The 66,383-nt window shown below is 35.4% G+C and overlaps 2 protein-coding genes, 1 non-coding gene and 1 pseudogene across 3 annotated transcripts; 2 read left to right on the forward strand and 2 right to left on the reverse strand.

The window, feature by feature from the left end:
- The first annotated feature begins 22,483 nt into the window (after positions 1–22,483).
- On the forward strand, positions 22,484–24,473 carry LOC107845572 (eukaryotic translation initiation factor 3 subunit D-like). The gene is given in 2 exon segments (XM_047398527.1): positions 22,484–22,982; positions 22,985–24,473. Coding segments are annotated over 2 exon segments (1,737 nt in total). The 5' UTR covers positions 22,484–22,498; the 3' UTR covers positions 24,238–24,473.
- Positions 24,474–28,887: 4,414 nt separating this feature from the next.
- On the forward strand, positions 28,888–36,135 carry LOC107845556 (annotated as a pseudogene).
- On the reverse strand, positions 29,182–29,254 carry TRNAF-GAA. Its single transcript has one exon. It is a non-coding gene; the product is annotated as a tRNA-Phe (tRNA).
- Positions 36,136–51,326: 15,191 nt separating the features above from the next.
- Positions 51,327–58,398, reverse strand: LOC107845582 (pentatricopeptide repeat-containing protein At2g20710, mitochondrial). Its single transcript, XM_016689995.2, has 2 exons — positions 57,996–58,398; positions 51,327–52,951 (listed from the first exon to the last, which is right to left on the reverse strand). Exons 1-2 carry the CDS (start codon positions 58,275–58,277, stop codon positions 51,755–51,757), a joined length of 1,479 nt encoding a protein of 492 aa, XP_016545481.2. The 5' UTR covers positions 58,278–58,398; the 3' UTR covers positions 51,327–51,754.
- Positions 58,399–66,383: the final 7,985 nt, after the last annotated feature.

The raw sequence follows: 66,383 nt of genomic DNA on the forward strand, positions 1-66,383 counted from the left end.
TGGTCTTTTGGGGATCAACTCTAATGCCATCACCAGAAATAATATGGTCGAGAAAAGCTACTGACCTTAGCCAAAATTCACACTTACTGAATTTGGCGAATAGTTGATGATTTGTGAGAGTCTGTAATACTATTCTGAGATGGTCTACATGATCATGCACACGGCGGGACTAGAAAAGAATGTCATCTATAAAGACTATGATGAAAATGTCCAAGTATTTCTTGAACACACGGTTCATCAAGTTTATGAAAGCTGTTGAGGTATTAGTAAGACCAAATGACATGACTAAGAATTCGAAGTAACCATACTAAGTTTTAAAGGTTGTTTTTGGGATGTCATATTCTCTGAATCTGAGCTGATGATAGCCCGATCTAAGGTCTTTCTTGGAAAAGTAACTGGCACCTTAAAGTTGGTCAAATAAGTCATCAATTCTGGGAAGTGAATACTTATTCTTGACCATGACTTTATTTAGCGGATGGTAATCAATACACATTCTAAGAAAACCATCTTTATTACATACGAATAAAACTGGTGCGCCCCACGAGGACACACTGGGTCTAATGAATCTCTTATCTAGGAGATTCTTTAATTGTTCTTTTAATTCTCTACGTTCTTCTAGAGCCATTCTGTATGGCGGAATAGATATGGGTTGAGTATCTAGAAGAAGGTCTATTCCGAAGTCGATTTCCCTTTCGGGAGAAACTCCAAGAAGATCTTCGAAAAACACATCTGGGAATTCATATGCTATTGACACTGATTCAAGAGTAGGGGTTTTTGAACTAGAGTCCTGGACTCGAATGAAAGGGTAGACACATTCCTTAGATATTATTTTCCTTGCCTAAAGGTAAGAAACAAGCTGACCCCTAAGTGCTGAAGTACTACCTCTCCACTCAAGGACGGGTTCATTTGGGAACTAAAACTGGACAATTCTATTTTTGCAGTCGACTAAGGCATAGTAAGAATGAAGTCAATCCATGCCGAGAATGACATCAAAATTAGTTATCTCTAATTCGACTAAGTCTACTGAAGTGACTTTGTAAGATATCATAACTGGACAGTTCTTGTATACCCGCTGAGCTATGGTAGATTTACCCACTAGGGTAGAGACTGAGAAAGGCTCTACTAGAATTTCAGGACTGATTCCAAAATCAACTACTATATATGGAGTAACAAAGTACAAAGAAGCTCCTGGATCTAGCAAGGTATAGACATGCAAATGGAAAAGTTGTAATGTACCAGTGACCACATCAGGAGAACTTTCCTGATCCTGTTGGGACTGAAGAGCATCAATTCTGTTTGGGTGCTGCCCACTGGTGTTACTGGATGCAACACCCGACTGATTTAGGCGATTGGACTGAGCTGGGGGATGATTATGCTGACTCTGAAACCCCACCTGAGGACACTGTCAGACCCTATGGCCTGGCTTACCATATTTGAAACACACATCACTGCCCGCTCTGCAGATACCTTGGTGGTTTCTGCCACATTTTTAACAAAAGAGATTAGTTCGGGCGCTGCTGACACTACCCTTAGGTTTAGGGCCTAATGCCCTATCTTTGTTGCCATCTCTAAATTTTAGAACAGAAGCACTGGCTGAGGACAGAGCTGGAACTGAGGATTTTGGGCAGAATTGAGAACGATTCCCACCCTCTGACTTAGTCTGAGCAAAGTTGAAACACCTATTCTCGCTCTTTTGTTCTCCCTCTCCTTCTCCTTATTCTTGTCTTTCTCTATCTGCTGAGCATGGACTATGAGCTTGGATATGTCCATCTCTTTAATCAATATTGCGGTCCTACACTCTTTAACCATACTGTTAGATACCCCAGACACAAACTTACTTATCTTTGCTCTGCTATCTACTTCTACATGTGGGACATATTTGGCTAACTGAATAAACTCGAGAGAATACTCTTGTATTGTCATATTGCTCTACTTCAGGTTTATAAACTTGAAAACCTTCACTTTCCTCAACTCTAGCGGAAAGAACCTATCCAAAAATGTAACTGGAAACTCCTCCCATTCTATGGGCCCTACATCTGTGGCCCTCTATACTTTTCACTGTTTAAACCATGAGTGAGCCACATCCTACAACTGATATGCAGCCAACTCAGCCCTCTTAATAGCAGTTACTCCCATAATATCTGTAACTTTCTGCACCTGATCAAGAAATTCCTGAGGGTCTTCATCAGACTTAGACCCAGTAAAAAATAAAGGGTTTATTTGGGTGAAGTCTCGAACCCTGGCAGCAGCAGTATTGGCCACTAGGTTGGCCGGAATAGCAGCTGGTGTTTATTTAAGGCTACCATAGAATAAGCTAGGGTGGTGAAAGCTGCTCTGAACTCAGCGTTGGAGACATGTTCATCCAGAGGATCTGGCTGGACGGGCTGGGGTTCTAGATGGTCTTCCGTTCCTCTTTCCATTATTTTCTTTGGAGGCATACTCTATAAATAGAAGAGAAATTTGGATTAGACAGGGAGTTTAACTGGATCTAATGCTCACTTGCACGATATGAGTACTGAAAGAAGGGAAACTTGTCCTAAAACACCTCGTACCCTTCTATCCATAAGTGTGGTGTGCCACACACCCATACACAAGACTCTACTAGATACAACTTTCATACTTCCTAGGACTCTATTAAACCTGGCTCTGATACCAAGTTTATAACACTCCGAGTCTGTACCCTGGACGATACACGGTGCTCATAATTTTGAAGGACCACAAGCTAACCCATGACTGGTACCTGCTGCAAAAGCTGAATAATAATACTGTAAAATGCATAAATTAGGCAAAAAATATGTAATAAGGTTCAATACTGTAATAAACTGAATACGGTATAACAATACCAAAATTGATACATCTGTCTAAAAATACTCTAGTCTGAAAAGCCTCTAAACTGTCTGAAATATGGAGTTGATGGGACAAGTCCCCAACTAACTCCAGCTACTGAAATAAAAATGAAATACTAAAATAATAATCATGTCCTCGAACTATGAGGACTCAGCACTAACTCTGACTGCTGAAAATCTAAACTGCTAAGGGTGCTCGGGAGCTCGTGCGTCTGAACCTATGATATAATACATCAAAGTGCAAGAGAAAAGTATGCATCAATAATTTAAATGTACTGGTATACTAAGTAAGGTAGGCTAAATTTTAGGGGTTCATATTCATGAACAATACTGACTGAATGACATACGTATAACTGAATAAGAGTACATGTATAAATACGTAAACTATAACTAAGATCATGATAACATTGAATACTGAGTCTGAATAATGATTAATCGATATCAGAGTATATTGGTATCTTAAATTATTGATAAATAAATGACTGTATCTGACAGTCTTGATTCTGTAGAACTATACTAGACTAAGTGACTGTATCTGACAGTCTTGAATCTGTAGAACTGAACTGAGTTCTATACTAAAATTGGAACTGAAACTAAGACTGTGAAGGTAATCATCTAACCGACATGCCCCTTTCTAAATAGATTGGGGTCCAACTTGTAATCCCAGTTAGAAGGTTGTCAATATCGTGCCATGGGTAAATATAAGTTATGAGTTAACCCTCTCTAACAGCAAGCTCTTTAGTCAACCTTCGTTGGTAGAAAAAATCAAATGAGATGTATAAACCCTCATAATATCTGGCAGAAAGATATCTCAACCTATGCTGGCTACATAGTTCTATTATGTAGGGATTTCTACTAAGGTTCAAGCCCTCTGCTAGTAGGAATGCCCCTATCCCTTGGTTAACTGGGTGCTGAATCCTACTCCCATCTAAATAGACACTGAACTGATTCCTAGTTTATACTAAGCTTGACTGAACTATTAATGATTATACTGTCTAACTGAACTGAACTGAGTTCGCTGAGTTCCGTTGACTGATGGAATACTACTAAGTTATGTTGACTGGATTTACTGAGGTCTGAACTAAATATGAACTGGACTGGACTGATACTGAGTCTACTGAGTTTTTTTCCTAAGTTCTGTAACTGACTGAGAGTACTACTAATCTTGACATGACTTACATTATTCTGTAACTGACACTGGCTCTAGGTAAGGTATTAAATACCCCCAGGACTCGATAGCATGAAAAGTAAAGCATCACACGATCTTGCATAGCATAAAAATGCACACTTGTTCATAATGTATCTATAGGGACATTTTATCAAACACTTGCATGGTATAACTTGCACATAAGCTAGCTGACATGATTATTTTTCTTTATTAGTTCACATGAACAATTCATCAAGCACTTGGTGAGCATAATATATGCACATAATAAGTGAGCATCATGATTCAATTCCAATTTCACAATCTCAAGGGGTTTAAAATAGATTTATAATCTACACACATAAAAATAAATTCCATATGAAACGTATAATAAATCATAAAATAGAAATCTAATTCAAATAATAATCATGAATACACTTTAATTCCAATCATGGAAATCATAAATTCCAACTACTTGAAGGTTAAAAAGTTTCTTGGACTCCAAGGGTGAAAGAGACCCTTGGATGAACACTTGACATACCTTAGTTCGCAAATTCTTGAAGAATAATGGTGGAAACCTTGAGTCTTGGATCTTGAATGTGATGAACTTGGGTTTGTTCTTGATAAATTCTAAAAAGAATGAGTATATTTTGCCTCTTGAACGGCTTAATGATATATCTTGGGGGCTGATATAAGGTGGGAAAAGACCCATTACCTCTCTAGATGTAGGTTTAAGTTGAACCATCAACGTGCAGGCCGACGCACTGCATTATTGGCATCAATGCGATGACCAACGCATTGCGTCGAGTCTTTGTTGGTTCATTAGAAATTGCCACTGAGAGCCAAGAAAAATATTGATCAATGCGATGGCCGATGCGCCACGCCGAGATCACGTTGATACACTATTTTGGATTCCCAAATGTGGTTCAAACAAGGTTCAAAAAATACGAAACTAGCTCGAGAACAGCTACTGACATTTTTGACCATGAATCAACCTAAAGATTAACATTTTACGGTCATAGAGGTCATGAAATAATTTTTCAACTTACAAAGGCCAAAATGATACTAAGTCTTAATACTTAGCCAGAATTTTCTAAGTCTAGGACTACTTAGCAAGCTTAAAAGACTGAGTTGAGCTTAGGATTTTGCAGGGTCTTATAGATTTGTGCCTTTCAGTTTTAGAGTCTATATGAGAGATGCTTTTGATCATTTGGAGCAGGGCTCCATGACAGTTGCTGAGTATGAGGCATGCTTCCATGCCTTGTCCAGATATTTCTATGATAGTATTTCTACCGAGTTTGAGAAGATTCAAAAGTTTGTGAAGGGTTTGGATGTCTCCCTTTAGTTGGCTACGTCTTAGATAGTTGTGTTTGGGGATTCTTTTCAGAGTATTATGGATCATGCTAAGAAGACAAAGGGTATTCTTAGTCCATCTTAGGGAGGCGTCAAGATGGCGCGATATCTTGGTAAGTTCAGGAGTCATACCTCTCAAGGTAGAGATTGTAGAGGTTCTCGTGGATACCATGGTATGCCAGGGCGTGTGTATTTACAAATTTTAGGTGGTAGACCTTCTAGTTTAGCAATTCAGGGTGGTCGTTCAGGCCCAGTTGTACCTTCTCCTATTAAGACTAGTCATAGAGGTTATTTTGTGTGTGATAAAATTGGCCATGTTGTAAGGGATTGTCCTTGTTGGGTGATTGGAGCTACTCTTATTTCATCTTTGAGGGGTAAGGTGCTACTAAAGGTATAAGAAGCAGGGGTAAAGGAGCCCGCGTGGGTGGCTGTGGGGGCACTTAGGCAGTTGGTAGTCATGGGGCTACCCAAGCAACTAGTGGTTGTGGTCAGTGTTATGTTATACCAGCCAAACATGAGGCAAAGGCTTCTGATATTGTGATTACAGGTATCATCCCTATTTGTTTTAGACCTACATCTGTATTATTTGATTTCGAATTGACTTTTTCCTATATGTCTGTGTATTTTGCTATGGGTTTTGATTCTATTAGTGAGCCTCTTGCCATGCCTATTCGTGTATCTACCTTGATAGGTGATTTTTTAGTGGTGGATTAGGTGCACCGATCTTGTATTGTGACTTTTTTCGGGCGTGACTTTGGTAAATTATCTTGTGTTAGATATGGTCGATTTTGATGTTATTTTGTGTATGAACTGGTTGGCTCCTTATAATGTTATCTTCGATTATTTTGCTAAGACTATGACTTTAGCTTAACCGGGTATGCCAATGATAGCTTGAAAAGGTGCACTTTATTCGGGTCCTAAAAGGATTATATCTTATGTTCAGGCTCATAAATTGGTTGAGAAGGGATTTTTATCTTACTTGGCTCATATTTATAACACCAGTGTTGTTTTGCCTCCTTTCTTAGATTTTGTCTATGTTGTCCATGAGTTTATGGATGTGTTCCTGATAGACTTGCCTGGTATGCCTCTGGATTGAGATATTGATTGTCCTATTAATGTTGAGCTTAGCACCAAGCCCATTTCTATTCCTCCTCATAGAATAGGCCCAATAGAGTTAAAGAAATTGAAGGATTAGATGTAAGAGTTGTTGGATAAGGGATTTATCTGACCTAGTGTTTTACCTTGGGGTGCGCCTATCTTGATTGTGAAGAAAAAAAATGGGTCTATGAGGATGTGTATTGATTATCGATAATTGAATAAGGTGACGGTTAAGAATAAGTATCCTCTTTCTTACATTGATGATTTATTTGATCAGCTTCAGAGTGCTGTGGTGTTTTTAAAGATTGATTTAAGGTTCGGTTATCACCAGTTAAGGATTAGAGCTTTGAATATTCTGAAGATAACTTTTCAGACTTGATATGGTCATTACAGGTTATTGGTCATGTCTTTTGGGTTGACCAGTGCCCCTGCCGCATTCATGGAGTTGATGAACTAGATTTTTTTACTGTATCTTGGCTCTTTTATTATTGTATTTAGATATGATATCTTTGTTTATTCCAAGAATAAGGTTGAGTATGAGGAGTATTTGCGGATTGTGCTTTAGAGAATAAGAGATAAGAAGTTGTATGCCAAGTTTTCTAAGTTTGAGTTTTGGTTGGAGTTTGTTTCTTTCATGGGTCATATGGTGACTAAGGAGGGTGTTATGGTTGATCCATCCAAGATTGTCGCAGTTCATGATTGGGTTGGACCTACTTCGCCTACTGAGATTTGGAGTTTTGTTGGCTTAGTAAGATATTATCGGTGTTTTGTTGAGGGTTTCTCTTCTATTGCATCTCTATTAACCAAGTTGACTCAGAAGAAGATTTCCTTTAAGTGGTCTGATGCTTGTGAGGCGAGCTTCTAAAATCTGAAGGATTTATTGACTTCAGCCCCTATCTTGACTTTGCCTAGGAAGGGCATGGGTTTAAACATTTTTTGTAATGCTTCAGGTGTTAGGTTAGATGTTGTGTTGATGCAGGAAGTCAAGGTAATTGCTTATATGCCTCGTCAGTTGAAGCCTCATGTGAGGAAGTATCCTACCCATGATTTAGAGTTGTACGCAGTCGTGTTTATATTGAAGTTGTGAAGGCTCTACTTGTATGGAGTCCATTGTGAGATCTTCTCAAATCATCGTAGTCTTCAGTACTTTTTCACCCAGTGAGATCTTAATATGAGGTAGCACCGTTAAATTGAGTTTCTTAAGGATTATGACTTGACTATTCTCTACCATCCGGGCAAGGCTAATATGGTTGCGAATGCCTTAAGCCGAAAGTAGACTAGCATTGGTAGCTTGATATTTCAATACTTAGGTCTATTTTTTCATTTGTGGAGGCTAGATCTTCTTTGATGGAGTAGATTTGAGCTCATCAGCTTTGACGATATTGGATTGACGTTGATTCAAGATAAGGTGTTAAGTGGGGAGGCTAAGTAAGCCTCACTTGATTCAGATAGAGTTTTAAAGATTGGGGGTTGAGTTTGTATGCCGAGAGTGGGTGATTGGATTAAGTTGATCTTGGAGGAGGCCCATTGTTCCAAATATTTTATCCAACCAGGTGTGACTAAGATGTATCATAATTTGAGGAAGCACTACTGGTAAGGTGGTATGAGTCAAGATATAGCATATTTTATGGCTCATTGCCTATGTTGTCAACAAGTGAAGGCCGAGCATATGAGACCTGGTGAATTGCTTCAGAGGTTACTCATTCCCGAATAGAAGTGGGAACGGATCACTGTGGACTTTATGACTAGTTTGCCTCGTACATCTCATGACTTTGACAAAGTTTGGGTCATCGTGGATCGATTGACCAAGTCAACTTATTTTATTCTGGTTCAGGTCTCATTCAGTGTTTAGAGGTTGGCCCGTATCTACATTTATGAAATTTTGCATCTTCATGTTATGCCGGAGTCCATTATTTCAGATCGAGATCCTGTGTTCACATCACACTTTTGGAATACTTTTTAGGGTGAGTTGGGTACTTGGTCTAATCTTAGCATAGCATTTTACCCCCAGACTGATGGCCAATCAGAGCGAACTATCCAGGTTTTGGAGGATATGCTCCGTGCATGCGTGATGGATTTTGGTAGCCTATGGAGCAACATTTGGCTTTAGCAGAGTTTGCATATAATAATACCTACCATTCAAGTATTGATATGGCTCCTTTTGAGGCATTTTATGGTAGGCGTTGTCGCTCCCTAGTTGGTTAGTTTGATATTTCGGGGGTAAGACTTTGAGGTACGAACTTACCTCGTGAGTCTTTGGATAGAGTTCGTGTCATTGAAGATAGACTTAGAATGACTCAAAGTAGGCAGAAGTGTTGTGCTGATTGTAGACTCCGTACCTTGAGATTTAGTGTTGATGATCCTGTCTTCCTTCAAGTTTCACCCATGAAGGGTGTGATGAGGTTTGGAAAGAGGGGCAAGCTTAGCCCCAGGTACATTGGTTCATTTGAGATTTTTCGGACTGTTGGTGATGTGGCTTATGAGTTGGCTTTGCCCCTTGATCTATCAGATGTTCATCCAGTTTTTCATATTTCTATGCTTCGCCACTATATTTTTGATGAATCTTATGTCATTCGTTGGTAGTCGGTTCAATTAGATGAGCGATTGTCCTTTGTTAAGGAGTCAGTCTCCATTTTGGCTAGGGATGTTAGGCGGTTGCGCTCTAGAGTTATCCCTGTGGTTAAGGTTCATTGGTGACTCGACCTGTAGACGAGGTTACTTGGGAGGTCGAGTCTGATATGCATAGTTCTTATTCTCAGCTCTTTATTGATTCAGGCATTTCTTTGTCTTAGTTTGAGGACGAACTAGATTTTTAGTGGTGGCTGATGTAACGGCCTAAAAATTTGATGAAATACGTGAAATTTGTGATTTTGTGTGATTTGAATATTTTACCCCTCCCCGTAGTTGCATTATAGTATTTTTGGGGTGTGGGGGTGATGGGCATGATTTTCGATGCATTTTGGTACCATTTATGCGATATTGTGGTTTTTGATGGTTTCGGGAGCATTATTTTGGACTTATGTGAATATCTTTTGATATGGTTGAACGAACTGTGCCAACAACTCCGAAATATCAATTTTAGGCTAGGTAGACCTTTGGTTCTGGTCCCGATGCATCCTAACTCATTTTGACCTATTGGTTGGAAAGTTAAAAAATTGAAAATATGGGTGTTAGATCCACATTTGCTCGAAGCGACCTCGGATGAAAAATTCAACTTCACCAGCAAATCTGAAATATCGATTTTAGGATGGTAACATATTTGGTGTGATTTTATGACTTTTAAGTCTCATTTCAATCCTCGATTTGAAAAATTATGATTTCGGAGTTCGGAGGTCAACTTTGTGAAAATGATATTTTTTCGAAAATCTGACTTTACCAACATGTCCGGAACGTTGAATTTAATATGGTTCCATAGTTCGTTTGTATATATCGTACTTTGAACAAATCCTAGGCACCTCATCGAAGTCCGAATTAACTTTTAAAAAAAAACGACTTTTAGCAAAAGTTGTGCAGAAAAATCTGCAATAATAAATAGCAATTTTTGGCCTATTTTGCTCATTTTTCATCTAGCCTCTTGAGAGTTAAAACCCTAAAATAGTGTGGGAGCTTAAAAGTGAAGCTTGTGGGAGCTTGAATAGCTAGATTAACATCTATTTCTTGATTCTATTACGGATTTAAGGTAACAATTCACCCTTTTCTTAGTAATTTCTTGATTAATTTCTCAAAACCTCAAAAATTTTAGTGCTTGATTTTAAACCCAAGTTTCACTCCTTTTCATTTGAATAAAATTTTTATCTTATAATTATTAACTTTTCATCAATTTAACCTTCAAAACAACTCCGATTCTTGATTTTAACCCGGATTTCAAAGATTTTACTCGATAAGGCTTAAAAATGGTTTTCTGCAATTTGAACCTCATTTTTTACTCGATTTGACTTGTATTTTCAGCTATAGATTCCTAAAAAGATGAGAAATATATTTTTGAAGTAAAGTTATGATTTTGCTCTTCTTTTTCGAAAATCCATTTTGGGGGCCCGTTTTCACCCCGAATCAAAAGTAGTCAATATGGGAGTTATTGGTTTTGTTTTAATGCGTAGATTCCATATTAATGTTTTTAGTAGAGTTTGAGATTGTTCGTGAAAAGTAAGGTCGCGGGTTCAAAGTGTAGCGGATTGATTTTGGCTTTCGAGGTAGGTTATGGCTAACTCTTTCAGACTGGGTTAGGTAGTAAATGATGGTATAAAATCATGTTAAGGGTGAGAACTAATCTTGAAAATGTATATCTATGTGTTGTGCCCGTGTGGGGGCCTATATGTAATGTAATTGTCTAAATTGAGATCTTATGTGATATGTGTGACCGTGTGGGGTCTTATGTGTTATTAATAGCCTTGAATACATGTGAATAATTGTATTGTGTTGTTAAAATTCTTAATATGATACTATTGGTGTATTGTGATTATATTCATACTTTATTGGCATATGAGACATGTGAAAATTCATGGATTAAACAAAAATAACGAGTGAATATTGGCTCATTTGATTGTGAAAATGTATCATTGTGGTTGGTTATGGAAATATATCATATGTGAAAATATATCATGTGGTTGATTGTGGAAAAATACTCATTGTGAACATTACATCTTCATATCATACTCTTTCATGAAACATTAGTACCACCGTAGCAACATCTGAGAAACACTGGCAACACCTGATAACACCTTTCTGAGAGATGTACCGGAAAGAAGATATGATATATGTGGATTGTATACGGGTTGACGAACCCCTCTCGGGTCCTGCATTGGAAGGCTTGACTTTGTAGGTGTATACGAGGATTGTGCGACGATCCAGAGGTTGTGCGATGACCTCGTGCATTATCATCATCATCATAAGCATTGTACTTACTTTATTGTGTTTATACTGTCATACCCTATTTTTACCTAAGGTCAAAATGAGCACCACATTATGACTTAAAAAGAATTGATTTTGTACAGATCGCCACCTAATTTTTAAGAAAAAATAAGAAACATATTTATTTATTAACAACTATAACTTTATTCTAATCTACGAAACCAATTTAGATTCTAGGTAAGGATTCCAATTATTCCGAAGGGAAGGGGTTAGGCACCCTTCAGAATCTACAAATGTGGTTCCCAGCCAGACTTAGACTTATTAAAAGATAAAAAAAATAATATTTGTAAATATAAATATATGCATTAAATAATATAATATGTATGCTATCATAAAATATATAAACACAAAAGTATATTAGTATATGTATGTAAAGCATAGACTAAATTGAATAAAGAAAACTTGTTTTAAAGAAAAGACTATGTAATATTTTTAGTGTAAAAAAGTGTGAATTATTTGATTAAATATCTAAATCAATTTTAATATAAATATTAACGGCCTAAAATTACCTAACGCGTGGTGAGATTGCATAAATAAAGAATATCATGCCCGAAACACCAAAAATAAAGTTTTCACTATAATAATATTTATACAATTGCAAGAATGTAAAAAATACAAACATAAAAACACGAACTCTTCTTTTGAGTACCCTTTTGGACAAGTATTTCCGAGAACCTGTAATAACACTTATAATAAAAATATTAGTAACAAATAATTATCAAAATAAATTTGAAAGATATGTGTGCATATATGTATAAAAAAATATAATTTTTTTTGCTAAAAGATGTGAGCTCGAATTAAATTTTAAATACGCCATGGCTACAAAGTGGTTGCTCAATTTGTTAGCCGTTCTAAATCACCTTGCCAAAATACGAATCGTAAAATCTTTAGCGTCGTTATAAAAATTTTGTCATCGCTCAAAAATTATTTATTTTATTACTTATTTATATGTAATATCCGTCTTTTTATTTGTAAAAGCCTCAAAAATCAACGAGAAATTTCTTCATCGACCAGGTGTCTGCCCTTAATATAAATGATAACTTTGATAAAATAAAATCCATCTTTTGTAACAGGATAGCCTCAAATATCCAGACGAAGATATAATTTCATTGGTCAAGCGTCGGCCCTTAATATAAAATAATAACTTTGATAAAATAAAGTCCGTCTTTTGTAATGGGATGGCCAGACGGAGAGATAATTTCATTGGCCAACAAATTATTATCTTATTTCTTACGAGTATGAAACATCTGACAAACACAAGAAGGATAAAAATCCTCTCTAAAATTGTCTAAAACTCATAGCAACAGTAACAACAATACTGAAGTCAATTTCTTGACCAAAATCAGCCACATAATTAGTGAAAGTAGAGTAAATATTGTGTGAATAAAAGCTGAAATGGAGCAAATGCCAACAAAATTCTAATTTGTCGAGAGTAGCAGCTAGCAGAGACAATTATAGACTTTCCAACCCAACATTAAACAAACAAAAGTCAAAATTAAAGTTACTGGAATGAATGCTTTTGTCCAACCTTATAGAAAAACTACCAAGACATGTATTAAAAATGAACAAAGAGAGTTGTCGAAGAGCATCCAAAGCGGTGAGATGGCGGTGGTGGTCATTAGAGGTGTGGGGCTTCGTCGGTCATCACGTCGGTGAAGCAGCGGCACGAAGAGGGGGAAAAGACAATGGTAGTGGCTGTTTCGGGTAGAGGTGATGGTGCGATCAGTTTTGTTAGTTGTTGGGAAGTGGGGGTTTGAGGGTGGTGATGAGTGGTCGCCGGAGAGGTGGCTTGCCGGCCAGATCTTTGGCAGCAACCATGGTGAGAGAGAGAAAATGGAGGAGAATTATAACGCCCTGAGATCCCATCCCGAGACGTCACATGGTGCTTATGACCCCGAAAGATCACAAGCTAACCCTTTTCTGATATTTGTACCTATACACTGCTTAATATCTGAAATAAATGCGGAAACTGGCCATAAGGTTCAACACATCGATACATACTCAAAACTGAAAACTGAATACTAATACATCTGTCTGAAAAGCCTCTAAACTGTCTAAACTTTGGAGTTGATGGGACAGGTCCCCAACTAATTCCGTCTACTGAAAATATAAACAAAGTCTGATGCAATAATAGTAAACTGAGATTCGTCCTCAGAAGAAGAGGACTCACTGCTACAACTACTGCTGCTGATTGGGACTGAACTGCTGAGGAAACTCTGGGTCCTGTGCCTCTGAACCTATGGTGCCAAATAAAACACCATAGCGCAAATACATCAGTACAGGAATGTACTGAGTATGTAGATGGGGTAAGGCTAAATACAAGGGCTCATACATGCATAATATCTAAATCGAATAATCATGATAATGCCGCACGAGAACACATACATACATGAATGCATAGACCATATTCACAATCATCATAACTCTAAAGACTAAAACTCGGATACTGCCTTACTGCAACTGAACTCACTACTGACACTGAGATACTGACTCATCTGATACTGATGACTGAGAAACTGGATGTACTTATATCAATGACTGAATTCTGAGCTTACTGCTCTCGACTGACAAAATTAAAGATCAACCTCTCTAACGGATGATTAAGGAAGATATTATCAATGGTAAGGAAATGATCATATCTGAATCTGACAACAAGAATACTCAATAAAATCTGAGACTATGATCAAGTCTGTCTGGCGGCATATCTCTGAATATGATATCAAATAATTGTATATGAGACCAAGCCTATCTGACGGGATGGTCCATGAATCAATGAAACTATCTGAGTTCCTCATAATAATAGAAGACTGTATCTGACAGTCCTGATTTCTGAAGATTGATACTGAAACTAAAATTGTCACTGAAACTGTGGGAATTAGTTACTTAACCGACATGCCCTAACCTACCACTAGTGGGGTCTAACCTATAACCCTAGCTAGAAGGGTGTCAATACCGTGCCACGGGTAAAGACCACTCTCTGGTCAATCCTCTCTAACGGATGACCCTTACCAGGCAGTCGACCTAAGGCAATATAATAGTCAAACACTCTCTCTCTGGAGGTGACATCCTTTTTCCTGACGGTGACTCCTATATCCTGTGCTGGCTATGCAGTTCTGTAGATCAGGGATTGCTACTAACAACTCCGTCCTCTCTCGCTGACGGGAGGAGCCGTCATCCCTTCCCTCGCTCGGTGTTAGTTTCTACTCCCAACTGAAAGATTCTGAACTAAATTCTTAACTGAACATAACTGAACTAATCTGATACTGATCATGTTTCTCAAAAGATCTGACTGAGTTACGCTGAGATCACTTGGTTCTATATCTGATAGAATATTATTAGATCACGGTATCTGACTGACGATATAGAGCTTGAATATATTATTCGAATCACTTCTGAGATTAGAATTGAACACTTGTATACTATTAGATCTGAGTTGATTACAGGACTGAGGCTAGATCACTAGCGATACGGAGAATACAAAGATAACTGAGATTACTGAGCTTTCTTAAGTTCTGCAATTGTCTGAGGATACAGAGTTCTATAGTTCACTGAGTTCTGAGAATCATGGCTCGACTAGAATTATCGTGAAACTGACATGGGCTCTAGACAGCAGCTAAATTGTCGGGTATAAATACCTCTAAGACTCTATAACATAAAATAAAGCATAATCATTTCTCCATCATCACAACCATTCATTCATCATCACATTCATTCATTCATCATTACAGTCATTCATTCATCATCATTATCATTAAATCATCTCTTCAAGTATTTAGGAAACATAACATACCTTCACCTTTACAATCATTAAGGCATCGCGTCAAGCATTTCGGAAACATCAACATACACTAACGTTGGGAAACATGCTACTAGATTATACTTCCTTCAACAAGGTCTTACCTCAAGTTCTTCACACCTAAATCAGTCTTGACATGTATTTGGACATCACGTGATTTGGGGAAAACTTCATACTACCATGTCTCAACTTACTTGCTAACCACTTGGCATGTATTAAAAGCTTAGCATATATCAAGGAGCACATAATTGGGGAATTTACTATTATCACATCTCCACTTGTTCACTAAAGTCCTTCAACAAACACTAGACATGCACGGGTGCACACTTATTTGGGGATTTCCTACCATCATGGAATAATTCATTCACTAAGGCATTTTATCAAACACTAGGCATGCATGGACTAGCTCCCAATTTGGGGGTTTCCTGTTCAAGATACTATAATGGCCCTTATGCTTCACCTAAGCTATTTATCAAACTTATGGGGGATATGCTTTACTTATTCCACTATTTCTACACCCAAATAAGATGAACACATCACATAGAAAATAACTTCATGAGGGTTTATCACAAACATCACATGAATTCCACATACTAGGGTCAAAGCTCATAAATCTTATAAACAAACATGAATCAAAGCTCAACATCAGCTGGAACATCGATTTCAACTCACATGAATCATTAACAACTCATAAACATAAAATCTTTGAGTTTTAGAAAAGGGTATTTGAGCTTCTTGGATGAAAGGGACCCAAGAATCAAAATCTACATACCTTGAGAAAACTCTTTTCTTGAAAGCCTTCGAAAGATTTCTTGATTTCTCTAGATCTTTCTTGGTCTTTGTTGAAGAAGAAGGTCGGATTTTGTTTTTGCTTTTTTTTTGAAAACCCTAGTTCTTGGTGGAAAAAAAAAAAGAAAATGAGGCTAAAATCCCTTAGCCGGGTATTTATAGAGGTTGGGGATAAGGGAAAAATACCAAAAAGCCCTTGGAATTATAAACTGTAAAATCCCAATTTTACATGCTGGCGCGACGCGCCATAATTGCGCCAGTTCACTGGAAATAGGATAATTGGGAAACTGCATGACGGCGTGACGTGGTGGAAATTGCGTTGACATCTTTAGTTGCGAACTGGAACTATACAACGATGTGGTGGAATCGCGAAGTTTCACTGGAATTTGACAATTGTCATTTTGGCTGGTTCCGCGACGCGCTAAGGTGCCAGGTAGCATATTGTCTCACTAAAATGGCTCTAACTCTTCACCCGAGTGTCCGATTTGGGCAAATTTTGTATCGATGGAAAGCTTATTCAATGCTCTACATGACAAAAAGTAGAAATTAGGGAAATTCCACATGATTCAAAGTATTTCATACTTAGGAATATATTTCTGAAACTTTTAGACTCGGATTTCCGCTTAACTGAATACGCTCTAAGGCTCAAACTGGAAAAGGACTTTGCGGGGTATTACAAGAAGAGAAGGAGTATGCGTGTGTTTTATGTGTGTATCGGGTGTAGTGTGTGTTAATATGTGTGGTGTATGGAAGTGTGATATTTAAAAAGGTAAAAATAATTAAAAATAATATTTATTTCTATTTTTTCTTTCAACATATCCCATTAATTAGGTAAAGTAGACAAAGTAAACAGGTAATTGTAATTGATTATTTCTATAAAAATGTTCTCTACAAAGAAGCAGCAGTTTCGCTTCCGTTTTAAAGTTAAAAAAAAAAGTGAGTAGACCTTGGTTTGATTATTTTATTACTTTGTGTATTAAAGTAATTAAATCAACTTACTTTTGTAGGTCGTATTAAATAACATACAAAATAATAAATGCCGATATATAATTACAGGAAAATATAAATAATAAATAAAAAATATAATTATCTTTAAAAAAGATACATTATGCTATAAATAATTAAAATTATATTATGCAGTAAAAAATCACTGTGCTATGTTGTGTACGTATGTAAATGATTGTGCAAAAAATATTAAAATAATAATAAATTGATAAAAATTTTAAAATTTATGAAATTAAAGATAATTATCAATAAATCATGTAAAATTAAAATATGACAATAAATGAGTAAAAATTGTAAAATAATGATGATTATTAACAATTTATTAACAATTGCAAAAGATATTTGAAAAATTACAGATTGTGTCATTTAACGATCAGTGAGCCTAAATGCGTTAATTCTAAGTATGGAGGGGTGTCAACAAATTCATTACATTTTAAAGTTATGAATTTATATATATAATTTTAATGATTTTTTACCTATAAATTTATACTCCTCATAAAATACAAATGTATCACCTCTATAATTGGTTACTCATTAAAATTTTGAACTTCATAGTTTGGTCATAAATCTACCATTTTATGCCATCACAATTCTAGAATTCCTTTTAGTCCTATACATGATTGATCTGAAAAGAACAATCTAAAAAAAAAAAAGACAAATGCAATAGATTATACTTTTGAATGTCATCACTATCATCAATAATAAAATACTCAATGTAATCTCCTAAGTGTGGTTTGGGGAGGGGTAAAGTGTATGAATGTCTTATCCTCTATATCAGTATAGATAGAAAGACTATTTTCAATAAATTCCTTGCTTAAAATAAAGCATATCCAAATAATTTAAAAAGGAGAATACATTTAACATGTTGATGCACATACTCATATTCAGAGTTCTCTATACTAAAACCTTCATTTGTCAACCAAAAAAAAAAACAAAGAAAGAAAGAACAAATGGAGTAATTTGTGACAACAAGTAACATTGCTATGTAACTTCATAAAAGAATTAAAGAAAGTAATATTTATACTCGGATGTTTCGCGGGCTGATTATATTTTTTATGCCCTAAAACTGCAAAGAAAAATAAATATATTTCAAGCCAAAAGGCATCTAGCATTCCTTGTTTACTTGGGTTTTAAAACTTTCCATGCGTAAATATAAATTTTTACTTCAAATAGTAATTTAGGACTTCAAATAAGGAAAGAATCAAAAATTAAAAGTTTAGTTGATTTCAAATTTTAAATCCTCTATAATTTAATAACTAAAATTTAGTTGAATTTCAAGTCCTAAGTATTAAGAGAATAATGAAATATTAATTTATAAATAATTATTAAAAAAAAGTGAAAAGACTGGAGGCGAAAAGTTCAAATCTTCTTTATTTGTAGTTTAAGTATGTTTCTTTTACTAAATGTCAAAATACATAATACTAAAAGTTGAGCAAGAAGAAATAAGAATTTGTTGAATCCAAACAATTAATACACCAGAAATTCATTCAGGAAAAAAAAAAAGAAATTGAGCTTAAGTACCTTCAAATTACATGCAGAAGAAAATATACCAAAATCAAATTGTGGCCATGACGAGCCAAAAATCATAGAATTCTAGCTACTGAATGAATTAAAGATACAACAACTGAAATTTGAACAAATAACACATAAGTTAAGGTTCCAATATTAAAAATTCTAAAAAAATAACGAAGTGACACATACAAGAAAAAAAATAGTTTGGTACTTGTGTGTATTGTTATTGTCTTCTACTTCCCCATCTGAGTTTGAATTGGAGTTGATTTTCATAAAAGATTAGTAGTCACAGTTTATAATTTCAAACTGTTGTTTTCTCAACTTAAATTCCTTTATCAGGGTAAGATGTACCCTAATAAAATAAGAATCAGAATGCACCCTCTCTCTCTTTCCAGTTTCCAACAATCATAACTTTAACTTCTAGAATATATCATCATAGGGTAAGTTTTCTATTCATTCTGAAAAACTTGTTATCGTGCAATGTTGGATCCTATCAATTTAAAGAAAAAAAAGGCAAGTTCGCCATGTGTGAAGCATCTAGAATTCACGCGGGGTCTGTGGTAGGATCACATCTCGAGAGGAGTGATGCAGGATGTCGATCATGAATCAAGCATCAGTAATCTGATTCGACGACTCAAACCATCAATAGATCATACGCGGATAACTTTACAGTAGCTGCAAGGTTCCCCTTCTTGATCTTGTCCAACTCTATACTACAAAAAATCATATGACTTGACTTCCCACGCACCCTACAACAATTACTTCATAGATGCAATTGAAAAACCATAGTTTTCAAGATGTATTCATGTCTTAAAGTCCAGTCAAGGAAGAGGAAATAAACATAAAGAACATACTTTTTATGACTTATCATCTGCACTAAGAATACAAGACACCTAATGGTCCATAATTATCCAAGAATCGATTTATTACAACTGAATTGATCAGGAGCACAATGTCCTTCATCTCGGTTCTGGCATTGAACTCAAACTTCGCCGCTATAGGGCAAAACATGTTAGAAGAATTTCTTCTCCCTCTATATATAAAGAGTTTTAAGACTAAAAGATCTAAATTTTAGCTAAAATAAAGAGTCCTAAACCTAAAAGATACGTCAGGAAAAATGTATTTTTGGTCTTTTTTTTAACCAAATCTATTTTAGATGGGAAAGTTTTTTTTGCCAATTCTTTTAATCTTTAATATGTTTATTAATATTTAATATCATAAAAATAATTTTTAAGAAAGGGTGAAAAGATGATTTTGTCTAAAGTGGAGACTTTTAATAAAGGGCAAAAAGTTCAAATCACTTTTCAAGGGGTCTTTACACTTTTAATATATTATAGATTATAGATATAGATATATATATATTGATTAGTTTGATCGATGTGTCATTTCTATCCATTTCTCCAAAAAAAACGGTACTTTATTTCACCTCCTAATTTTTTTTTTTCACGAATACCCATAACCAAAAATTCACACTTTTTTGCTTCTTCGGTTTATGCTTCTAGCCTTCAACTTTCAAATGCACACATTTGAAATTATAATTAATTTTAGGGTAAAGGGTCAAATATACCCCTTAGCTTTGCGAAAAGGTCTAAATATACCCTCTGTTATAAGTTTGGTCCAAATATGCCCTCGTTGTTAAAGTTTAGGAGCAAATATACCCCTAAACTTTGTGAAAAGGTCCAAATATACCCTCCATTACAAGTTTGGCCCAAATATACCCTCGCTGTTAAAGTTTAGGAGAAAATATACCCCTTAACCTTGCGAAAAGGTCCAAATATACCCTCCGTTACAACCCATAACCCGACCCACCAATTTGAACCAACCCATAACCCGACCCAAATTTTGTTTTCCATCATTGAGGGTCCTTTTTCCAGCAATAAGACAATATCTCTAGTAGTCATCTAAACGAGTATCATTCTTTCCGTCTATCTAGCCTTCGGAGGAGAAATTACGAATCTGTTCCGCGAACCTAACTGTGTAACTTAAGGCATCAAATATGTATATTAAAGTGATTCTACTCTGCCCCTCGAGAAGTTTGTTGTAAAAATTATTGATATTACTTCCAAAGATTGAAACAAGACCTATTTCGGATATGACAATCCATTTTTTTGGGGTCTGTTTCTCTCTTAGGAGCTGAAACAGCTGAAGAAGCCATTACCCTGATTCTTCCACATTTTACAACTATTTTGAAATAGAGTAAATACATAATTACACCACTGATCTTGTCTGAAATTTTCAAAAAGATACCTAAACTTTAACTTCGACCCATTACCCCACGAATCTTCTTTATTTCGTTGCAAATACACCATTTTGACTCTCTACGTGTATACACGCGCCACAAGCGCATGTAAAGGCAAAAATTGACTTTTTGACCAATTAGAAGCTGCCACATGTAAATAATTTAATATATAATTTATATTTTTTAAAAAAATTAATATTTATTTATTTCTTAAAATTATTTCATAAAACCTCCCCCACTCACCCCACCCCCACAACCCCACTCATCCACTATTGTCTTCTTCTCCAACTTCTTCTTCACCACCATAACTCAACAACAACAACAATTAGAACAACAACATCAATTAAAGCAACAACAACAACATCATCATCACCATAATTTTAAAAAGGAAATCTGATGTACAAGCTCCATTTTAATGGATCGTTAAGCTCCATTTTAATGGAGGGAACAGGACGGGAATGGGGAAGAGAGGTATTGGACGGGGCGGAGGTAGGGAGGTGGGATGGGGTCAAAAATAAATTGGAGCTTAAAGCTCCATTAAAATAGAGATTGTACAGGAGCTTTAAGCTCCATTTTAATGGAAAAAACTGGACGCAGGAGGTGGGGGAGCTATTGACCTGGACGCGTGGGGGGAGCTGTTGGACTCGGGGTGGGGTGGGGTGGGGGAAGAGGGGGGTGATAAATTAAATAAAAAGGAAAAAAATTATTAAAAAAAATAAAATATGAAATTAAAAATATTTGACACGTGGCAGCACCTGATTGGTGCGTGCATTCACTCTCTTTATTATGATTGAGATTCAGTAAAAAGTGGTGTATTTGTAACGAAATAAAGAAGAATCGTGGGTAATAGGTCGAAGTTAAAGTTTAGGTGTCTTTTTGCAAAACTTAGACAAGATCAGTGGTGTAATTATGTATTTACTCTTTGAAATATTTCAGTAGATTAGAGTCTTTCACGATAAAATCAAACAACATGAAAACAAACCAAAGTTTAAAAAATGTAATATCAACATAATATTTGAAGTAGAACACACTGGTAATGAGAAAAATGCAACATTAACATAATATTTGAAGAGTCATTGAACTAATGAAATATTTCGATAACATTATAAGATTGAAATTTTGATAAACAAAATTTGGGTCGGTTTATGGGTTGGTCCAAATTGGTGGGCTGGGTTATGGGTTGTAATGGAGGGTATATTTGGATCTTTTCGCAAAGTTAAGGGGTATATTTGCTCTTAAACTTTAACAATGAGGACATATTAGGACCAAACTTGTAACGGAGGGTATATTTGGACCTTTTCGCAAAGTTTAGGGGTATATTTGCTCCTAAACTTTAACAGAGAGAACATATTTAGACCAAACTTGTAACGGAGGATAAATTTGGACCTTTTCGCAGAGTTAAAGGGTATATTTAACCCTTTTCCCTTAATTTTAACATATGTTTCAAGCATGTATATTAAGCTCATGCTAGATTTGGTATGATTTTGACAAATTGATGATTGTAATTTGTTCTTTATAATATATGAAATATGTGTTTCAAATTGGAAATTATTTAGAATAGATTTTAAGTGTTAAATTCTTAAAATTCAAATAACAAAAAGAATTTTTTTTTGACAAAACAAATTCGAACATACATTCCAAAATTTAAGGCAATTTTTCGTTATACCCAAATTTTCAACCTTAATTACATATTTCTAACGGATCATATAAAAGGGATCATTCCCAATATTATATGAGTATAAAAATTGAGAAAAAAACATAAAATAGCTCTTAAATTTGTCAGTTGAACACTTGGAACTTACTCAAATATGGCACATTTTCAACTCGGTGACGAACCGTACAACGCTGATGGGTGGGGCCCACCGGATTCTCCAAATACGACGTCATCCTTTTCAATTTCAATCCCAACCCAAATCTCTAACATCCCTTTTGCCCCATTTTCCCGTTCCGACAAACTCGGCCGGATCGCCGATTGGACCCGTAACCCGACCCGACCCGGATCCAGTATCAAACAAAACCCTTCCGACTCCGCCTTCGATTTCTCCGGCGACGACTCTTTCACTGCCGGCGATGATGATTCATCATTCCGACTCGTCGATAATTCAACCAGTAGGCCCCACCATCACCAAGGGCAAAATCGTCCTAAGTTTAACCCACGGTGGCGGTTCAACCCGAACCACCACCGTACTCACCTTCCCCAGCGCCGCGATGAGGAGGTTGAAGCACGTAAACGCGACGCCGAGAAGGAACGCGCTCGCCGTGATCGGCTTTACAATCTGAATCGTTCTAGTACTAACGCCAATGCCCGGCGGGTTTCAAATCCTCCGTTGATATTCAACCGGAGTGGAACATGCTTGATCAAATTCCTTTTTCGACTTTCTCGAAGCTTTCCTTCCCGATATCCGAGCCTGAAGACCTGCTAATTTGCGGGGGACTTGAATTCTACGATCGCACGTGCGATCGTATCTCTCCGAAGAACGAACGCCGTCTTGAGAGGTTTAAGAATCGGAATTTCTTCAAAGTCACCACTACTGATGATCCCGTTATTCGGCGTTTAGCTAATGAAGATAAAGCTACGATTTTCGCAACAGATGCGGTGTTAGCTGCGTTAATGTGTGCTTCGAGATCAGTTTACTCATGGGATATTGTGATTCAGCGTGTTGGGAACAAGTTGTTCTTCGATAAACGCGATGGATCGCAGCTGGATTTGATTTCTGTGCACGAGACGTCGCAGGAACCGTTGCCTGATGTGAAGGATGATATAAATTCAGCGTACTCGTTGAGCGTTGAAGCGGCTTATATAAACCAGAATTTCTCTCAGCAGGTGTTGATAAGGGATGGAAATAAACTTAGTTATGATGAGGGTAATCCATTTGCAACGGAAGGAGATGAAGTGGCGTCAGCGGCATATAGATACAGGAGGTGGAAATTGGATACTGATGTGTATTTGGTGGCGCGATGTGAAGTGCAGAGTGTGGTGGAACTGAACAATAAGAGATCGTTTTTGACACTAAATGCGTTGAATGAGTTTGATCCGAAGTACACAGGAGTCGATTGGAGACAGAAGTTGGAGACCCAAAGGGGTGCGGTTTTAGCGACTGAGTTGAAGAATAATGCGAATAAATTAGCAAAATGGACTACACAAGCTTTGTTAGCTAACGCGGATATGATGAAGTTGGGTTACGTCTCAAGAGTTCATCCTAGGGATCACTTTAACCATGTTATATTAGCCGTTGTAGGATACAAGCCCAAAGACTTCGCATCACAGATTAATTTGAATACATCCAATATGTGGGGCATTGTGAAAAGTATCGTGGACTTGTGTCTGAAGTTGAAGGAAGGGAAGTACGTACTCGTTAAGGACCCAACCAAGCCACAGGTGAGAATTTATGAGGTTCCTCCAGATGCATTTGAAAATGATTACGTGGAGGAGCCTTTGCCAGAAGATGAACAGGTTCAGCCTCCTGCAGAGAATTTAGAAGGAGGAGAGGCAGATGGATCTGTGAATGAAGTAGAGGACAAACCGACTAGCGGTGAAGCTGCATAAGAGGGTAATAATTTCATTTAAGTTACATCAATAAACAATGTTTCAGTCTTATGTTCCTTAGCATCAATAAGGTTTTTATGCCCTTGTAGAGCTTAATATAATTACTTTGATTACATCAGTTTCTTTTTAATGTATTTCACATCCAATAACAATGACTCAAATTGCATTAGTTCGTTGTCTTATGAATGATTTACTCTTGAAACAGTGATATTCGTAAATAACTTTAGTTTTTATCATTATTTTTCATCGTTAATCCATGGTTTAGTGGTGAAAAATATTTTTTAATAATTTTTTGTCTTATAATAGGCTTAGATTTATTGGTAAACCAGGATGACATTATCTATTTCATTGGTCAGCATTTATTTCCATAAACTTCTCTTACAAGAGAACTCTTAAGATGGCTTGATTTTGTTGCTTAGGAAGAGGTCTTAGATCTTAGTGATCTGCCTTATTCTTTTTCTTTTTTGTGTTCTTTTCTGTCTCAATATGTTTGGTTGGTTAGAAGATTCAAATATGAAGCAGAAATATCCTCTGGGGCCCTCAGTATTGAGAGTGATGGATGTCTGATGGATGTCCAAGTGTAAGAGCCCTCAATATTGAGAGTGATGGATGTCCAAGTGTAAGTAATTTCTTCATCTATGGCAGTGTTGTATGAAGTAGTAGAAATGCAACCACCATTATAGGCATTTTGGTCATGAGAGAGGATTTTTTTGGGGGATGAAGTAATAGATTGTATTTAAAGGGCATCAAGAAGATGCAATTAGTACAAAAGAGGGGAGAGAGTCAGCTATTATACAAAAATTTGAATTATCTAAAATTTGAAGTAAATGTTTTTCTTTGATAAAATTGGAGAACAATGAGAGAGAAGGTATATAGACTTAATGCAATTGTTTCAAGCCTGATGTAAGCAAAACCACTTATATTTTTATTCCTCATAAGAAAGACACAAGTGGTCGTGTACTTGATTTTTTTTTTTTGATAACCATGGTGTCCGGGTCTGATTGCACGCACCTCAACTAATTTCACGGGATACGTGGCTCCTCCCACCAGCAACAAGTACCAGGTAACTCTAACCACCAAAGCTAGAACAGATGGGAAGAAATCACCTAATATTTGTCTCTGAGACTTCATGATGCTCAACTCAACTTCATTGAACCGCTAGGCCATACCCTTGGGTGCTTGTTTTTTTGGCTGCATTCAAGTATTCTATCTCCACTATGCATAATAATGCAAGTCGTTTTGTCAGTAGGGCTTGGGTCTCGTGGTAAGAGCGTAACTTGTGTTGTGTGGGTTAAGTGTACATCAACAGTTCAAATCTTACTGCTGGTAAAGCATGTATTTGCATGAAGAGGTAGAGGGGTGGATCCATTATACACCAAGTTTTGGTATTTATCGGTTATCCAGAAAAAAAAACAAAAAAAAACAAGTGACTTTGCATGCTTGTGTTTTCCTTTGGCTGCATGGTTTTGTCTCCACTACAATTCAGCACTCATTTATTTTCTTGCTTCGTTTCCTGTTTGTTTATTGGGAGATAGATGCTGTTTTTATTGTGATATGATTTGTTTATGTTAGCCACTTGCCTAAGCTTTTCCTGAAATTTAAAATATAGGCATCGTTGAAGTTGGGTACTCGGATTGCACCACAATTTTCATGAATCAAGTTAATGCATTACTTATTCTGTTTTTCGCTTTAGCTGCGTCTTGCTTTAGCTGCGTCTTCTTGTTGGTGGACATCAAAGGACCAATGCACCTCTAAATTCAACCAGTGGATTGACGATCTATTTAATATTCATTTAGCAGTATAATGTGCTTGATTTGTGACAGCAAAGAAACTTAAAGTTCATGTCGTTGACTCTCTATTCGTGATGATTAGTCAAATTGATTTGGAAGTCATGGCATCAAAGAAACATGTATTACATGTTTATTTTTTTTTATAATTTCTTGCATTTGATAGTCGACGAGATAGCCATGGAATATTATTTGAAATAGTAGAGAATTTCCTAATTCTGCTGTTGGACTCTGATTCTGATGTTAATTTGTTCGTTTTGATCAACTAGGTTGCCTGGAAATTATTCAGTGTTGCTTAATCATCTTATGGATCTTGAGCTTTTTATGTACTCAACAGCTGTCTGGAGCTCTTTACATTGTATCCAGACCGCGTGTAGTAGCATTGCAAATTTGTTGAGAGCTTTTCATCATCTAAATAAACTAGTTTAGCAATTTCTTTCCACATTTTTTTCAATTGAACCCTTTAACAAGCAAATTTTGTCGTAGGATCATTTTGTTAGTGGAAACAGCTTTGCGAGAATAACTTTTGTTTTGAGGATTAATGGAATCATCAGTTACGTTTTTACGCCAAAGTTCCATTACTGTTTTAACCTTCTCCCGAACTACTAGTATTCATGACGGTTGTGTCAAGTTTTGGTCTAACAAAAACTTGTATTCACCCCAATATAGCTATTATGGCCAAAAAAAGGGGTGTTTTTATGGCAGTTGAATCTGATTGCCATAAAATTTCCTCAGTATAGTAGATTTTTAGTGAAGTATGAAAAGTTTAAATCACTTTTTAAAGATTCTTTACACTTTAATATAATATGTAAGTACAAACATATATTTAGTGTAAGCACATATATGTTTTAGGCAAAATGGTTCGGTAGATCCTTGTGCAGTTTTGTAATGTAGATACTTTTACTTACATGTTTGTCTTCTGGATCCTTGAACTCATTTAAAAGCAACATTTAAACCCCTCTGACAGTGTGTGTAACACAATCGCCCCACGTCAGCTTCCACGTCACTTTTGAGTATTACATTAAATTTAATGTCCATGTCAGCTGCTACATCATCCGCCACGTCACTTTTAAGTATAACATTAAATTTTATGTTATTTTTAAAACGCTGCATAAGAAATTAAATATTAAAATAAATTTAATTAAATAAATTCTTTTTATTAATTATAGAAATTTTAATACACACAAAATAAATTTTTAATTTAAATTAATTTATTTTCAACTATAAATTTACATTTTTAACTATAAATTTTAATACACAAACACAATAAATTTAATTAAACATCAAATTTATTCCAAATAATTGAAATTTCTCTCCAATTAATTTAAAGTTTTAACTATAAATTCACATACACAAACATAACGAATTTTTAATTTTTATTTAAATATATTTAACAATTTGTAAAAGTTACAAAACTAATCCTAAAAAAAATAAAAATTTTAAATTGAGAAAGTGAATAAAAAAATTAAAAAGTAAAACAACAACAATTTTTTTTTTTTGACAATGAGCAACAACAACAATATCAACCACAGCAAAGACCCTCTTCAGGGATATATATAATTTATTTATTTTTTTGACAATGAATAACAACAACAACAATATCAACCATAGCAAAGACCCTCTTCAGGGAACAACAATAATTTTTTTTTTTGACAATGAACAATAACAACAATATCAACCACAACAAAGACTCTTTTCAAGGAACAACAATAATTTTTTTTTGACAATGAACAACAACTATATCAACCACAGCAAAGACCTTCTTCAGGGATATATGATGATGAAGAAAAAGAAGACGAAGAGAGATTATTGTGGGCTGTGGGGGTGGGGATGTTAATGATGATGGTCATGACAGCCATGGCTGGACGGGGGGACGGGGGTGAAGGGTGAGCTAGGGGTTGGCTAGACGGGGGCTGGGGTGGGGTGAGGGGTGACTAGACGGGGATTGAGGTGGGCTAGGAGGTGCTGGATGGGGCTGGGGTGGGGTGGGAGTGTTGGACGAGGTTGGGGTGGGATAAGGGGTGGGGTGGCTTTTTTATTTTTTATTTTTAAATTTTTAAAAATATTTTAAAATTTAAAAAGTTGGAAAAAGGTTGATTGCTTTTTTTAAAATTTTTTAAATTTTAATATTATTTTAATAAACATATTGCTTCACTCGCCCATACACGCGTGTAGTCACTCTCCAAATCCTACAACAATTTTAATGTCACATAGATTCGGTCAAAGGATTTAAAATGTTGTTTTTTAGTGGGTTCAAGGGTCCAAATAACAAACATGTAAGTAGAAGTGTCCATATTACAAAACAAATATAGTACAAGGGTCTATCGAACCATTTTGTTTATGTTTTACCACTAGAAGTTTCAAGTGGTTGATGGATCATAACTTTTACGTTTGTCATGCAGTATCTCTTTCCCTTGCTGTCAGAGACTAATAGAGACACATCAATTTGAACCATTCTGTAGTACGATTATCTTTTTTCTTATTTTTAAAATCAAATCTTTACAATATCATTGATTATATTCTTATTACATTTTAAATTTTCTTGTTCTAACGCTTGTATATTTATTTTAAATTTTTTCAAATCTCCTTAAAATCAAATGTAGTTGGTTTAGAATTTTTAAACTAATGAAAAAAGTATTAGTTGTTATTAATTCTGATAACTTCTAATAAGAAAATATTTTACCATAAATATATTTAATTAATTCTTACTTTTAAATATTAAAAATAAACAGTAAAAGAATAATTTTATCTAAAATAAAAATTTTTAATAAAACCAAAAAGTTCAAATAATATATTTAAAACCCTTCATACTTTTAATATATTATACATATAGATTCATTGCTAGTCACACACGGTACAAAAAGATAAAATACAAAGCACCACAAAAAGTATGAACATGAGATTGTGTAGCAGTACATCACCCCTCCTTACAGATAATGACAATAATAATATACTCAGCATATTTCCGCATAGCGAGATGTAGTAGTTCGTACCAGCGACAAAAAGAGGCTTTTCCGATGGACCCTCCTTACAAATCTAGTCTCTATTAAATTTAAAGGGCTTACCAGGCTTATATGATCAATCTCGATTGATAACGAATGTAAGATGCAAAGGAGATTGTGAGAATGGAAATGATGATACTAAAAAACTGGAGTAATGCAGTGAACGTGGATCGAACACGTGACCTTCAGATCTTCAGTCTGACGCTCTCCCAACTGAGGTATCCCCACAAAGAGAAGAACTGCCCACCGGGAATTACATTGGTGATGTTGTTGTTGTAATATTTTCACTTTTTTCATAAGTTACAGCAAAATTATTGGCATACTAAGTTGTTGTCAATGGATTAACTTAAAGGAAACAAAGGATTAATTCTTTTAATTTTGTTTCTAAGATGTGTTTTTGGTGAATTGGGTCTCTTTTTTTGGTTGAATTTAGTGGAAAGATTTGAACTTTAGAAAGAAAAAGGCTGGATTTTTGGGCTAATTTTTTATTCTATGATCATTTGGTGAATTGGGTTACTTTTTCTGGTTGAATTTAGTGGAAAGATTTTAACTTTAGAAAGAAAAAAGTTGGATTTTCTGGTCAAGTTTCGATTGATATTTGATGTGGTGAGTTGGGTTACTTTTTCTGGTTGATTTTAGTGGAAAGATTTTAACTTTAGAAAGAAAAAAGTTGGATTTTCTTAGTAGTTTTTATTCTTCAATCATTTGGTGAGTTGGGTTTTGTTTTTCTTGTGGAATTGAGTGTTTTTTTCACTCAATGTGGGGGATTTGTTGAAGTAGTCTACATTAGGAGGTGAATGTTGGACCAAGATTTGAACTTTAGAAAGAAAAAAGTTGGGACATTCTGGTTAACTTTCGATTTTGTGATCATTAGGTGAGTTGGGTCTCGTTTTTCTTGGTGAATTTAGTGGGTTTTTACTCAGTGTGGAGTTATTTGTTAAAGTATTCCGTATTAGGAGATGAATTTTGTACCAAGATTGGAACAAAAGGAAGATAACAACTGCATGTGTGTTAGAGGAATGAGGACAATGAGAGGTGAAGTAGGAGGATTGAAGGGACAACAATGACTAGAGAGTCATTGGGTCTTTGTTCTTCTGGAAGTTATGGTTCTTTGCTGCAATAATTTTGCTACATTATAAATTACGCCCTGAAAGTCACCAAAAATGTTTAAGGAGAAAGAAGGACGGGTCCCCGGAATTCACATATTCGCACCAAGAAAGAAGGTGGGGATGCTGCTGCTATGTGCAGTTTCTATCGCAGTTTGCCTGTGGGTCTTTTTTGTTGACAAAGGTTTGGTCTCTAATCTTTTACATTGCTTCTCTCGTCTCTAATCATTGATAGACTGATTGTTTGATTAGGACTTGGGCTCCACCTTAAACTTTGAACATAGTGGAGCACACTTTATTTGATACGTTCAATGTAATTCTGTTTTGGTTTGTGCTAATTGGAGTCCGAGTTACAGTTTGTCGCTCTAACCCTATGGGAAATAGTGTATTGATTGTACATGGTACCACGAGATCAACAGTCGTATATAGCTTTATTCTTACTGTTACCACAATCATTTTACAATTTGGAACATGAGAGACGCTTATGTTGTTTATCATCTTGATAGTTATAGCTTTGAGCTTGCTAAATGGTGAAGTTGTTACCTTGGTTTGATGGCGTTTAGCTTTGTCTCTTTTTTAGGCTTTTCTTCATAAGGTGATGTTTTGATTATATCTAGTTTACACTGGAACATTATTTTAATCTTCTTTCGGGACATGGATAGATAACTGATTTGATTTGGCTGTTCCATATGTGGGAGATTGAATATGACAATGCGCTTTCAGTATCTTTATTTTGGCTTCTGAAAAGCTCTGCAATTTTCAACTCTTTCATAGGTGAAAATGCGCAAGAACTTAATCCCTCCTTAAGTAATAGGTTATTTAATCCAGAAGCTGGACAAAAGGATAATTCCACGAATATTGAGTCTGTAGAACGAACTAATGTCGGACAAAGTGCATCAACTGTCCAACCTCCTCCTCCTCCTCCTGTATATTTTAAAGGATACACTCTTCCTCCTGGGAATCCATGTGAAGGCTTCACGTTGCCACCCCCTCCAGCAGATAAAAAGAGGACGGGACCAAGGCGTAAGTTTTAATCTGCCATACACTTACCAAAAATAAGATTTTAAATATGTCATCGTGCTGTCAAATTTCTCTGATGGACTGTCCAGGTGAGAAAATGTAAGCAGCAGATTTTGAACTGGATGCTTACATTCTTTTCATTCTTTCAGCATGCCCAGTATGCTACCTTCCTATTGAACAAGCTATTGCATTAATGCCTGATGCACCATCCTCTTCTCCTGGGGTCAGCAATTTGACTTACATTCGTGAAGAAAATTCAGGGAAACCCGAGTTTGGAGGATATCCTTCGCTGATGCAAAGGAATGATTCATATGAGATAAGAGAGTCCATGAGTGTGCATTGCGGGTATGATATTTTCCCCCCTTGGTAATTCTTACAATACAAAGCTTCACCCGCTGCTTTATTTGTTTGAATTTTGAATTTTGCCTTTTGGCCCAATCTATAAGATACTTATGGATAGTGTCGTAAATTATTGCACGTTTCACAATACCTTTTACTTTGTATTGTTTTTGTTAATTTCTGCTGCAAATCCATATGATAGATTTGTAAAAGGAATCAGGCCTGGACATCAAACAGATTTCGACATTGATGATTCTGACCTTCATGACATGGAATTTTGTCGAGGTGTCGTTGTGGCATCAGCAATATTTGGTACTGATCTTTCAGTTCACTTGCTGATGCATTTCTTGTTGAATCTGCTGGCTATGATTTGTAACAAGTACATTCCTGGACAGGCGCTTTTGATTTGATACGAGAACCAAAAAATATCAGCGACTATTCCAAGAAAAATGTCTGCTTCCACATGTTCGTGGATGAACAAACAGAAGTTTTTGTAAGAAACTCCAGTGTGCTAGATGGTACTATGTGAATTGGCTTATGGAGAATTATCATTGTTCATAACCTACCTTATGATGATCCGAGGCGAAATGGAAAGGTTGGTATTCTCATTTATACCTCGCCTACAGTAGTTGAAATTTGCAAGCATGGTTAGTTGGGAATTGGTATTTGTTAGAGTGCTTATCACATTTTTTAAAATGAGACTGTGGTGAAAGCTTTGGAAAGAACTTTGTTGAGTAGACAAGAATATATCTATGTAAAGGACTGAAAGGAGTGTGTGGAATAACCAACTCTATCACCATAATCCCAGAAATTTCAAGTTATTGTCATCTATGCTTCATTTACTAAGCCTCATTTGTCAGGATTGCTTTTCATTCAGCATAATGTGATTGTAACGTCTATTTCTTCTTAGTAATTATTTGGAAGTGAAACTGAGAACCAGTGTACCCAATAAGTAGTTAAATGAAATTCATAGTTGTCCTGAACTGATTCACTTTCATTGAAGAGCTACAAATAATATAGGAACTGTCATTGAAGAATAGCAATTAAGATCTAGTTAGCAGAACTGCAACTAGTTAGCTGTTGAAAGGCCTTGATTCTGTTAGTATTACTCAACATGTTTTGTTCACATTAGAGTCAATCCTTGTACAGGTTTTTCTTACTTGCAAAAAGAACTAACAGATTTATATGAATGGCAAATTCTGCTCCTTAAACTTCTGACAAGTGCATATCATCTACCTCCTTATCCTTTCTATCTGCTTTGTGTAAACACTTACTTTATTCATCTCTGAAGTTTGGATGCCTTTCTCAGTTTCCATCTCCATGCGGATTTAAGCTCTTCCTTTCAAAATCCTGAGATATAAAGCTGGAACAAGTCGTTGGTTGACTATTTGTTGAAATAACCTGATCTGTAGTCCTTTTCTTCTTTTTGTTTTTTTTCCTGTGAGCTAGTATAAAATGCAGTACGTGATGACTTCTTGATGAGATCGCACAAACTTAGCATGTTTCATGGATTCTTTCTGATATTCTTGCTGAGAAGGCAATTATCCTTTATCTTTTGGCTATGATACTTTATGTGATGTCAAATATGGCTACTTGTTAACATTAAGTTCTTCCGTGTTATTATTACCTTTTAGAAAAAAGAGTATGTAATGCGTTATGTGGTTTACTTCTTTTTTTTTTTTTTGATAACCGTGGTGTCCGGGCCAGCTTGCGCGCACCTCGACTTAATCCACGGTATACCTGCCACCTCCCACCAGCAACAGGTACCAGGTAACTCTGTCTATCAAGGCTAGAACAGATAGGAAGAAAACACCTTTCTGCTGGGAATTGAACCTAAGACCTCATAGTGCTCATCCCAACTTCATTGAACCACTAGGCCACACCCTTTGGTGCACTTCTTATAGCAATTTAAATCCAGACTAGTCTTTCTTTTTCACAGTTCTCATCTAGCACCCCATAAGTTCTAGTCAGCACTTGTATTCTCATATCCACTCTTCCTGGTATTTTCAAGAATACATTTTTACTAAAAGGGCAGCCCAGTGCACTAAGCTCCTGCTATGCTCGGGGTCCAGGCATTTTTACTGAACCAGAAATATGATGCTGATTTCAGGATTTTTATAAGTACTTTTTGTGAAATCTCCTCACTCGAACGTAGATCTCCTCTATTTTCATCTGCATGATTGCCTTTTAGTATGGCACTTCGCACTTTCTACGTGGATCGAAATGACAAGGCTATGTTGTTTTTATTTTGACAATGGTGGTGTCTAGCCTATCTTGTGTACTCATTGACTATTCCATTGGGTGCCTGCTACCTCCCGCAGCACAGGTAGCAGGTAATTTTGCCACCAAGGCTTAGGCAGATGGGAAGAACCGACCTAGCATATTTTGTTTCTGTTGTGATTTGAACTCTACCCTAGCCTCCCATGGGTTTTACCCTCTTCATTGACTGCCAACCCTCACCCTTTGGTGCAATAAGGCTATTCTTTCTAACTTCCTTTTATTAAGGATTGTTTGTTCTTTCTCTATCTCATTTAACTTCTGTTCTATCAGTTTTCTTCGGCACTCTATATATGCTCATGAAATTTTCAGTACTTGAGAACCATTCATTAACATGTTGCTGAGTGCTTCACCTACTAGACTGGCATCATATGTAAAATTCTCTGACTATTTGTATTTGTTGACATTTCAGGTTCCAAAGCTTCTGCTTCACAGGCTCTTTCCCAATGCTCGTTATTCTCTAGGGATTGATGCAAAACTTGAACTGGTTGTCGATCCATATCAAATACTAGAAAGGTACTTCTAGGACTAAATACACATTTATATATTCAAAGCAATAACCATGATGTTGCTTTCTCTGGCTTGAATTCTGTTTCTAGACTAATGACAGTACGGGTTTCTGTAGACTGTAGAGCCTCCCGTGTGACCTTCTAAAAGGTAATAGACATTGCTTCCCTTGATTCATCATTAGGCAGAATTTCACCAAAAGTTTTCTATCTAGAATCAACTATAATAAAGCATAGAAACACTTCGGTTCTGGCGTCTTTCAGCCATAGTAGCCTGCACATGCTTAATCAGCCTTCTGTAGAAAAGGTACTAAAAAAAGATGAACAAGTCATGCATGTTTATTTTTTCCTTCAGAAAGATTAGTAAGCCATACATGAAAATTGCTCTTGTTGCGTGACTTAAGAGTAAGAGCAAACATGAGGAAGTTTGACATGCTTCCATCGACTTTCAACTCCGCAAACATTGAATGATGGGTGAATGGTGCAGAGCTCTTGTTGTTCTTTAAAACTGCTTAGTCGAAACCTTTTTTTAAACTTATATTTTAATATCAGATTCTTGTGGAGAAAAAATGCCAGCTTTGCGATATCAAGGCATTATAGGCGCTTTGATGTGTTTGTAGAAGCAGAAGCTAATAAGGCTTCTGGAAAGTTTGACAATGCTTCCATCTCCTTTTAAGTTGAATTCTATAAAAAGGAAGGTCTAACTCCTTATTCAACAGCTAAACTTCCTATTACAAGTGGTAATGATGTAAAACCTATTTCCTCTAGTCTTTTTCACCTTTTATATAAAATACCTCTCACATTTTCTCTTTACTGAACATTTTAGCACACTATTTTACATGCAGATGTCCCTGAGGGATGTGTAGTCGTAAGGGAGCACATTCCAATCTCTAATCTCTTTGCTTGTCTTTGGTTTAACGAAGTGGACCGGTTTACTCCAAGAGACCAAATTAGCTTCGCCATTGTGAGGGACAAGATCATGTCAAAGACAAATTGGACAGTGAATATGTTCTTGGACTGTGAAAGGCTCAACTTAGTGATTCAGGTGATCTTTTATGTTTTGCTTTTAGCATTTTCAAATATTTATGCTCTCTGAAAATGGAATGGAAAAGAAAAAGGAAAAATAGATGTGCCTCCCTGCACCAGATTTCTTAAGAATTTTTACTTCATAATATGCTAAGGTTTCTGCTAGGCATCATGCATTGAAGATTCTTATGGTCCTCGTGGAAAAATGCAATGTGCAATTGCATCATACATCACAAGATACGTGTTAAGTAAATGACTACTTCTCGAGATGACATTTTATCCTTGAAATGCTCTTTTTCCTTTAGCTCTTCCTTTCAAAAATTGACGATTTCTCTGTTATACGATAGATTGGTTATCTGTTGTACCTGTTTGTTATCCGCAGGGGTATCACCGAGACATTCTTGAGAACTGGGCTTCCCCACCTCCCCCTGGTGCTACTAAAACTGTTCATCCTCCACCCCCTGTAGCTAATAAAACCCTGCAGATCTCAGGAAATGTTACAGCGTCAAGTTCTGTTGCTGATTCATTAAAGAAGGTACCCTCAAAGTGCGGGAGAGACAGGAAATCCAAACGTCACAGAAAAGTTATTGGAAGTTAGGATCCTAAATTAACATTTTGCTTAGGCAAATTCTTGTGTTTCTCCCATTTCCTGTTAAAAGGATATCAATTTTGGAGCTAGGAACTGAGCTACATGAGTGCTATAGCTTTAACACAGAGGAAGTTATCAAGTTTAGGAGTCAAATTTATTCATTTTTTGTTGTATATAATTGAAGTCTTTAACATTTTCATATCACGGCAATATCATACTGGAGTAAAACTTTCAATTGCTATCTCAGTTGATAATTTTCTATCCTCTGTAACTCTTTTTTCTGAAGAACGTTAAAAACTTCAAAGGCATTAACACAATAGTACTAACAAAGACGAATAACATTTGCGTACATTCTACCCGTTCTGGATTCCACTTATGGGACTATATAGAGTATGTTGTTGTTGTTAACAATGTTACTCCTTTCAATCAACATCTGGAGAATAGCTCTCTCTTCTTTTCTTTAATTATGGTGGGTGTCCAACTAGTTTTTCCGCACCTCAACTATTCAATAAGTATCTGCTATTTTTCATCATTACATGTAGTAATTATGCCCGTTGTGACTTAGGCAGATGGAAGAAATTATCAATATTTTCTTTTTTTGCGGTTAAAGATTTGAATGTAAAACTATACGTTTTTTCTTTGCATGTCCTAACTAGGCTTAAATAAAATGACTATACTACCTCGGAATTTATATAAATAAATTCTTCTAACAAGTGATTAATCCATTACATGTATAATAAGTTAATTCTGTTATATATATATCAATTATAGTGAATGTAAGATCTAGCAGGATCTATTTGATGTCTATCAGGATTTGATGTGTCTTTTAGTGTGAAACTAGGATCTATTTGATGTCTATTAGGATTTGATGTGTCTTTTAGTGTGAAACTAGGAATAAATTTTTCCTATCAAGATCTGTCTTTTAGTGTGAAACTAGGAGCAAATTTCTCCTATAGAAGGGCTTCCTGTTGGGACCGCGTGTAACCCAAACTCCGCACTAGTATGATATTGTCCGCCTGTCTTTTAGTGTGAAACTATTTTGTCTTTTAGTGTGAAACTAGGAGCAAATTTCTCCTATAAATATAGAAGGGCTTCCTGTTTGGACCGCGTGGACCGTGTGTAACTTCACCCAAACTTCGCACTAGTATGATATTGTCCGCCTGTCTTTTAATGTGAAACTAGGAGCAAATTTTTCCTATAAATAGAAGGCTAGTATGATATTATCAGCCTGTCTTTTAGTGTGAAACTAGGAGCAAATTTTTCCTATGAATTGTCTTTTAGTGTGAAACTAGGAATAAATTTTCCCTAGGAGTAAATTTCCAGTATGATATTGTCCGCCTGTCTTTTAGTGTGAAACTAGGAGCAAATTTCCCCTAGGAGCAAATTTTCCCTATGAATTGTCTTTTAGTGTGAAACTAGGAGTAAATTTTCCCTAGGAGCAAATTTCCCCTATAAATAGAAGGGCTTCCTGTTGGGACCGCATGTAACTTCACCCAAACCGTCTGTCTTGTCTTTTAGTGTGAAACTAGGAGCAAATTTCTCCTATATTTAGAACTGTCTTTTAGTGTGAAACTAGGAGTAAATTTCCCCTATAAATAGAAGCGCTTCTTATTGGGACAGCGTATAACTTTACCCAAACTCTACACTAGTATGATATTGTCCGCCTGTCTTTTAATGTGAAACTAGGAGCAAATTTCCCCTATAAATAGAAGGTTTTAGTGTGAAACTAGGAGCTAGGAGCAAATCCCCTATAAATAGAATCCTATTGGGACAGCGTATAACTTCACCCAAACTCTACACTAGTATGATATTGTCCGCTTGTCTTTTAGTGTGAAACTAGGAGCAAATTTTCCCTATAAATAGAAGGTTTTAGTGTGAAACTAGGAGCAAATCCCCTATAAATAGAAGGCTAGTATGATATTATCCGCCTGTCTTTTAGAAGGGCTTCCTATTGGGACCGTGTGTAACTTCACCCAAATTCCGCACTAGTATGATATTGTCCTCTTTGGGCCAAATCCTCACGAATTTGTTTTTGGGCACCTTCCCAAAAGGCCTCATTCTAGTGAAGTTGGGTGACACTCTTAAATATTTGACATGCTTCCTTTATTTCTCCGATGTGGGATTGTTTGCTTCTCAACAATCCTCCCCTCAAACCAAGACCACATCACTTGTGACCTCCCCGTCAGCGATAATTCATTTGATCTCGCTAACCATCTTGTACCGCTACTACCAACCAGTGGGACACGCCGCTTGACCACCACTTGTCAACAAAACTTTCGACACAAGACATCAATTGTAGATCTCAACTACTACTAGGTCACTTCACATGATCTGCCAAATATCTTGTACCACTGTTATCATCCAACGGAATACGCCTCCTGACCACCACTCGCTAAGAAGACTTTTGACACAAGGCACCACCTGCAGATCTCCAGTCTTGTCGTTACACTGGGAACTTCTCACCAACCGCAATTCACCACTTCGATACACCCGAACCTGGGCTCTGATACCACTTTGTTGGGAAAGATAGGGGCACTATGAAATAGCCTGATAGGGTAACAACGGAAGAATACCCAATTCTAAACTTTTCCTTCCAATTGAACTAAGAGGAGACAAGAAAACCAAGCAAAACAAAGTAATATGCCAGCAAAAGAATTACCACACAAATATGATAAGGCAAGAATAAAGGCAATCACACAAGACACCAAATTTACGTGAAAAACCCTTCAGTGTGAAGAGTAAAACACTACTGGACCAAACCTCCACTATAATCACCAAATAGTTACAATATTATTCTCCAAAATGGCCACAAAACAAGTGCCAAACAACAAGAAACAATACATAAAAGCACAGCACCAAACACTAGAGAAATAAAGGAGTGAAAGCACAAAAAATGCAGCTACTGTTTGGGAATGAAGAACAAGAGATAAATGTCACCAAATCAAGATCAGTCAGTTCCTAATCAAATATTGAGATTAGAGGAACAAGCAGTCCAAAAATCAGCTCAATCGGACAAGAAACAAAGCGGGAATCTCAATTTGAAGTTGAAAGTTGTGGCTAGAATTTAGGTGCGAAAATCAGCTTTGTTTGTCTCTCTTTGGCTGCTGAAAACTCTCTTTTTGTGATGGTGAATAAGACCTAAAAAGATCAATATATATGCCCCATAGTAATGGGCCTATGGGCAAAAGTGAGTTGGTCCAAATTGAGCTTCATTTATCCACATAGGAAGGAAAAAAGACCCAATAATTCAACACTTCCTTCATTGTAAATCATCTTCAAGAGAAATAACAATTACTCTCTCTATTCTCTCTACTCTTCTTCTTTGTTATTTCTTGTTTTATAACACGTTATCAGCACGAGACTCTACCGTCTCAAATTTGAAGGTTATGGCTAAGGTATTATTTTTTATTTTTTCCCTTTTCCATATGGCTAACAATCTTATGAAGTATGAGTTCGTTGCCATTCAAAGTTCGGGCAAGAACTATATTTCATGGTTGTTGGATGCTGAAATCCACCTAGATGTTATGGGTCTTGGATACGCCATAAAGAATGAAAATACAACATCTAGTCAAAATCTTGCTAAGGCTATGATTTTCTTACGTCATCATCTTGATGAAGTTCTGAAAAATGAATACCTTACTAATAAGGATCCACTCGTATTGTGGAATAGCTTAAAACAAAGGTTTGACCACTTAAAGATGGTCATCCTCCCGAAAACACGATATGAGTGGATGCATCTAAGATTTCAAGAATATAAGTCTGTTCATGAGTATAATTCTGCCATGTTCGAAATTTCTTCTCAATTGAAACTATGTGGAGAGACGGTCAATGATAATGATACGATGGAAAAGACGCTCTCCACTTTTTATGCCTCAAATGTGCTATTACAGCAGCAATATCGAGAAAAGGTTTCAAGAAGTATACTAAACTGAGTTCTCATCTTCTCGTGGCTGAACAAAATAATAATTATTGATGAAAAATCATGAGAACCGACCAACTGGATCTGCACAATTTCCTAAAGTGAATGATGTGTACGCTCATCATTCTAGGCGTGAAAAAGGTCGTGGACGTGGTCGTGGTCATAATGACCAAGAAAGAAACTCTGTTTCGGGTGTTAATCATTCATCGAACAAAAAGAAAAAAGATGAGAAACGTGAACAATTATTTGTTTCCGATGTGGTGGAAAAGGATATTATTCACGTGACTGTTGTGCTCTCAAACACTTTGTTGATCTTTATCAAGCATTACTAAAGAAGAAATCGAGAAATCTCGAGGCTAACTTTCTCTCTGAAAATAATGTTGACATCACAAGTTTGGATGTAGCAGACTTCGTTGAGCACCCTGAAGGAAAGATTGATCACTTGACCGGTGATGGTTCCGTAAACATGGAAGAGTGAATGGTTTTTAATTTATTTATTTTTATTGATTAGAATTAGACGAAATCATGTAAAAGTAGTTATTTGCATGAATATTAGTTTTTGATTAATATTGATTAGTTTAATTATATTATTGTTGTTTATTATTTAATTGAATTGAATTTCAATTTTACCATTATTTATTGAAGAAAAACCAAAACGGTACAATTAACATTCATCTTCAAAGACGCCTAAAAACAACAATGGTACTAATATTAGTTATTGTATTTTAATGGAATTCGTTGTTTCTGTTTTCCTACTTTAGTTATATTGATTTCAATAAAGCAAATAAAGTGCAGTGGTATATATATTTTGTCATTATTCTAATGGAATATATTTTGTCATTATTCTAATGAAATTCACGTCCGAGTAGACAAAATCAAGATAGCGTCTGGCCATGCACTTACGTAACTAATTGTAATAAAATAAAATATTTTTAAGAGCAGTAGTGACCCATGCTTGTCTTGACAGGTTGCATCAAGGATCTACTCTTAGTCCATTTTTATTTACTTTGGTAATAGATGTGTTGACGTGGCATATTCAAGGAGAGGTGTCTTGATATATGCTTTTTGCAGATGTAGTTTTGATTGATGAGATGCGGGGTGTGTGAATGATAAACTAGAGGTGTGGAGACAGACCCTTGAGTCTAAGGGGTTCAGGTTGAGTAGGAGCAAGATAAAGTATTCGGAATGCAAGTTTAATGACATGAGGCAGGAGAACAAAGTGGTAGTAAGGTTGGATTCCCAGGAGGTGTGTAAGAGGAATAGTTTCAAGTATCTCGGGTCCTTAATTCAGGGGAATGGTGAGATTGACGGGGATGTCTCCCACCGTATTGAAGCGAGATGGATGAAGTGGAAGCTCGCCTCGGGGGTGTTGTGTGATAAAAAGGTGCCGCCCAAACTTAAAGGCAAGTTCTATAGGATGGTAGTCCGTCCGACCATGCTTTATGGAGCGGAGTGTAGGCCAGTCAAAAACTCTCACATTCAAAAATTAAAGGTGGCGAAAATGCGGATGTTACGTTGGATATGTAGGCTTACTAGGGGTGATAGAGTTCGGAATGAGACCATTCGGGAAAAAGTTGGAGTGGCTACGGTGGAGGACAAGATGCGGGAAGTTCGATTGAGATGGTTCGGGCACGTGATGAGAGGGGCACGGATACCCCGGTTCGTAGGTGTGAAAGGCTTGTGTTGGATGACTTCAGGCGGGGTAGGGGTAGGCTGAAGAAATACTAGAGAGAGTTAATTAGGCGGGACATAGAGCAGTCGCTTACTGAGGACATGACCCTAGATAGGAAGATCTGGAGGACGTGAATTAGGTTAGAAGGCTAGTACCAGTTTGGGTCGTTGGGGTAGGGCTTTACTTGGTGGGTGTATTATTTTTGTTATGACACCTTGTTGCATGCTTTATTATGAATTTGTTTACTATTATTTGTTTATTATTCATTGTGGGTGGTGTATTTATGTCTTCTCATCTTGTTCCATGCTTTATTACGGATTTGGTTATTATCTCGTGTCTTGAGTCGGGGGTCTATTAGAAACAGCCTTGCTACTTCTTTGGAGATAGTGGTATGGATTGTCTATATTTTACCCTCCCCAGACCCCACTATGTGGGAATACACTGGGTTTGTTGTTGTTGTTGTTGCTGCAATAGTGACCCATGCATTTTTACATGTAATATTATTATATTCTTATGTAAGTAATTGCTTAAATAAAAGATAATTAATAATTTATTAACGATTTTCACATTGTGCAATGATATATTTTATGTATATTTTTTATTTTGAAGATATGAATAATTTTTAAAGTAAGCTGTCCAATTGTGAAGATGTTTGTTTGATTGATTTTGGCACTACACATATGATATTCAAAGACGAGAAATATTTCTCTCATCTAAAGGGCAAGATTAATGTTACTACAATTTTTGTTAGTGCTAATTTTATTGAAAGCTTCAGAAAAGCCATTATAATCTTGCCCAAGGGAACTAAACTTATCATAAATAATGTTATGTTCTCTCCCAAGTTTCAGAGAAACTTGATGAGTTTTAAAGATATTCGTGAAAATGGTTATCATATCAAGACAATTGATGAGATGAATCTTGAATATCTTGGTATCACCAAGAATGTCTCTGGCCAGACATGTGTTATAGAAAAGTTCCCTGCTTTATCTTCTGATCTGTATTGGACAAAGATTTATCCAATTGAGGCACACTCTTTAGTAAATCAGAAGTTTACTAATTCCAATACTTTCGTACTTTGGTGTTTGCAACAAATTTTCTTTGTGCTGAAAATTAACTGCAAGCAAAAATAAAATAAACAAAAAGAATAATTTTATTTAAAGTAATTTTGCGGGTACAATTTCGTTATTCTCTTGATTCTTCTCTCCTAAGCTTTTTCGTGATTCGAGGGCCTTTGCAGCGTGATTCTCAAATGTAGGATGATTTGAGCCTCCTAAAAATGCGTTTGGATCTCCGAGAATTGTCTGACAGCACTTCGTCTTGTCGAGTTGACCTTCGGGCAGAACTCCGATAGTCGATTCGTTGAAGAGTTGTGTAGTCAATGCAGAAGCTTCCTCCAATGCTTGCAGAATGACCTCAGAAAATTATGTAACCCTCCTATTTATAGTTGTAGGGGGTAGGCAGTCCAAGTGTAAATAACCTCTTCTGCCTCATTCTAATTGGTCCATTTAATTTTCAAGCTTATCACAAATATTATGTGACAAGGTTGCTTGTGATTAGCCAAAACATGTCATTTAGGACACTTGACAATGTTTCATTGGCTCTTGAATTTGACTTGGATTGCTACCTCATTTGATTGTGTGGCCTTGCCTCATTGATCTTTAATTTGACTGGATTGCCATGTCATTTGACACGTGGCATGAGTTTGGGCCTCAAGGTGAGATGAACCTTGATGAAGAATAAAACGGGTTTATAGCCCAAACTAATTTTAGACCCAATAAAATATGGATCAAATCCAAATTTTATATGAATTTGATTCAATAAATTTTACGTGTCTACATTTGGCATGATCCTCTGGGACATCCTGGATCTATAATGATGAGGCGAATCATAGAAAATTCAAATGATCATCCATTAAAGAACTTGAAGGTTCTTTCGAATGGTGAATTTTCATGCAATGCTTGTTATTAAGACAAGCTGATTGTGAGGCCCTCGCCAAAAAAGTTAGGATTGAATCCCCCGCGTTCTTGGAAAGCATACATGGGGATATTTGTGGACCCATTCACCTACCTAGTGGGTCGTTTAAATACTTCATGGTCCTAATAGATGCTTCTTCTAGATGGTCTCATGTGTGCCTTTTGTCATCTCGCAACTTGGCATTTGTGAAATTGTTGGCACAAATAATACGATTATGGGAACAATTTTTCGCTAATCAAATTAAGTTTATTCGCCTTAACAATGCTGCAGAATTTTTATCCCAAGCATTTAATGACTATTGCTTATCGATTTTGATAAGAGTGGAACATCCTGTACCCCATGTTCACACTCAAAATGGCCTTGCTGGGTCATTAATTAAACGTTTGCAGTTGATAGCAAGATCATTGCTTATGAAAACTAAGTTACCCACTTCTGTTTAGGGTCATGCAATTTTGCATGCTACAACACTTGTTCATTTTAGACCGATAAATTATCATAAATTTTCTCCGTTGTAATTGGTTTTGAGTCAAGAGCCTAATATATCTCATTAGAGAATTTTTAGGTGCGGTATTTATGTGCCTATAGCACCACCAAACCGCACCAAGATGGACCCCCAAAGAAGGTTAGGAATTTATGTTGGGTTTGAATCACCCTCCATTATCTGCTATCTTGAACCACTAACGGGAGATATGTTCACTGCTCGATTTGCAGATTATCGATTTGATGAGATAGTTTTCTCAAAATTAGGGGGAGAAGATAGTGAAATCCATCACTATCTCATCTTGATCCACGTGCTTCTATTTGTGAGCAAGAAGTAAAAAAGATTATTCACCTGCAGAAAATTGCAAATCAAATGCTAGACGCATTTACTGATTTGAAAAGGATCACCAAATCACATACTCCTGCAGAGAATGTCCTAATTCGAATTGATGTCCCTAAAGGACCATCCACTAGTGTCATAGCTAATGAATCTAAAGCACGCTTGAAGCGTGGTAGACCATTAGGTTCTAAGGATCAAAATCCTAGAAAAAGAAAAACAAATGATCAAGATGACACTACAAAAGATCCTCATATGGAAGTTCAAGATTTGAGTAATGTTAATATTCCTGAAGGAATTAATGAGCTTGAGACTCAAGAAAATGAGGAATTATCCATAAATTCAAGTGATGTTGAAACTAATTTGAATAGATATGAAATAGTAGTGGATTATGTCTTTGCATATAATATTGCAACGAAAATCATGCAAGATAGTGAGGATCTTGAACCTCGATCTGTCACAGAATATCGACAAAGAAATGACTGACTAAAATAGCAAGAAGCAATTCAATCTGAATTAAATTCACTTGCCAAACGTGTAGTTTTTGGACCTATAACTCAAACACCTAATGGTGTTAGGCTATAAATGGGTCTTTGTGCGAAAAAGAAATGAAAGCACGCCTTGATGCACAAGGATTCTCACAATGTCCTGGTGTCGATTATGACGAGAAATATTCACCAGTTATGGATGCAATAACATTGCATTATCTTATTAGTTTCACTGTCCATGAGAGACTTGAAATGCATTTGATGGATGTGGTAACAGCCTATCTATATGGATCACTTGATAATGAGATATACGTGAAAATTTTCGAAGAATTTAAAATGCCGAAAGCATATAGTTCAAAGCCTCGGGAAATGTATTCCATTAGATTGCAAAGATCATTGTATGGTTTAAAGCAATCTGAACGTATGTGGTATAACCGTCTTAGTGGATATTTATATAAGGAAGGTTATACGAATGATGAAATTTGGCCATGTGTTTTCATAAAGAAAACAACGTCGGAGTTTGTTATACTTGTTGTCTATGTCGATGCCTTAAACCTTATTGGAACACCAATAGAGCTTTAAAAGGCAGTTGATTACCTAAATAAAGAATTTGAGATGAAAGATCTCGGAAAGACAAAGTTATGCCTTGGTTTACAAATTGAGCATTTGACAAACGGTATCTTTGTCCATTAATCTGCCTACACAGAAAAGGTGTTGAAACGATTCTATATGGATGGAACACATCCATTAAGTACTCAGATGGTTGTTCAATCACTTGATGTGAATAAGGATCTATTCCGAGCTCAAGAAAAAAAATGAGGAACTCCTTGATCCTGAAATATCATATCTTAGTGCAATTGGTGCACTAATGTATTGTGCAAGCACTACAAGGCCTGATATAACCTTTTCAGTTAATTTGTTAGCAAGATATAGTTCTGCTCCTACTAGGAGACATTGGAATGGGATCAAACACATATTACGGTATCTAAAAGGGACTATCGATTTGGGTTTATTTTATTCTAAAGATTGCAGTTCCGATCTTGTTGGTTATATTGATGCTGGGTAATTATCTGACCCGCATAAAGCTCGATCTTAAATAGGCTATGTGCTATATGTGAGGGTACTGTCATATCTTGGAGATCTACAAAGCAGTCTATCGTGGCCACTTCATCGAATCACACTGAGATTATAGCTATTCATGAAGCAAGCCGATAGTGTGTGTGGTTGAGGTCCATAATACATCTTATTCGAGAAAAATATGACTTGAAATGTGATAAAGTACCCACGATTTTATATGAAGATAATGCAACATGCATAGCACAACTTAAAGAAGGATTCATAAAAGGAGATAGAACGAAGCACATTTCGCCAAAGCTCTTCTATACATATGAGCTCTAAAAGAATAGTGATATTGATATACAACAGATTTGTTCAAGTGACAATGTGGTTGATTTATTCACCAAGTCTCTTCCAACTGTAACTTTCAAGAAGATGGTGCACAAGACCGAAATGCAAAGATTCAAAGATGTCCTTATTAGGGGGAGCTAATAAGCGTTGTACTATTTTACCCTTACGAGGTTTTGTCCCAATGGATTTTCCTTGTAAGGTTTTTAATGACGTAGACTATATGCGTATTGTTAGACATTTAGGGGGAGTGTTGTGATATATATCAATTATAGTGAATGTCTATCAAGATCTATTTGATGTCTATTTGGATTTGATGTATCTGTCTTTTAATGTGAAACTAGGAGCAAATTTCTCCTATAAATAGAAGGACTTCCTTCATTGTAAATCATCTTTCAAGAGAAGAAATAAGAATTACTCTCTTTATTCTCTCTACTCTTCTTCTTCTTTATTCTTTATTATTTTAAAACAAATTCTAGATATTGATAAATTTTATTGTCACACAATTAACACAATTTATGTGAGGCTATTTTTTATGGATAATTATATGAGCCTTCTTTATTGTTTGACAAGTGGCCACTTAAAAGAAAGAAAATTCAATATTTTTCCTTCCCTAGTTTTCCATGATTCACTCATTATGTAAATAACTTTTTTTTCTTTTTGATCGAAAAATCTCGAAGCACGATGGCACTCAATTTGAAACCTGTTTATAATAGGTACCTCACCCTTCTCTAAGTAAATATCTGGTTGCTTTAGAGATGAAGAAGAGTATCGTGATCCATCCATCATGATAGGATAGAGGAAGGAGAGTCTCTTTCTTTGAGTATTTGGCTCTTAGGATTACTTTTGAACCCATTTGACATTTGGGGTCACTTTTAAGCCCATTTTGTAATAAATAATTTATTACTATAAATAACTAGGTTTCTTGAGATTGTTTTCTAAGCTTGTTAGGAGTTTTGTGATTGTCCAGAAACATTGGTTGTGAGAGGTTCACTTCTTCTCTCGATTTTCATAGGAGATAGGTGTTTGTGGTAGTCGAAAGAAAGATACTCGGATTTAATATATCTTTGAGTTGTCCTTTCTTTATCATCTAGTGTCTATCTATCTATTTATTTTTTAATTTTATTGTCTTTTCTTTATTATAGTTTTGATTTTTATATTGTGTGGTTTGTTTCCGTATTTTGTCCCGTATCATTCGGTATCAAACTCGAGCTTGGATTCGTCTCCACGAATTCAATCTTGGGGTTATTATTGAACAAAAATCAAAAGTCATAAAAAATTAGGGTTTCTAACGCTTTGGATCAGTTTTTGAATTTTGAGTTTTTGACTTTTGTGTTTTCTTGAATATCTAGTGCTAGAATCTTATTCTCTAGTACTATTTGAGTGCAAATGTCAAATTTGATCTTAATCGGGGTTGATTTGAAGGCTCTACCATTGCCGTGTTTGAGCTTAAATAAGATCGACATGGGTCTTCAAATCTAAAAACATTGGAATGATATTGAGGGCTGATAAGTAATGGAGTTTTACCTATACCAAAAGGAGCTTGGATCTCGAATTTGGGGTGAATTCGAGTTGAAATGAGGAAGTTATGAATTTTTAAAGATTATTTTGTTTTTGGTGTTCTTCCCTAAACTCATATCTTGTTGAAGAAATTATTTAAAAAGCGGTGTTTGATCCAAAAAATGAAGAAAGAGAAAGTGTGTGGGTGTTGGTACAAAGGAGTATCCAAAAAGAAAAGGAATATTTCAAGAGAGAGAGTGCAAAAAGGACCATAAAAGGACAAATTTTGAAAACTCCAGTTGTACTGCCATAGGGAATCTGCGCCTGCACCTGCCCACGTAGGTCATCCACCTATGAACACAGGTCAACATGTAGGTGCAGTAACACTGGATTGGCCTGCGAAGTTTCACCTGCGAGGGCAGCCATCACTTGCGGTCGCTCCTCACCCAACGCAGGCCAACCACTTGAAATCAACTTCTCCTCAGGTTCTAACCACTTGAAATCAACTTCTCCTCAGGTTCTAATCTTCTAGTTTCATTTTCTTGATTCCTAAGACTAATTTTCAACTAGTAAGGGGGTCGTTTGGTGTGAGGTAAAAGTTATAATAGTCCCGGGATAAATTATGAAATTGTTTTATCTCATGTTTGGTTGATGGGATAAGTTAGTCAAAGGATTACTTATCCTACCATTTATGCCTTAGTAATGGGATAAGTTATTCCGTATATATGGTGGGATAACTAATTCCGAGATAATTTATCCCGAAATTAGTTCTCCCGGGATAACTTGTTACTTAGTTGTTGATTAGTTCTTGAGTCCGTCTCATTTCTTTCTTGTCCCTTTTTTTGTATGTTTTATCGTTTATTTCCTAGTTAACTTCTTTGATTCAAGTCCTTTAGTTTTCAATCGAGTTATTTGTTCTTCTTTTAAAAAGAATATATTCTAACCGAGAGTAGCAAATTAACACCTCATATACCAACGTGAACAAGCAAGATTAACAAATTGAGCTAATTGTGAGACAATCCAATTGTGCAAACACTAGTGATTGTGAGATTTGATTTCACATACGTTAACCTTGTTTGTTAGTTCTGTTGAGTGTCTTATGATAGGTACCATGACATCGGAATATGAGATCCAACCTACCACAAGTGGAGCAAATCTTGATACCATTTTGAAAGCTATCACGGGGATGCACGGGGATGCGACGAGGTATGAATGAAAGGATGTTGGGCATCGAGGAGAGGGTATCATATATGGATGGAAGGATGGTGAATATGGAGGGACGTCTAAACTCTTCTAATGCTACTCCCAAAAACAGCCTCCGAGCAACTTCAGGCGGACATGCCAAGAAACTTCCGTCACCATCTCTCCTAGAACTCTAAACCATATGCTCCACCCCACTCCATAAGAAAATATTCCCTTACCTACTACTACTACTGTCAACCAAATTCCACGACATGTAGTTCAACCACTACAATTTAATCAACAAATGCCTCAAAATTCACCCCAAACTCCACAAATTCTCACTCCACCCTATCAAACACCACAAAATCAAGTTTCAAACTATCAAATGCCACAAGGATTGAACCCACAAAGCCTCAGTCCACCCTAATACCCACCCTATGAAGTTCCACAAATTCAAGTAACACGCAACAAAATACCACAAAATTCAAACTCACCTTAGCAAGCTTCACTTAACCAAATGACACCCAACCAAGTTGTAAACGTTCAAGGAGAGTTTGAGGGACATGTAGAAGGAGGTTATGCTATGGTACTCAAGGAAATGGTCCAAGAGACCAGGGTGGATATGGAGGTCGTGACATCGGCCTCAATTTTATCAAGGTCACTCTTCCTAGTTTTAATGAAGGTAGTGACTTCGAAGGATACTTCAAATGAGAGTCACAATATGATAGGATCTTCCAAGCTAATGATTTGCTCGATGTTAAGAAGGCAACCTATGTCGTTTCTCAATTTGAAGGATATGCTTTAACTTGGTGGGGATCGGTTAAGAGAATGCAAGGAGTTCTTTATGGAGGTCATTATCCACCATGGGAAGTAATGAAGGCCTTTATGAGAGTCAAGCATGTACTGGAGAGGTATAGACAAGGGTTTCTTGCCAAGTTGTACAATTTGAGACAAGAAGACAAGAGTGTTGAAGTGTACTATGATGAATTTCAAAACCTACTCTTGAAGCTTGATTACAATAAGGATGAAGAGCACACCAAGATCCGATTTAAAGTGGGATTGAATCAAAAAATTACCTCTGAAATGTCAATACACAAGTTTGCCTGAATGGATGAATCTCTTAGAAACGGCTATTGATGTTGAGGGAGATATCAAGGCGGAGAAGGATACCATCAAGCCTAAGGTAGGAAATCAAGTGTCCTCAACTTGGAGTCAACGGTCTAAGTTCAAAAAGTCTTTTGAAAAGAAGGTCATTTGAGAAGAATGCTATAAGGTATCCCCTAGAGAAGGAGGTAATCCTAGTCTTAAGGATACCCAATGCTTTAAATGTCAAGGATAGGGTCACTGGATTAGTGAGTGTCCAACTCGAAAAGGCGACCCATACTATAAAGATGAAGTAAAGCGAGCAGAAAAACGCATAGAAGGAGTTGATGATTTTGATGAGAATGTGGAGGTTGTAGAGGATCCATGTGTGGGGATATCACCGTCCCAAATATGCTAACTAACAAAGTGTCATCCGAAGAAGTTTGGCCTCAAGAAGGAGATATTAGCATTTCACTCTACTTGGTTAAGCAGTTATGATCCCTACCAATTCCAAGGACTCCCTCGAAAATATTGATCTTGAAAATGATGAATTCTTGAATTGAGGACAAATTCTCTTCAAGAAGGAGAGGATGATACAAGTCGAATTACTCCAAATATTCTAAATCAAGGTAACTGGCAAAACCTTTAGAGATGAAGAGGAGTATTGTGATCCACCATGATGAGGATGAGCGAAGGAGGAGCCTTTTCTTTGAGTATTTGGCTCTTTGGATCACTTTAATGCCTATTTTATAATAAATAACCCATGACTATCAACAACTAGGTTTCGTCTTTTTTAGACTTCGATGATTTTGGATGAACTTACACTTGATAGTGTTTTCTAAGCTTCTTGGGAGCTTTGTGATTGTCTAGAAACATTGATTGTGAGGGGGTCACTTCCTCTCTCGGTCTTCGTAGGAGATAGATGTTTGTGATAATTGAGAGGAAGATCCGTGAATTTAATATATCTTTGGGGTGTCCTTTCTTTATCATCTAATGTCTATCTATCTATCTATCTATTTTTCAAGTTTATCGTCTTTCCTTTATTATTGTTTTGATTTTCGTACTTTGTATTCATTTCCGTATTTTTGTCCCATTATCATGTGTTGTGCTCTTACCACTAGTCGAAAGCTCTGGAGTTACTAATGTAACAACTGAACAACATTTTCAGAATTAAAATTATGCAAGTCATAATAACTCTTCAAATAGAATGTGTATGTTTTGCTTGAATTATACAATTGGCACTTCAGTGAACCGAATTCTCACAAAGCTAAGTACCTTATAACACCATATATGACAAGAAACAAACTAGTTTACTAGTCATTTCTTCACAAACATAAACAAGCTGAGACAAAAGAAGATGGAAATCCAGCAGCCATTGACACCAAAACAAAGAAGATATGTTCCATCCCAGTAGCCATTGGTACCAAAACAGGAAAGAGACACGTTGTGTCCAGTGTTGCGGTTTAATAGTCTATACATGCTCATTAAGAGGTGTAGGATCGACTATCCATCTGGAGCAGATTATACAAGTCAGTACCTACTTTAAGAGTTCATTTGACCATAACATGTACTGAGAATATAGCATCTTTACAGAATTGATGACTAAGGCGGTCCGTTAGCAATCACGGATGAAAATGCAGCTTAAGATCACTAGAAACTAACAACTGACAAGTTTCAGTGAGATCAACGACAGGGTGTTCAATGTCAACAAAAATAACAGCTATGTTTGTCCAACAAAAGACGTGAAAGCACCTGTTAACTCACTGGACTACATGCTATTGAGCTTCCTAATAAGCTTCAGTTTGCAGTATACATCCCCCACATAATCATAACTCTCCTTCAGTTGTTCCCACCTTCAATGCTGGTCCTGTTTGTAGTTCCCCTTTGTTGATGAAGCACCGCAACTTGTCACAAAAAACTGCTGAAAAGACACCCCCGGCCTCTAAAGACCTCACAAACTCCTCAGCCTTCTCCACATTTCCCTGATTTTCCCAATATTCTACACAGGTACGTAAAGTCTCCTCGCTAGGGAAAAACTTAGGCGGGCAGATTGAGATTGCCTTGTTCAATGCTTCAATGGCTTTTGAAACCTGATCTTCATGGATATACCCACTTGCCAAATGACACCACGTGATGACAGAAGGAACACCTCCTTTTGGTAATCCTCTGTCAATGAGGGCCTCAGCCTTGCGTAGAACACCATTTTTACAATATGCGCCGATCAAAATGTTTGGAATTCGGAAGTCATAGGATAACCCCCGTGATTCCCATTCCTCAAATATTTGTTCAACTCCTTCTATGTCATCAAATTTCATCAATGAATTCATTATGCTAATGTAACCCTTGTTATAAATTTGTTGATTCTGCTGTTTGTACAGATCCCAAACTCGATGTAGCTCTTCCTTCTTTCCAGCCTGCGCGTAAAGTTTTAGTGATAAATCAAATGCAGCATGCTTATTCTTGATTGTGGCAAGCATGCCCTCCAGTTTAGTCAGCATTGCCAGAGCTTTTTCCGCTTGCCCAACTTTGAGATACTTCTCAGCAATGATAGTATAAACATTCCAATCTAATGTGATCCGTTTATCAGATTCCAACATCATTGCTATTTTATCTATTCCACCAGAATCTCCAGCAGCAGCATATGCACTTAACCTGATCATGAGAGTGAACTGGTCAAAAATTATACCCTTCCCCTCCATTTCATTCATCATGTTGTCCATTTTCTCCCAATTTCCTGTTTGATAATACATGTTCATCATGAAATTGTAGCACAACGGTGTACGATTAAACCTCATATCCCTTACTTTTTGCATAATGGCCTCAGCTTTCTCTACAGACTTCTCACTGGTATAACAGTTGAGAAGAGATGAATACATGTAAAAGCCTTTAAATTGCTGTGGGATGCTATCTAAATACTTTTCAACTTCTTCTAGACCTTTAGTTTTAAAAATCAGTTGAATTCGCACTCCAATATCAGAAGGTTGGAGGGTGAAAAATCTTTTGTCCGTCATCCAGTAAGATACCTGTGGACAAATTTAGAAGATCACTCAGCATGCAGCATTGATTAAATCATCTCAGTATGAAATAAAAGTGGGCAGCTTGATCTGTCCGCCTTGGACCTCCTGACAGGTACACAAAATTTTGTTTCTTTCTACATCTTGCAAGGGTGGGAAACTATATCACTTATGATTCGATAAATATTCACATGACAACACAAAGTTAAAATTTGGTGGTTATTATACCATTGGCATTTAAAACACATTGCCGAAACGGAGTAGCCCCATCAGTGCACAAATGCATGCACAGCTTTGATATGTATCAAGAACATACACCAGTATTTTCTTTTTGAAGAAATATTTATATTTCCAGGCTATCATTCTCGCCGTACAAGCATAACGAGAAGACTAGGAACCTACATAACAAAGACCTTGACTTAGGACCCTAGGAATCAATAGAAAAACATTTATTTCACAGCATCAACATGCATAAACAGACTAATGAAGCAAAGTGATGTATATACTATACACTGGAGGCTCTCAGGGTATCACACCTAAACTATAGGAAAATCCTGAAAACAACCACAAGCACCACCTGGAAGATCCTAAGATGCACTTCTATAATCAGGATTTCTACCAAAGTTTTTCTCTGGGACATCTTAGTAAGAAAACAACTCAAATAGGAAAGCTGTACAAAGGGTACAAACAACTACAAAATGAATAAATTAACAACACTTTTCAACCCCAAACAGGTTAACAACATAAATCCTCTGTATCCAATTTCATCTTATTGAGAGGATTCATCACAATTTAAACTACTGGAAAGAGGTGATTAGGCAGGACATGGAGCAGTTGCAGCTCACTGAGGACATGACCCTAGATAGGAAGATCTGGAGGAAGCGAATCAGGATAGAAGGTTAGTGATAGTTTGGGTAGTTGGGGTAGGGAAATACTGGGTGGGTGTACTTTTCTTGTTATGCCACATTGTTGCATGCCTTATTACGTATTTGTTTACTATTCTTTGTTTATTATCCTTTGTGGGTGGATTAGTTATGTCTTTTCATCTTTTCCCATGCTTTATTTCGGATTTAATTAGTATCTCGTGTCGTGAGCTGGGGGTCTATCGGAAATAGCCTCTCTACTTCATCGGAGGTAGTGGTATGGACTGCGTACATCTTACCCTCCCCAGACACTATGTGGGAATACACTGGGTTTGTTGTTGTTGTGTTATACGCATGGGTGGAGGTAGAAGACCAGATAGCTTTTGCTCAAATAGTCTATTTGTATTCAAAAATTCATTACATATGTACATAAGCTAAATTTAGAACATACTTATTACCACTTGATATCGTAATCTAGAACTCATAAAGTTGAAATCTTGACTCCGCTTCTGTTATTTATGCTACCGGTACTTAGGACCAGCTATTCTAAGCAGAGTTAAAATGATTAAACTTGTTCCATAAGAAAATTGTCAAGCATCAGGACCTTAATCAATAGAAATAATGGGATTTACCCTTTACCCATTTGTTTAAAAAAGGCATAATATATAAATAGACACTCAAATTTGACCTCAGTTGGCAAGTAAATACTCTAACTTTTGAGTATGCACACCTAGACACCTCAACTTGTCTCCATAGGGTCAGTTGAACCTTCAACTTACAAAGTGATCGTCATTCATCTAGACACCTTCAAAATTTATGTGTCATGTTAGCCTCGGGTATTTACGGGACACAATGGGGATGAGTTAGAGTGTTTAGTTATAAGCTGAGACCAAGTTGAGGCGTCTAGATGTGCACTATCAAAGTTGAATTGCTTACTTGTCGATGCCAAGTTTGAGTGCCTTTTTATGTATTATGCCTTCAATGAAACATAAGAAATGATCTAATTCACACAAAATTGGCTCAAATTCATAGAACGAATGACAACTTAAATTACAACAGCGTGACTAATAGCAGAGGCGGAGCTAGAGTACAATGTACATGAACCCTTTAACTTTTGCATAGACTTTGTATATACACAAAGAAATACACCAAATATTTATAAATATTTGTCAGTAAACTCAATTATTTTTGCATATTAACTTTCGATCGTGGCAAGAAACTCATAAACTTCAAATCTTGAACCAATGTCTTACCAATACACAAGTGTAGATAAAAGTAATGTTATCTCAAGGGCATGTGTGTATTTTCTAAACTTCTTAATTATTTGATAATACTCTGAAGTTCTTCTTTAACCACATGTTTCCCTTCTTTGATCTATTGAAAAGTACAGGTACTGTACACTTTGGGTCACCTACAGGTGAAATTCTTCTGTACAATAAGTCTCCTTTAGTGGGTTTGTAAAGATAATTACTTGGGGCCGAAATGTAGAAACGGGTTAACACATTTCTATGAAAAGATAATGAATTTGAAGTTCTTGAGATAGAGGACAAAAGCTTCATTTTAGCAAATCAAGAAAATTTTATTACTTTTTTTCCAAACGCAATAGAGTTAATAACTCAAATGGTCACTCAATTTTGGACTTTTATCCCAGAAAGTCACTCAACTTTGATATTTACTTCAACTCAACTTTCACATTTTTACTCAGATTGTCACTCAAACTATTTAATCATTTTTTTAAATAACATTTGCTTATGTGGAATTATTATTTAAATACAAAATTCAGAAAAATAAAAAATTATCTCTTAATGACCGTTTTATCCTTATTCCCATAAATTAATTTTCCTTTCTCATTTTTCTTCTCCTTCTCACATATTGTAATTGATTCAACATTAAATATGCCTAATAAAATATTAAAATATCAAATTAAATTTAACAATAATCTAAGGATAAAAAACTATTAATATAAACTATATTAATACTATGAAATATAACTAAATAATACGTAATTTAACTCATTTATTAATAAAAGTCACGTGTACATAGTTATTACATACATATAGTGAATCCCTATAACGTAGGTATATTACTCATAATATTTAGCTATGGATAAAAAATCCCTAATCCATCATACATATAAGACACTTATAAACTATATTAATATAAACTATATTAAACGATGAAATATAACTAAATAATACGTAATTTAACTCATTTATTACTAAAAGTCTCGTGTACGTAGTTATTACATACATATAGTGAATTCCTATAACGTAGGTATGTTACTCATAATATTTAGTTATGGGTATAAAATCCCTAATCCATCATACATATAAGACATTTATAAAAAAGGGCATCTTTAGAGTGAAAACAGGAAAAGGGAAGGGGGAGGGGGGGGGGGGGGGCTGTTTATTGTTGAGAGCGTCGCATTTATAATAAGCTATATAATGTGTAAATTTAAATTTAATTAGATTTCAATGCGAACATCAATATCAGATGGAAGAAAAGAAGTTGAAACAAGGATTGAAAAGGTAGAGCAAAATAATTATAATTTTAATTCTTTGGTTACTGTTAAATTTTAATGTGACCCTTTGATATTTTATTAAACATATTTAATGTTGAATCAATTACAATATGCGAGAAGGAGAAGAAAAATGAGAAAGGAGGGGAGATACTAAAACTATGGGAATAAGGATAAAATGGTCATTAAGAGATAATTTTTTATTTTTTTGAATTTTACATTTAAATAATAATTCTACATAAGCAAATATTATTTAAAAAAATGATTAAATAGTTTGAGTGACTTTCTGAGTGAAAATGTGAAAGTTGAGTGACTTTTGAAGTAAAGATCAAAGTTGAGTGACTTTTCGGGATAAAAGTTCAAAGTTGAGTGACCATCTGAATTATTAACTCAACGAAATAACTATATAAAGTAGTAATAGTCAAATTTGGAGTTTCAAAGCATCATTAATAAGGTTAATTTAGCAAAATACGTATGTAACATTAGGAGCCAAGTAATATGAAATGGGTTGAGAATATATTAACTTGAGATCGTCGTATAAACTCATAAACTTCAAATCTTGAATCCGTGTATTACCAATACACAAGTGTAAATAAAGTAAAGTTGAACAACGTGTCCTGTGTGAAAATTCCACGTGGGAGTGTATCTACTTGTTCAACTTTATACAAGTTTAAATGTTTACTTATGCACACTCAAAGTTAGAGGGCAAAGGACACATTTATATATTATGCCATAAATATTTGACAATAAATAATTTATTAACTCGCAATCGTGGCAGGAAATTCATAAAATTCAAATCTTGAATCAACGTCTTACCAATGCATAAGCATAGATAAAAGTAAATGTTACCTCAAGGGCATGTGGGCATCTTCTGTAATATCTTAACTCTTTGATAATACTCTGAAGTTCTTCTTTAACATGTTTCCCTTCTTTGATCCATGGATCAAGTACAGGTATTATAAACACTTTTGGGTCACGTATGGAGAAATTCTTCTGTATAATGAGTCTCTTTTGGTGGGTTTTTCGTAAAGATGATTACTTGGGGTCGAAGCGTAGAAACGGGTTAACACATTTCTGGGAACAGATATTGAATTTGAAATTCTTAAAATAGAGGAGAAAAGCTTAATTCTAGCAAAACAAGAAAATTTTATTACTCGCTTTCCATACTACAATGAGTATTAAATGAGGCATAATACATAAATTTTTCCTTCGACTTGGCTTCAAATTGCATTTATGATCTCCAACTTTGGGTGCATGAGCAGGCAATTAAACTTGCAGAAAGTTGAATAAGTTGACACACGCGTCATGTGTGGCCGATTCGTGTCCTACGTGACATCCTACATGTATTATGCCACATAGGACACATGTGTCAATTGTTCAATTTTATACAAATTTAAGTGTCTACTTGTGCACATACAAAGTTGGAGGTCATATATGCGAACTAACGCCAATTTAAAGGGCATTGCTTATGTATTATGCCATTAAATAACTATAAAAGAAGTAGTCAAAATATAGAGTTCAAAGCATTATTAATAAAGTTAATTTAGTAAAATACGCATGTCAGGTCCTCAAGGGCCAAGTCATATGAAATGGGGTGAGTATATAATTCATGAAATTCAAATCTTGAATCCGTCTCTTACCAATACACAAGTGCATATAAAGTAAATGTTACCTCAAGGGCATGTTTGTATCTTCTGAAACTTCTTAATTCTTTGATAATACTCTGAAGTTCTTCTTTAACAACATGTTTCCCTTCTTTAATCCATTGATCAAGTACAGGCACTATAGACACTTTTGGGTCACCTATGGGTGAAATTCTTCTGTATAATGAGTCTCTTTTGGTGGGATTTTTGTAAAGATAATTATTTGGGGTCGAAACGTAGAAACGGGTAAATACATTTTTGTAAAAAGATATTGGATTTGAAGTTCTTGAGATAGGGACAAACGCTTCCATTTTAGGTTTTATGGTGAATATTGAGGAAAGTGAAGAAGAAATGGTGTTGGGGTTTTAAGGGTTTTAGGGGCAGAAAGCATAAAAGGAAAGAAAGAATTATATTTGATAGGTTAATTAATATAGATAATGTTGTTTGATCAAACTTTTAAAATTAGTTTTAAAAATGTATTTTTTAAAAGGGACTTTTGATGATAAGTAAGTTGTATTTGATCAATAAATTTAAAAAAAAATTGTAGTAATAATTAGCATTTAACCAAGATTTTTAAAAGGGTTTCTTTAAGTGTATCTATCTATAATTTATATATATATATATATATATATATATATATATAAATGTATATCTATAATATATTAAAAATTTAAACTTTTTGAAGGTGATTTGAACTTTCTTTCGTTAAAAGACTCTTCTTTAAACAAAACTGTTTTTTCATTATTTTTTAATTTATTATTTAATTATTTTTTATTATATTAACTAGACTTCCTAAAATATATAAGACTCTTAAAATATATGGTAGGAAGATTAATTAATATTTTTCTTTCTACTAGACTTTCTAAAATATATGAGACTGCTAAAATATATAGTAGAAGAATTAATTAATATTTTTCTTTCTACTGTTCAATTAGAAAAATACTCCTAAAATAGGAATCTATTAAGGAAATACTTCTATAAATATTGAAGATTAGGTTTAATAAATAAATTATCCATCTTTACAAACTCAAAAGATATTAAATTTAATTATTATATTTATTTTTATTATTTAAACAAATATCATATTTAGTGTAATATTTAAACTCATTAAAGTGAGGTACACGCGCAAGGCACGTACACCTAAACTAGTATAATATTAAAAGAGTGGATCACCTGAGAAATGTTATTTGAATTTTTTGTCCTTTATTAAAAGTCTTTGTTTTAGACAAAATCGTCTTTTCACTATTTTTCTCCTAATATTTAAAAGTTAAAAATTAATTAAATATATTTATGGTAAAACCTTTCCTTATTAGAAGTCATCAAAATTAGTGATTTTTCCTAATATTTATATGCTGAAAATTAATTAAATATATTTATGACAAAACCTTTCCTTATTAGAAGTCATCGAAATTAATGACAACTAATATTTTTTTAATTAGTTTAAGAATTTTAAATCAACTAAATTTTAAGAAGATTTGAAAAATCTAGAAATAAATATAAAAACATTAGAATGAGAAAAATTTAAGAAGTACTAGATATTAAAAGTTTTAAGTACGTAATAAGAATGTAATCAATGATTTTTGTAAAAATTTAACTTTAAAAACAAGAAAAGATTTTAAATATAGCAACAACAAAAAAATCGTACCTCAAATATAATTCAAATTTATGGATATCTCTTAGCCTCTGGTAGCAAGAGAAAGAGGTACTGCATGAAAAACGCAAAAGTAATGATAGATCAACCATTTGAAACTTCTGGTGGTAAAATATATGTGTGCTTAAACTAAAATAAATGCTTATATTTTATTAGTATTATATTAAAATGTGAAAGATTTTTAAAAAGTGAGTTGGGGCTTTGAGCTGTAGGTGATAAAAAAGTTTTAAAATAAGGTGTAGAGGACTCAGGTCTTAATAATTGAGTGTAAGTGACAATTACTTTATTATGGATAAAGAAAGTTGGAAAAGTTTGAAAATAACTCACAAGTTTTTGAATTTACACTTTTATCCAAATGTTAGTTAATATAACAGGAAACGAAAGGAAAAAAATATGTGTTTCTCTTTTTTCTCACCCATTATTGTTTTCTTTCTCTTCACGATTATTGTTGCTGCTCTTTTATTCGTCATCTTCTATTTCATTATCATCTTCATCTTCTTCTTGTCGACCATTGTTGTTTTTGTTTTTACCATTACTGCTGCTACTTGACCAATTTTTTAGGTGAAATTTTATTTTGTACATTACTTTTCACTTCGGCATTACTTGATAGGTGACTTTGGTAAGTAAAATTTTGATCTTTAGTCGAATTTGTCATCTGGGTACACATCTACTGCTGTTTTTTCCCAATAATGGATAGAACCCGATAATAAATCCAACATAAGAGCCTACAATTTAAATAGATCACTCATCTGTTGCAGCAGATGAGTAATTTATTGCAACGGAAGACTCATGTGTTGGATTCATGTTTATGGTTCTATAGTGCCCGTAATATGAGTCGAACAGATGGGTAATTTGTTGCAACAGAAGAGTTATCTGTTGTAACAGACTAGTTATCTGTTGCAACAGACTTATTATCTGTTGCATCAGACTGATTATCTGTTGCAACAGACTATTTATCTATTGCAACAGATTAGTGATATGTTTAGAACAACACAAATCAGCTCCTACCACAAACCCAACAGATAACCAATATGTTTCAACTCTTGTTATTGCTACTGGGTTCAAAATTATTCCTTAGGTCCAATCGTCGACATGTTTGTCGAAGAAATAATAGACAGAATGAAAATTAAGTATGAATTAAGACATCAAAGCCGATCAAACATAATTTTTTTATTAAAAAAATAAATAAAAATACATAGACTAAAAGAAAAAAATAATCTAATTATTATTATTATTGTTGTTGTTGTTGTTGTTGTTGTTGTTGTCAGCTGGCCAATCTTCAACCGGCAGTAGTAGGGCCCTCCTCAGCCTGCGGATATCCCGAAGCATCCTTGCTCTCACTACTCCCAACTTCCACTGCAGGTTATGAACCTGCATCCGAAATTCATTCACGGCGTCTTGCAGAAAAGCAACTTCCCACACTGGATCTTCCATATCTAGCACACACATGAATTGACAAAAAACGTAAAAACAAAAGTAAAGAAAAGAATTCGAATGTAATACAACGTATACTACAAATTGGGTATATTTACATACAAAGCAAGAAAAAAACTTACCTGAGTCAGGGAAGACAAAGTAGTGGAAGGTGTAATATGAAAGACAAGATGTAATAAATAAATAAAGTAGTAGAACGAACGATTAGGTAAGGAGAGATCTATTTATAGAGGATTGAATTTGAACGAGTTAGCAAAAAGGTGCGACTGTTCACCTCCATTTATTAATTACATTTTTTAATACTGTGAAAAGTTATGACTTAATTAAATTAAGCAATATTGTGATAAGTCATGACTTTTCAGCTTATTATTATTAGTTAGTTCTTTCCAAGAACAGTTTTTATCGAGTTGTGACAACAGATTCTATATTTGTTGCATCAGATAACTCATCTGTGACAACAGATATATCATCTGTTGCAATAAATAGACAACCTGTTGCATCAGATAATCTATCTGTTGCAACATATAATCTATCATTTTTTTTAATAATCATCATATCATTAATCCCAAATTGGTGACTTTTTTATTATATAAATTAAAAAAACAGGTCTAAAAATAAAAATGACGAAAAGTCACTACTTGTCGCCTGTTTAATATTAATATCAATTATTCAAATTAAATAACCATTTTTTTACGGTTATAAATTGTGTTTATCATTTATTTTCTTATTATTTTCTGTGAAAATAAATGACTTAATTAAATCAAGCTGGTGAGTTTTTTATTATTGTGACAAGTCATGACTTTTCAGCTTATTATTATTAATTAGTTCTTAAATTTAAATAATCTTTTTCTTAATTTAAAAATTGAAGACACCTTTTCAATAACCGTTTCTTTAATAAAATAATAACCATTTTTTATTGAGTAGTGGCAACAGATTGTATATCTGTTGCATCAAATAACTTATTTGTTGCAACAAATATACCATCTGTTGCAACAATTCGACCATCTGTTTTAGTAGCTTTTTTTATTTCTTCTAACAACTGATTCATCAGTCGCAACAGATGGAGAATTTGATGCATCAGTAACATTGTTGAATGTGTTTAGACAAAAAGTCACGACTTTTCACCTTTTTTTTAACAATCATCATATAACTTAATTAATCCAATGTTTGGCTTTTTTATTAAATAAATAATTTTAAAAAATAGATTTAAAAATAAAAATAGTGAAAAGTCACGATCAGTTATTAAAATTAAATAACCGTTCTTTTACGGTTATAAATTGTGTTTATAATTTATTTCCTTATTATTTATTTATGAACCATTTTTCATATTAAATAATCAGAAATTCATGACTTTTCACCCTCTCAGTAACAACAATAACCCTTTTTTTATTAATAACCGTCTGTTGCAACATATGATCCATCTGTCGCATCAGATTAACCATCTGTTGCAACATATGGTTCATCAATTGCCACAAATGCTCAATCCCTACCTCCAATCGTCGACATGTTGAGAATAAGGAATAGACAGAATGAAAATTAAATATTAAATAAGAACTAAAAATTCAAAGTCGACCAAACATAGATTTTTGAATCCATTATATACAAATATATACAATAAAAAATATACCCTTGGGTAGATCCGATATAAAAAAAATAAAATACATACGCTAAAAGAAAGAACATAGCCTATTTATTATTACTAATATTATTGTTATCATTATTAGTAGTAGTATTAGTATTATTGTCAATCGGTCAATCGTCATCCGGCAGCAACAAGACCCTCCTCAGCCTTGCTCTGAAGTCCCCTTACTCCATCCGGAGTTCATGAATCTGCCTTTCAAGTTCCCGCAAGGACTCGAGATGAATCACCTTGTAAAAATCTAGATCAGTCATATCTAAAAGTGGAGTAGAATGAACGAGTAAGGAGGGACGTATTTATACAGGATTGAATTCGAATGGATTAGTCAAAAAGCCAGGACTGTTCTCCACTTTTTAAATAAAACTGGTGACTTTTAAAGCTTATGTAAATTAAAAAATGGATCTAAATACAATATTTTATCTTTATTGTATTTAGGAAAGAAAAGAAAATTGCTTTAAAATGAATCTAGCAGATGGGTAATTGTTGCAAGATATATCCCATTTGTTTGTTAATTTACAACATATTCATAATTTGTTGCAACAGATGGATATATCTATTTGATTTTTCTAACAAATAAGTCATATGTTGCAATAGATTGATCATCTGTCGTAACAGATGTCTATAATTATTTGATAATTCAAATGGATGTGGCTTCTGTTGCAACAAGTTAGTCATCTGTTTATTTAGTTTAAGCCATAGATGGGCTATGAAGAATAAGGTGAGTGCAGATGGATGGATCCACTTTTATGTGTGAGAGTTAAGTATTACTGATAAGGTTATTGGGACAACACACATAAAGTTTAATGTTTTTGTGAATGCAGTTTTTAACTGATTAGGCATTGATCATTCAAACAAGATCCTACATTATACAATTAAGTTTTATATGTTCGAATTGATAAAGCTGAGGGCCCCATGAAGATGGTGTTGATACCCTATTATGAATTACTGACAATTGCTGTTCATGTTTATGCGTGTCAAATTTTGAGAAGGGATTAATATTTGGTGTCATTATAGAGATCCAATAGCGATTTTACTTAAACTTTAAGTGTGCATTGGACTCTGAGAAGGCCTTCAAATCCTTGCACTGCATCAAACAAGAATGAAAAACCAATAGAAATCTCCCCGGCCTAAATTTATATGGAAGGGTTGTTCTAGAAGATGATTATACGCCAGAATTAGCCGAATGAGAACGCCTGCAAGGGAAAGGGGAGTTGATGAAAGACTATATCATTTAAGAGCTAATTGAAGAGGAAACATAGGGTAGCAAGGAACTTCTAGCGAATCTGGTCTATGAAACTGAATTAAAACATAAGAAATTTGAATCCAAGTGCAAATATGAAAGTGTATCCAGTAATGAAAATTCATTTGTTGTTTCTCTGAAAGAAAAATAATGCAGATGGACACTTTGCTAGGGAATTGCGACTAGGTAGCGTGGTCGGGATGATCACCTATATATATAATAGCAGAACACCAAGAAAGCAACTTTATGGGCACCGAGGGTTGAAATAATGTACAGTAAGTCGAGAAAACTTGTGCCAATAACAGTTACAGTTAAATTAAGAAATCTAAGCAAAGACGGCAATTTCTAGATTTTAAATTACTTCCCATGCCTTCTTGTTTGTGGTTTCGATTAGGTCCACTGCTATTGACCTGATCGGAACCACAAATAAGATCGAAAGGCAGATTGAGTATCATTGCTTCCTTAGCAATATGGATTAATTGATTGTATTTTCTTGCCTTAGCATGCTTTCAACATATCTTAGAGAAGATCAGAGGCTTGTTGTAGTATGTGAATCCCGATAATTTTCAAGCTTGCCTCCAACTTGTTGATTCAGTATTCAACCTGGTTGTTGTCGTCTTTAAGGTCATTATAGAGTTCCTAGTCTTTTGTGAGCTCATCAATAAGGAACACTTTCTTCGAAGTTGTGGCATTGTAAAAGGCCTTTAGAAAGTTTTCAGAACACTTTCTTCAATAGGCTTAAATTATACATGGAGGATTTGCTATGTTGTTTTAGGTCAAAATGTATTGATGCACACTCAAGAAGTGGTCTCAACAGTTGAACAACTCACTTTTATCGAGCGTTGTTCAATGCAACTTTCTCAACAAACCTTCAAAGGATTTGATAGATTAATTAGCCTAGAATTACATAACATTTGATCTTGATTCCACTAATCCTATCAAATGTTACGTAACTCTAGGCTCATTAACCTATTAAAATATTTGCCCGAGTTAGTGCACAAATCAAACAAGCTAAATATTTTATCTTTTTTTATGATCACTCTTCTCAGTAGAAAAGTTAAGAGATTGAGCTCGTTTGATTTGTGTACTTACTCGGGCAAAGGTTTTGATAGAGTAATAAACCTGGAGTGACGTAACATTTGATAGGATTAGTGAAATCAGTTTAGATCAAACATTACGTAATTCCAGGCTAATTGACCTATCAAATCCTTTAAAGGTTTATTGAGCAAGTTGCATTGAACAACACTCGATAAAAATGAGTTGTTCAAATGTTGGGACCACTGCTTGAGTGTGCATCAACACATTTTGACCTAAAACAAACATCGCGAACCCTCCATGTATCTTTTAAGCCTTCTGAAGAAAGTGTTTGGGAAGCCTTCTGAAGGCTTTTTACAATGCCACAACTTTGAAGAAAGTGTTTCTCATTGACTAGCTCACAAAAGATCAGGAACTCTATACCAACCTTAAAAACTTTAACGACAAGCTTGAATACCGAATCAGCAAGCTGGAGGCAAACTTGAAAATTATCGAGATTCACATACTACAACAAGCCTATGATCTTCTCCAAGATATGTTGAAAGCATGTTAAAGATAGAAAACACAATCAATTATATACATATTGCTAAGGAAATAATGATACTCAATCTGCCTTTCAATCTTATTTGTGGTTCCGATCAGGTCAATAGCAGTAAACCTAATCGAAAACACAAACAAGAAGGCATGGAATGTAATTTAAAATTCAAAAATTGTTGCCTTCGCTTAGATTCCTTATTTTAACTACAGCTGTTATTAGCGCAAGTTTTCTCGACTTATTGTACATTATTTCAACCCTCGGTGTCCGTAAAGCTGCTTTCTTAGTGTTCTACTATTTTCTGTATAAGAGATCATCCCGACCACGCTACCTAGTCGTAGCTCCCTAGCAAAGATACCATCTACACTATTTTTCTTTCAGAGAAACAATAGATGGATTTTTCATTACTGGATACACTTTCATATTTGCACTTGATTCAGATCTCTCGTGTTCTAAGTCAGTTTCATCAGCTAGATTCGCTAAAAGTTCTTTTCTACCCTATGTTTCCTCTTCAATTAGCTCTCAGATGATATAGTCTTTCATCAACCCCCCATTTTCCCTCGCAGGCATTCTCCTACACACCTTCTGGAATATAATCATCACCTGGAGTAACCCAACCATATAAATTTGGGCTAGGGCAATAACTATATTAATTTTCGTTCTTGGTTAAAGTAGTGGAAGGCTTCGAAGGCACTTTCAGAGTCTAATGCACCCTAAAAGTTAGTTTAATTGTTATTGAATCTCTTTACAATGCCACCAAAACTTGATCCCTTCACAATGATTGACGCATAAACATGAGCAACAATCAATATTAAATCTTAACAGGGTATCAGAACCATATTCATGGTCCCTCAGCCTTATCAGTTCGGACCTATCAAACTTA

The sequence above is a fragment of the Capsicum annuum genome, chromosome 10, assembly GCF_002878395.1.
Source record: "Capsicum annuum cultivar UCD-10X-F1 chromosome 10, UCD10Xv1.1, whole genome shotgun sequence".
Taxonomy (NCBI): domain Eukaryota; kingdom Viridiplantae; phylum Streptophyta; class Magnoliopsida; order Solanales; family Solanaceae; genus Capsicum; species Capsicum annuum.

Bases quoted from the DNA above. Each gene is read 5' to 3' on its own strand.
- LOC107845582 (XM_016689995.2), bottom strand. From the start codon at position 58,277: ATGGAAGCGTTTGTCCCTATCTCAAGAACTTCAAATCCAATATCTTTT. The intron at 52,952-57,995 runs GTAACATTTACT...ATTTGTCCACAG, and splicing joins GATACAAACATGCCCTTGAG to GTATCTTACTGGATGACGGA.